Genomic DNA, 72089 nt, shown 5'->3' on the forward strand with positions numbered 1-72089 from the left:
ACACAAATTTTTGGAGACTCTCATCTCATCATAAATTGGATAAATGGGACTTATAACTATCACTTGCACACACTCAGAGATTTGGTGGAAGAATCCATTGATTTGAAATCACAGTTTGATTCTTTTTTCTGCTCTCATAACTACAGGGAAAGGAATGAAGTCACTGATCTTCTTTCCAAAGAGGCCATGCAGTTGACCAGAGGATAGTGGATAATCTAGGAGTATAGATATGGAGACTTATTCCAGATCTACCACAGGCCTTTCATCGACGAGGTGGTTCATCTACAGGATTGATCAACATGATCATCCTAGTTTTTGTTACTATTTTTTATTTTGCTCTACAGTCTTTTAACATTGCAAATACAGTTATGGTTATCTTGATACTTCAAGTTTAATGAAGGAATATGTAAATATATTGCTCTAAACATCAAAACTGAACATCTGAATTGACTCACCACCTGATAGTAGTGAAAGCATTTCTCAAATGCTGGCATACAACTTGTAATTTTCTTAAAATCTTAATGAAAATTATGCATTTTTCTTTGGAAAAAAAACAATTGGAACTATTTTAACTGACTTTAACTCAATTAAATTGAATTAATTAATTACAACTCAAAATAAAATCAACTAGGGCTCCTATAATGTAGGAGACACTCTACATGACTCAAGTTAGACCCTCAACCCGAATTAACTGAGCCAATTAAGTCAAATTAACTTAGTTAACAAATATAAGTTGTCATGTGATGTGGAATTACAATTTTAATCCTAATTTAATTCCAGGACAAAATTAAATTAGGATTTTTTTGTTGCATTTTCAACAAATGACTCATAGAGAATAAAATACCTTAGGAATATAGTAAATGAAAGCATTTTACCCATTAAATATTAACCTATCAATGTTTTAAAGAATAAGAAAATCTATACTCATATTCTCAAGATTACGATAATAGAAACATGGGAATGTGTAGATAAAGGTCTCTGAATTCTAAAATAGAGGGCAAAAAATACGGTTATATAGGTGAAAATTATGACATTCTCAAGGCCTGACACAAACACACTAGGAGCACTCAACTTTCTAGCACCTTGCATAGCATAAATCTTCATAAGTGAAATCAATTAAGCACGCATGAATTTGAGCCCAAAGCTTGAAATTTTTATTAATCTATTAGTAAAAGAATCATAGGGTTTCCATACCAAGTATCATGGCCCCAGATACAAATTAGGGCTTGAAATCTGCTATTTCAGATCCCCAATCTACCCAGAAAAATATACAAGAAAAAAAAACTTAACTTACTTGAAGATGTATCCCTTCTAGATTAACCCTTTCAATACACTTTTGTCTTGAAAATTGGGAGGTCTTTTTCCTCCTTAGACCACATATAAATACCCCTCTATCCACTAGTTGCTCACAGTGTATTTTCTCCTTCAAATGAACTAAACGTTAACGCTTAAACAAAACTACTCCCAACAAGTTTTATCGTTCCAACTCACTGCATAATAATACTTCAAAATAGTCTTTGTTCGTAACTTTGTTTGTGAACATACTTTAGAAATAACATACAGTTCATTGTTCATAGCCCTTTAATGAACAAACTTCTACTTCAACTATCTAAGACAACTCTTTGTATAGTTGTTCATTGTTGTAGGTTTCAACCTCTCTCAACCAAACCACGTTCTAACTCATACCAAGACTCGAATCCGGTTGTGTTACTACCCTCAACCATCAACAAAATACATACAACATTCCGATCTACTTGTCTAGAAACTTTTTCTATTGTTTCCTACCCTAACCAGGGCTTCTAGGTCAATATACATCCCTCCTTGAGGTTCTAAGGATCTCAACCTCCTTCATCCACACCATATCCACCCTCAACCTCCATGTCTATCCCACAGTCCATTGTCCTTATGGTCTCATGCCCATAGCCTACCCTTTATGTGGCTCTATATGACCTTGATTTTCCCTAACCAGCTTATTTTTTCTGCAACGAAGAGCTTCGACCCACTTCAGCATCCTCCTTGGGTAGAAGCTCGACCCTCCTTGCTAATTTCAACTCTCCTCTTCTAGGGTTGTACAGCTAGGTCCTTTAGCTTGCTTCCTTGTTCAAGTGAAGTCTGTCTCACTTAAAAACAATGTGGGATACCTCAACTTAGGTCTCCTCTATTTATCCTTTTCCTTAGGTCACATAAGAAACCTCTAGGCTTAAGGTTTTTCCATTTGACTCTTAAGAATAAATAAGTAGTTTTATTTTTGTCATAAACCCACAATTTGGATCTAAAACCCTAGTTTTGGGTAAATTTCCCAAGCAACAAATTTCAGTGGGTATCCTTATCATAAATACCTTCTAAGCTACCCAAAATTCTAACATTCACTATGTTTGGAAAGGCTCGCTTAAATCACTTGCGCAAGTTTAGGCCTCCAAAATGCATTTCAATGGTTGGTTGTGTTCTAATAATCATTTCCAATAAAGCCCACGGGGCTTTGGATTGACGGTGAATGGGTGCACTGTTAAGGCACTCCTTGCTATAGGTCACTGGTTCAAATCCCCTATGGGTGCTTACCTACCAAAAAAAAAAAAATCATTTCCAATGACAAAGTTTCATAGCTATAAATATACTTTGGTAGACATTGCATCACTTAATCCATACTCTACATTGAAGTCAACCTTCATCAAATTTTACTTGACCAATGTGCAAAAAAAAAAATTGATGCAAAATAACATGTAAAACTAATGTTCTAAAATGTCATAGTTGGCAAAATTGATCCTATGGATCCTTTCAAAGCAAGTGTTAAAGTGAGTTAGTAGTGGTTGCATCAATTGATTTTTCAATGTCAAAATCCATTATATTTCCCATCACGTCTTCATCAAAAAGCATGTTAGTGGGTTTTAGTAACAATATACTAGATGAACAAAAGAATCATGATGAAAGTATTCCATGCAATGGGCCATATCTATGGCAATTTCCAATTGTGTTTTCAATTCTAGTTCACATGCATCTTCACCATTGTTATCACTTCTACTAAGACACAAATTCTTCTCCAAGTTTGTGTTAGACATAAATTGGAACACCAATCCTTTAAAATGGAGGTGGTAACATGAATTATGATTTTCACTAGATTTTAATGTTTAAACTTATGTTGAACATCACATTATGGTCTAAAACTCTTTTCAACCTTGTCTTTTGCAATTGAAAAACTTTCATAGAAATAAATGTGTCATCAATCAAAACTACCTTATAAATTACAAAAGTCCTTTTTCCTAACAAGTTGGCCTTGGTAAATCCATTAGTTTCTATGTGAATCTCTTAATATGGGATCCTTTTCTGCTCTAACCTTTGGACAACTTTTTGCAAGAATCAACATTTTGTATACGCTTATTTCCTTTCCAAATGAATCTCAAAAGTAGACAACATAGTACAAAAGAAATAGCTCCACTCATTAGCAATAATACTATTTCATAGATGCAAAATGACCTCTTGTTGTTTGAGAGATAGGTAATTGGAAAGCTTGTGGTCTGAAATGGCTAGGATTTCCAATGAAGGAAATGACAATTTTTCTATTTGGAAAAAAAAAAATAACTTTTAGAATTTACCCCATGATATTATTGAAAGAAAATTTCAAATACTGAAGCATTTCCAAATTCTTGAGTAATTGGAATTGTCCTTAATAGGGAGTTGGAAGAGAGATCTAAGATCATAACAATGTAAATTTCTAATTGAATTTGGAATAGCCTAATAATGTATTTTAAGATAAATTCATTGAATGTATAGATGAACATGCTGCTTAGAAATTTGAGAAATGAAATCTATGTGATTTGCCATTTTGAAATAATAGCATTTATACAATATTCAACAAACCTCTATCCACTTGAAGCTAGAGAGACCAACTTAACATAAAACCTTAGATTTCGTCACTCACTACTTTATCAATAGGGCATAGAAAAAACCTCAATTTCCATATCTCATTGTTTTATCAATAAGATTAACTATCAAATTGAAGTGTTGACTAGAATATAAGAACCTTTACTACAAAAAGCCAAGTATCTACATAGTCAACAAGACTTCTTTGAAAACAACAAGGGTTGAAAGGGTAAGGATGTCTCTCAAACATGTGTGCAACAATATATGTAGATAGAAAATTTATAAATGCTATAGTTATAATATAACTAAAAAAAATCAAAATTACTAAAAATTATAATAAGTCACAGTTTCATAATATTAATTTTCATAAATTTAGCATGATTTGTAAATCAAAATTATATGCTTAAAAAATACATTGTATATAGTACAACATCGAGTTCAATTAATGGTTTAGTAATCTTATTTATAAGAAAAATAAAAAATCATATTTAAAATTAAAATTCACCTTTTAAAATTTTGTTGATAATTTAAACAAATTATATATGATCAAACTATATATTTAAAAGTGTATAATTCTTGTTGATGTCTCATCAATTTAATTTAAGTGAAAATTAAAAAAATCACATGGAAATGGGATTTCAACATTTACTGTTGTTAATCACATAAACAAATTACTTATAGTTAAAATAATAATTCATTTAGTTATGCTCTAAATATAATACAATTAGTTTCCTATGTTTTTTCTAAGGGGCTCTTACTTTATGGATATGAATATTGACATCATGGATAACAATAATAAATCATGTCAAGATGTAAAAGTTTAATCTAGTTAATAAAATGTCACCAACGCATTTAATTTTAAATTAATATTAATTATAAATAGATAATAAACAATAACAAAAGTTTGGTTGAACAATTTAAAATAATATTAAAAATGTAATCAAACTCCAACATAATTCATATAATGAATTCATTAAGCTAAAATATGTGTTTATAAGTCATAGATGATTTTTTTCCTCCAAACAAGTTCTAAGGCTCTCCAATACCATTACCACATATTTCATTGTTGGTCATTCATTGTGTGAATCTTTTTAGGAAAGAAAACTAACTTGTAGTGAAGAAAGTAATTATATACAGTGTTTTCTCCAATTTCATCTCTATTCACCTTGTTAAAAATACTTAAGTGAGATATTTCTTTCACTATGTTTGAAAACACTTGCTATACTCGCTTCACTCACTTGTGCAATTTCAGGTCACCAAAATACATTTCACTAGTTTGTTGCTTTCTAGTAAGCATTTCCAGTAACACATTGTCATAGCTATAAATATCTACTTTGGTAGCCATTGTCTCACTTAATCCATACTTTGTAGTGAAGTCAATCTTCATCAAATTTTGGGCCTAACCAATGTGTACAACATTTTTTGATGCAAACAAACAAATAAATTTATTGTTCTAAAATGTCATACTTTGGACAATTATCCCATGGATCCTTTCAAAGCAAGTGTTAAAGTGAGTTAGTAGGGGTTGCATCAATTAATTTTACAATAACAAAATCCATTATATTTCCTATCATGTCTTCATCCAAAAGCACATTATTGGGTATTAAATTAAAAATGCACTACTTGAACAAAAGAATCATGACAAAATTGTTCCATGGCATGGTTCATATCTATGGCAATGTCTACTTGTGTTTTCAATTCCACTTCACATTCATCTTCACCATTTTTCCCCTCTATTAGGATACAAATGCTTCTCCAAGCTTCTATTAGAAATAAATTAGAATAATAATCCTTTAAAATGGAGCTGGAACATGAAGTCATTATTCTCACCAAATTTCATTGTTGAACCTTTATTATAACATTACATTCTTCTCTAAAATTCTTTTCAACTTTCTTTTTGCAACTACAAAACTTTCATAGAAACAAGTGTGATCAATCAAAATTCCATTATCAATTACAAAATTCCTCATTCCAAACAAGTTGGCCTTGGTAAATCCATTAGTTTCTATATGAATCCCTTGATATGGGATCATTTTCTACTCTAACCTTTGGACAATACATTGTAAGAATCAACATTTTGTATACATTTATTTCCTTTCCAAATGAATCTCAAAAGTGGACAACACGGTATAAAAGTAGTATCCCACTCTTTCTTGTTGTTGTTGTTTTGTATCCCATAGGAACCCAACAACCCACCTGACACGTAACTACTAGTAAACCTATGGGGGTCTATGGCATGTCCTCCTATCTGTAAACCAGGTCACAACCGAGTGGATTTGAACCTTGAATCTCTTAGTTTTCACAGATTTCACATTACTTTGATCACCAATTAAGCTACTTACTTGGGACACAACAGTCCACTCATTAGAAATAATACTCTTTCACATATACAAAATGACCTCTTGTTATTTGAGAGATAGGTAATTGGAAAGTTTGTGATCTAGAAACAAAAAAAAAAAAAAAAAAATCCCCCCCCCCCCCGCGCATATGATATTATTGAAATAAAATTTCAAATATTGAAGCATTTCCAAGTACTTGAGAGTAATTGGAATTTTCCTTATTATGGAGTTGGAAGAGAGATCTAAGATGATAACACTGTAATTTTCTAATTGAATTTGGAATAGCCTAATAATGTGTTTTAAGATAAATTTAATGAACATATCGATGAACATGCTACTTAGAAATTTGAGAAATAAAGTCTATATGATTTTCCATTTTGAAATAATATCATATTTATACAATATTAAACAAACCTTTATCCATTTGAAGCTATAGATAACAACTTAAAACTAAAACCTTAGATTTCATCACTCACTACTTTTCTATTAGGAGCATAGAAAAAAAACCTCAATCTCCATATCTCATTAATTTTATCAATAAGATTAACTATCAAATTGAAGTGTTGATTAGGATATAAGAACCTTTACTAGAAGAAGCCATATATCTATATGGTCAACAAGGGTTGAAAGGGTAAGGACATCTTTCAAATATGTGTGCAACAAATATGCAGATAGAAAATTTATAGATAATATAGTTATAATATAACTAAAAAAAAAAGATTAAAATTACTAAAAACTATAATAAGTCATAATTTCATAATATTAATTTGCATGCCTTTTAGCATGATTTGTAAATCAAAATTGTATACTTAAAGAATAAATTGTATATAGTACAACATCAAGTTCAATGGGTGGTTCATTAATTTAATTTATAAGAAAATTCAAAAATTGTATTTAAAATGAAAAACCAACTTATAATTTTTTTTTGAAATTTTAAACAAATTATATATAATTTAAATTTAATTTGACCAAATTATATATTTAAAAGAAAAGACTAGTTATTGATGTCTCATTAATTTTATTTATATGAAATTTGTTGGCTTATATGGGCCTGACCCAGGTTCGGAAGAGTTATTTAGCCAAACAAATCCCGCAGCTACCGGCCCTTTCGGCAACAGCCCGCGGAGCGCGGACTGAGGTCTCACCCGAGGTAGCAGGGGAGGGTGCTGGAACCAGGTTTCCGCACCCTAGGGATGTCTTGGTGTGGTCTAGAGATTTCACGCACTAGTTTACAGCTCCGCGCTACTCGGTATTTGCACAAATCCATCTTGAGTATATCTTTCTTATTAGTGCGCTATTCTATTGGAGGATGTGGTTACAAATTAACAAGGTCTTTAAGCAAAAATTTAACCAACACAACTGATTCGCACTTTAAAATGAACCCAGATTTACATTCATTCAAACCATAAGCAGATTAAAGTAAACAGAGATTAATGTTTCTGAAGAAACTTATCTTTATTTCCACTTTATCCTTAATACATCCAGATCCGCCTTGCACACTCAGCTACAGGGGTCCATACACATAGCTGCGGACTTTCCAGACCTCTAAGCATGTAGCTGCAGAGCCTCTACCTACTACCCCAACCCTCAACTTGGACTTACAAACGCTTTCAGACTGTCTTCTTCAAAAACCCATTACATTCCATCATTTTTCCAAAAAGAACTGCCTTTCCCTCATAGAGTCGCAATCTATTTATATCCTTCCTTGGCCCACGATCCCTGTGCGGGCCGACTCTATTTATATTTCTTTACATTATTTTCGGGCGGACTACCCTTTGACTCAATCCTACTATAATTTGCGCTTCGCATACTTCGGAGTTTTTACAATAATTTAATCCTACTTTTTGGGCTTTCTGCCCCAAAACTATTACATGAGACCTCCGCTACCCAACATTCCCCCAACACAATCATCGTGACTCATCCTAAGTCACTCGCTAGCGCAGCTAGATGCTCTACCTTGGCTTCATGTTTCGCCTCACTTTGAGTGGCACTCGTCGTCCTGCTGCTCCTTCATTGTCTCCTGCAATGCTTCATCTGGCTCCTGCTTCAGTGTTTCTACCACGTCTTGCAACCGATGATGCTTATTCTGCTCTTCTCAGTTAATACAGAACACCCCCTTATAGGATTTTAATGCGAGCGGGGGAGCCACATACAGGACCTCCTGGTACCACCGCAACCACTTTCGACCTTCGTATCTTCTCTTCACACTGTCTGCCGCAGCTTATGTTGCAATTTTGCAAGACCCTAGTTGTTGTTCGCAAGATCCCAATCTTCGAGGGACATCAGAGATGACTTAATAACCGCATATCTACCTGTGGTCGTTGTTTGTCCATCCTTTCGCTGTTCTGGTGTAGTGCGTCAGCCTGCCCCTGGGCGAGGCGATGACATCCGAACCAATTCTGCTTCGTGTTCCCTCTTTTCCAGTACATCCCCTACTGGTGATGCTATAGCCTACAGGATGCCCGCAACTATCACCCCCATACTCCTTAGACAGTCCTACTTCTCCATTGGCCAAATTACTACCTCCGGGCGTATGCCTTGTGCAGAGATAATGAACAGCTCCATCTGTGTTTCCGAAGTGTAGGCCACCCAGTGGATTCCCCTCGGTGATTTATAAGCCATGCAAATTTCAAATGCACTGATTGCCGCCTATTCTAGTTCGTGTAAACTTTTCGTGTAAAACCTGTGGTAGCTCATTCCATATCTGGCTCGTACTGTTTCTCTTAATTTCCCGTCGCCCGCTCCCTTTTGCCATAATGCAGACATCTTGTCATGAATAGTGATATCAACGGTCATCATTCCTTTTATCAGCGTGTTCACGGGAGCCTTCTCATGCGACCGCGACCCTTGTGTTTGGTAAAATGTACACGCACCATAGTACTCGCGCATCTATCCCCTAGGCTACTTTATCATCCCACTCTCTCTTTCAACTAGGTGGAGCGGTGAGACTATCTTCTGAATGGCTAGTCAGGCAGTTGGCCCGCCCGTGTAGAGCTTTAGGCAACTGTCATTCACTCTTCCCGGGAAGGGGTCTCCATTGAGTTTAGCCAGTTGAACCGCGCCCCCATTGGTAACCACTTTGACGACATAGGGTCCCAACCAGTGCATGCGGAGTTTACCTAGGAATTTTTCAAACTTACTGTCATAAAGCAATACCAGATCGTTCTCCTTGAAGGTGTGCACCTTGATATGGCGATTGTGCCATGCTTTCTCGCGTTATTTCTGTACCTGCTGATGGAATCCAGCCAAAAACCATTCCTCCTCCAATTCTTCTAGTTGTATGAGCCTCTCTTCCAATGCCCCGCGGTCTGCCAAACCTATGATTGTCACGATCCACAGACTAGGCACAATATATTCCATAAGCATAACGGCCTCCTTGCCATAGACTAAGCGAAACAGTGTCTGGCCTGTCAGCTTCTTGCACGTCATTCGATATGTCCATAGCACAGCAGGAATGTGCAAGTCCTAGTGATTGCGTCGCGCATTATAGACCTTAGTCAACGTGTTCTCCAAAATTTTGTTGAAGGCCTCGACAATCCCATTTGCTTGCGGATGGTAGGGCGTACTCTGTTGGTGAGATATCTGAAATTCCTCTGTGAGTGCGCTGATCGTTTCATTCAGAAAATGTGTTCCCCTACCACTCATGAAAATTTTGGGGCAGCCAAACCTGGTCAGGACGTTCTCGAACAAAAATTTTGCTACTGTCGCAGCCAAGCAATCCTTAACTGCCTGCGCCTCTGCCCATCAGGTCAAATATCCAGTCGCAGTGATGATATAACGTGTGCCTGTCTTTCCTCATGGTTCAATAGGCCCGACGAAGTCGATCGCCCATTTCTCAAATGGTTGTAGCGTTATCTGTGGCTAAAGTGGCATTTCATCCCTTCGCGATAGTTTGCCCATCCGTTGACATACATTGCAGGCTCGACAGTATGCTTTCGAATCTTGATGTAGAGTGGGCCACCATAATCCGGCGTGAAGAATCTTTTGGGCTGTGGCACGGCCCTCATAATGTCCGCCAGCAACCCCTCCATGTGCTTCGGTCAAGATCTATCCGCACTTGAATTCGATACATATTGACGCAATATTTCGTCGTTGCCCATCTTGTAGAGGTGGCCTACAATTACGGTAAAATCTACGGCATGTATCACTAATTCCTTCTTTTGTTGGATAGAATACCCCTGCGGCGCAATGCCCATAGTTAAAAAGTGGATAATATCTTCAAAGTGGCCATCTACAACGTACATGGCATATAACTGGGCATCCAGGAGCCCCTCCTCTAGATTTGTTGGTTCTTCATGAGTCTCAATTCAGGACAGGTGATTTGGTCTTGCATTTAGACATCCCGGCTTTACAACAACCTCAAAGTCATATTCTTGGAACAGCAGCAACCATTGACAGATGCGCCCCCCCAACACAGGCTTATTCATTAGGTATTTGAGCATAGAGTGATCAGTATACATCTTAAAATGTCCTCCGAGCAGATAGTGACGGAACTTTTGGAGCGCGTATACCATCGCCAATCCCTCTCACTCAGTAGTAGAGTAATTCTTTTCTGCTTTGGACAACTTGCGACTTGCGAACGCAATAGGGTGATCAATTCCTTCCACGCCTTCTTAAGTGAGTACCGCACCCAACGTGATACACGACACATTGACATGTACATGAAACTCAATGTCCCACTTTGGAAAGACCAAGATAGGGACAAATTCCATCTTTTCCTTAAGCGTTTCCAGGTTTTTGTTACATTCCTCGTTCCAGCAATATGTAGCATCCTTCTTCAGTAACTGTTCCATTGGAGCCGTGATTTGGGTGTAGTTTTTTATAAACTTCCGGTAGTAGCCCGTGTGTCCCAATGTAGCACGTAGCTACTTTACACTTCGCGGTGCTTGCAGATTTAGTATGACAACGATATTTGCTGGATCCACCATCAGTCCTTGCTTACACACCACATGGCCTAGCAAGTTCCTGAAAGGGACGAGGAAAGTACACTTCTCCAAGTTGAGCGCAATTTGGTGCTGGCGGTAGGTATCCAACATCAATCGTAAGCTGGTGACATGTTTCTTAACCAAGCCAAATACGGTCCAGTCATCCAGGTAGACTTCTAAGAACTTGGGGATAAATTCTTTGAACGCGGCTACCACAATACGGGAAAATATCATCGGTGCATTCTTCAGCCCAAAGGGCATTACCGTATACTGAAAACAACCCCATTCGGTAGCAAACATTGTCTTGCTTCAATCCTCTGGCACTATCTTGATCTGATGGTACCTAGAGAATCTGTCCATGAAGGAGTATGCTTCCTGCCCGCCCACATTTTCTAGCACCTCATCTATAAAGGGTGTTGGAAACGGATCGTTAACACAAGCATCATTGAGCTTCCGCAGATCTACGTAGATGTGGATCTCACCCTTCTATTTCTTCTCCTGCATGACCATAGGACTTACCCAATCAGACTCCTCGACTGGTTCAATAATTCCTGCTGCCAGCATCTTGTCCAATTCTTTGCGGACCTTTGCTTTGTATTTTGGATTCAGTCAGTAGGGTCGTTGTTTTACTGGCTTTGCATCTGGCTTCAAAGTCATTTTCATCATTCCTAAGTCTCCAAGAATCCCTTTCAGCTCCGTAATTTTTTTAGGGAATAAATCTCGGTATTCACGGAGCAACTCGACGACCTTTTCCACCGTGGCATCGTCCCAATAGTCCCCAAGTGTAGCATACTTCGGCTCTTCCTCCATTCCGATATTTACCTGCTTTGTTTTCAATGGCACTGTGATGTCTGGATCTTCTGTCTCGGGGCCACGCACCTCACTACTCCCTTCGGATTCTGGTATATTGATGTTACGCAAGTCATCCTCATCATCTTCTACTTGTACATTGTAACATGCTAAGGCCTGGCTCAACTATCACGACCAGTCTAACGGCATGACTTCTTCTAGTTCCGGTGGTGTTCTGAAGATGGCGGTCTTTACTAACTATAATGCGTCATCCATGGTATCCATCCATTGATCTTCAAAGAGAAATGTCGACAGAAACCCTTCGCGCAGGATATCTCACTCGCCAGTGCCATGTCGGAGCTCTGTTTTCATATACCAGTTCCTTGGAATGACATCCAGGGTATGATAAAATAAGTGCACCCATTCTGGTTGAGACTCCGCACCATAAGCTTTGGTCCATTTGCTCAAGTGTATGCGCGGATTCTCTCAACCATAGTATTTCTCCATTATTTGTAGCATTGGCTTCCCAAATCTTATCTGCATCATGCACCTGCATCTTCGCCAATCTGTGAAGGTCCCTTCATGGGTACCCCCCATCGCGCTGGTGTCGCACGCAATGCCCATTTTAGCACATCAAACCGTTGGTACTCTGGTACCGTGCTTTTGAATTTAACCAGGAATTCATCCACTTCTGTCAGCCCATCATACATTGGCAGTTCGCGGTTCTGAGCTTTAACGCAATACAGGGATTTCGTCATCATATTATAGTGTAGCGTGGTTACCTCATTCACCCTGTTTCGCCATCGCTCATCCTCTTCATCTGAATCGCTGGTGCATGAGCCGGCATAGTCCCATGAGGATCTCCTCTCCTCCTTGGTCCTATGTGCAACAATCTTGTAGATACAATCCAATACATCGTCCCTGTCGTCATTGCGCACAGGTTCTGTGTAGCGTGGTCCTTCTGTTGGATCTAGCGGAATGACTACACAGAGTGACTTTTTCTCAAAAATCATCTTCCTCTGTTTGAGGTTAATAACCCCATTCATGTCAGTGGCCCAGTCTATCCCTAGCAATGCAGGGTACGGGCTATTTTCGTCCATGATTTCAATAACTTCGAAGTCCATCCAGGTACTTGCTCCATCAATATCTACTGTAATTCCTTGCAGCCTTCCCATGGGCAAGATCTTTTGCTGATTGGCCATCCATAATTGGATAGGAGACCATTGTAGTGTAGGCATACCCATGCGCTCCCAAGTCTGTTTAGGTAATATATTTGCATCTGAACCTAGGTCCAAAATGACCTGATCCATCTCGTAGTCGCCAATCTGTGCCGTTAACCGCATCTCCCAACCATCCACGATGCATGTCTTCCTAATTTCCGGACTGCACGAGGTTCACCCCACCCTGCGCATCTATTAATCACTTCCTGTAACCCTCTAACTGCCTTGTTGTCACAAAGTAGTTTTATGCATGTCTCGAAGAAGGTAGTCAACATCGAGGGATCCCTATCTCGCTCAGGCTGATCCCAACTACCTTGGCTAGAGATGCCCATGAAGCTTTCCCTAACTTCCATATTAGTCTCCCCATCGACCTCTTCTATGGCTGCACCACTCCGTAATACCATGTTTACCTTGGGTTCGTCGTCGCGTGGTTCGAATCTCATCATCTGCACGTTTTGCGTTGTTATAGGAGGCGCTGCATTTTTTTCGCGAATCTGTGCTATCAGCATGGGGCAATCTAGCAACTCATGATCGAATTGCTCATAATAAGGACATGATACTCGGGTTGGATTGGTACAATCCCACGCATAATGTCCTGGTCCTCCATAGTTGTAATAGATTAGCTGCCTGTGACCCCTTCCTAGTCCCATTCCACCCCGTCCTCAACCGCGTCCCGGGAACCCACCGCGCGCAAGCACCGTGGCTGGATCCTGACCTTGCACCTCACTCTGCATTCTGTAGGCAGGTGCCTGGTCCATCAACATTCGATAGCTACGACAATCTCTTTCTTCGTGACCCACCGATCTACAAAAGTTGCAAAAGAGCTGCTGGGGGGTCTGGTTGTATTTTGGCAATAGATGACAGTTATCAGTGTTGTGCTTCCCTCCTACCTGACAGATTGTGCACCAGAGCGAGGCAATCATGCTCGGCCCTACCTGTACCTCTAGTCGCAACGGTGTCGGTCCCCCCATTACCACAAAATTCACCGAGACCGGACAATGATCTTTATCGTGTCCCTGGCTCCTGCACTTTATACACCATACTTCCTCCCAGACTTCTGGGCGCGGTGTCTATTCTTGTTTTAACTTCTGTATTTCCAAACACAAATTTTGGACCTGTGCTTGGATTTGCTGAACTCCCAACCCTGGGTCCTATACCAGGGTTTCGTGCAGCCGCATTGTTGCCTCCAATGCTTCCGCTTGGGTTGAGATCTTCTGTTGTGACAAGGCCGACTTCAGATATGGCGTTAGTGATGCGATGAACCAAGCACAGTGTTGTGCATCCGTCAGGGTCATGTTGGCCTCGCGAATGGTGCTTTTCAACCTCTGATCCAAATCCCATGGGGTCTCACCAGGCATCATCATGATCTCTTTGAATCCAACAACCCACTGTGCTTCTGACTTAGGCCGGCTAAAATCCTTTGTTAATTCAGTATGGATGTCCGCTATCCCTGTCGTTGGGTTGATGCTTGAATACTTCATGTACCATGTTAGTGTTCGATCCTGTAGTGCACTGACTAAGATGGCTTTCTTGATATTATCATCCACGACCTGTTGCGCATTCCATACTGACGTTAGTACAAACCAAAATTGTTCTGGGTCTTCACCTCCTGCTCCTTTAAACACTGGTAACTGAATCGTGTTTGCCATAGTTACCCTTGTTTTACTACCATCCCTGATCCTTTTGATTTTTCAACGTTCTTTTCTATCGAGTCCTCGCATTTCACACCAGACACCCCTTATGCAGATCCTGGTCCCGACAACAGAACCATTTGTTGGCTTATATGGGCATGATCCAGGTTCGGAAGAGTTATTTAGCCAAACAAATCTCGCAGCTACCGGCCCTTTTGGCAATAGCCGGTGGAGCGCGGACTGAGGTCTCACCCGAGGTAGCAAGGGAGGGTGCTTGAACCAGGTTTCCGCACCCTAGGGATGTCTTGGTGTGGTCTGGAGATTTCGCGCACTAGTTTACAGCTCCGCGTTGCTCGGTATTTGCACATATCCAGCTTGAGTATATCTTTCTTATTAGTGCACTATTCTATTGGAGGATGTGGTTACAAATTAATAGGGTCTTTAAGCAAACATTTAACCAACACAACTGATTCGCGCATTAAAATGAACCCAGATTTACATTCATTCAAACCATAAGTAGATTAAAGTAAACAGAGATTAAAGTTTCAGAAGAAACTTATCTTTATTTCCACTTTATCCTTAATACATCCAGATCCGCCCTATGCACTCAGCTGTAGGGGTCCGCACACAGCTGCAGAGCCTCTACCTACTACCCCAATCCTCGACTTGGACTTACAGATGCTTTCAGATTGTCTTCTTCAAAAACCCATTACATTCCATCATTTTTCCAAAAAGAACTGCCTTTCCCTCATAGAGTCGCGCTCTATTTATACCCTCCCTTGGCCCGCGATCCCTATGCGGGACGACTCTATTTATATTTCTTTACATTATTTTCAGGCGAACTACCCTTTGACTCAATCCTACTATAATTCACACTCCGCATACTTCAGAGTTTTTACAATAATTTAATCCTACTTTTTGGGCTTTCTGCCCCAAAACCGTTATGCGGGACCTCCGCTACCCAAAAAAATAAAAAAATAAAAATCACATTTAAATGGATTTTTAATATTTATACTATTGTTAACAACATAAACAAATTACTTATAGTTAAACTTAAAATTTATGATGATGATGATGACGACGACGATTAACATCCACTGAGACCAAATTGGTCTATCGGACCTATAATTTTCTTAGTTTTTAATTGTCTGGCTCCTTGTCTTTCTTGGCGAGATTGGTGCTGTAGCTTTCTTTTTTTTCTCTACGGTCTTCCAACTTCCTTTATCTTGCATCTCCTTCATCTCTTTTGGTTCTTGGGACATTGGTGTCTTAGCTTCGCGATCTATTGTGTTCGTCCTTTTGAAGATAGTCGGAGAAGAAGTTTGGTCTAGGAGATCTACTTTGCTATTAAATGAAGATTTATTTTGTGTGGTATTCGAATCCTCATAACTGTTGATGCTTGAGGTGTTGTCGAGTTCACTTTTTTGTTGTTGGGTGGGGCTTTCCCCCTGCTTGTCTTGAGAGTTGTTTCTTTCTTGCCCGATTTCTTGTGATTCAGAGTTTTCTCGAGAGTATTCTTCTTTGATGACAGTGTAGTGTTCTTTTTGTGCTCCTTCCCACCATGTAGATCTGTGGTGATTTTTTCTAGTAGAATTTTTTTGGGAGGCTTTTGAGCAATTTTTGGCTAGATGGCCTGTCTCAAAGTAGGATCGACATCTGAAGAGGACACTTTCATAATCGAGTTTCTGGTTCCACACATAGTCTTTACTTGTTAGGTGTATTTCAGCTGGGAATCTAGCGATGAAGTCCATTTCCACACAGATGCGTGCATAGGTGGTTCTGACATATTCCTCTGTTTCTGGGAACCTGCAGTAAAATTTCCCAATTTCATTTCCAATGGCTTTTAGCGAGGAGGAATTCCAAAGATGCAAGGGTAGGTTTGGCAATCTCACCCAAACTGGTGCTGAGGTTATGACTGTTGTTGAGGGATCGAATGATGGGTTCCATGGCTTCATGAATAGGCTTGAGTTTTCCCAAAACCAAGGGCCAGAATCTAGAATACATTGTCTGCTTTTAGGGTTTTCAAAATCTACTATAAAGAAACCCCTAGCACAAAGGTAGATATTAATTGCATCAGAAATGACAGGCTTCCATACCTCCAAGATCCAGCTGTGGAGATCTCTCAGTTGCGGCCAAAAACCATTGAATCGGCAGATTAGGACACTTTCAAAAAACTTCAAAGCCTCATCGAGTGAGGCCTGGTCCACCTGGACAGTGGGAGCTGGGGCTTCACTGACGATATGGGCAGGAGCTTACCTCCCAGAGGTGGACGGATCTAAGCCAGCAACTATTTTCACGAAGCTGGGAACCATCTATAGAATGGTCTCCTGCTAAGTATAAAAATGTTTCTGCAGAATTTTACAAAAGGGAGCCACACAGGCCGTTCAGATCTATGTCTCAGATCTATAATATTTTACTTGCCCGTAGAAGATTAGACCCAGCTGCATCATACAAAATGTCCAAAATTAATTGGAATTAAGAGAAAAAAATGAAGATAATTGTGTGCTGAATCATACAGATCCCATAAACAAGGCTCTTTGTTACAGATCCAATAAGCAGTTATCTATGAGAGATGTCTATAACACCAAAATCTGAACTTACAGATCATCGTTGTTTCAAGTCCTGCTCCATTTCCCATGATCGCTCCAAGGATAATACAATTATAATCCATCCACTTATGCTCCAAGGATAATACAATTAATTTCCTAAGATTTTTTTCTAGGGGCTCTTACATTGCAGATATGAATATTGACATCATGGACAATAGTAATAAATCACATTAAGATGTAAATTTTTCATCTAGTTAATAAAATGTTATTAAAGCATTTAATTTTCATATTAATATAAATTATAAATCGATAGTAAACACTAATGAAAATCTAGTTGAACAATTAAAGAAAATATTTAAAAAGTAATCAAACTCCAACATAATTATTAAAATCAATTCATTAAGCTAAAATATGTGTTTATAAGTCATTTTTTTTTTAATAATCATTTCCTTTCAATTATAGGAAAAAAAAGAACAGAATTATTTTTTTGACAATTAAAAATTTTGACGTTATGAATGGATAATAAAACAAACCAGTTGCAATTCATATAATATTGTGTTGCAAAAACATGTACTCTTTCTTTTGACAATCACGACATGTAGATAAAAATACTAACAGAGGTTTACTTCAACAATTATAAGATAAAAAAATAATTGCCACTGTATGAATAATAACAATATTGAAATCTTCTGGCATTGCAATTTTCACAAACTAAAATGAAGAAGAACTATGGGCATTTGATGCATGTGCATCACTCCTTGATGCATTTTATTGCTAAGAAATATAGATATGCTTTGTCTTAATCTCCTAGAAGCAATTGTATTTGCCCCCAAATCATTTATGAGCCTCTCCAATACCAACACTACATCTCTCATAGTTGGTTGTTCATTGGGTGAATCTTTCGAACAAAGAAAAGTGATCCGTGTCAAATAAATTATGCAATTGAATACATTATTTTCTTCAAATTAATCTCCATCCACCTCCCTTAAGAAGGTTGTGGTCAATTACCTCCATTACTCTACTTGGAAAGGCTAGATTTACCCACTTGTGCAAGTTCAGGTCACCATAAAACATATCATTAGTTGGTCGTTTCCTCGTAAGAATTTCCAATAACAAAATGCCATAGTTGTAAATATCTCCTTTGTTAGACGTTGGCTCACTGAATCCATACTTTGCATTCATGATAACGTTCATCAAATTTTACCCTACTGGCCCATACAAAAATGTTGATGAGGCATTTAGAAACAACACATAAACATTTAACATTCTAAATGTCATAACTGGTGCAATATAGCCCATAGATCCTTTCAAAGAAAATAATGAAGTAAGTGACTCTGTGGAGGTTTCATTATTTAATCTTGCAATACCGAAATCGGTTACATGCCTCGACATGTCTTCATCAATAAGCACATTATTGGGTTTTAAATGACAATGCACTACCATCACAAAAGAATCATGGTGGAGATATTCAATGGCATGTGCCACATCTATTGCATTGTCCAATCGTGTTTTTAGTCCCATTTCACATGCAGCTTCACCATTGTTGTCATTTGTATTAGGATACAAATGCTTCTCCAGGCCTCCATTAGACATAAATTTGAACACTAATCCTTTGAAATCAATGTTGCAACATGAGGTTATGATTTTCACCAAATTTTGATGTCGAACCTTTTGCAAGAAACTACATTCTTCTTTGAAACTCTTTTCAACCTTGTCCTTTAGCAACTGGAAAACTTTTACAGCAACAAGTGTTCCATCACTCAAAATTCCTTTATAAACTGAACCAAAATTCCCTGTCCCCAACAAGTTGTCCTCGACAAATCCATTAGTTGCTATATGAAGCTCTTGATATGAGATACTTTTGTGCTCCAACCTTTGAAAAATGGCTTTTGAGGAATCAAAGTTTTGCATAGGCATATTTCTTTTCCAAAGGAATCCCAAAATTAAACAACATAATATAAAAGCAGCTCCACTCACTGCCAGTATCAATCTTTTCACAAGTGCAAAATGATGTCTTGGTGTTTGACATGCAGGCAGTTGAAATACTTGCAATCCACAAAGGCTAGGATTTCCAATTAAGGACATGACAATTGTTCGATTTTCAAAAAAGCCTCCTTCTGGAATTTCCCCTATGAAATTATTGAAAGACAAATTCAAGCTTTGAAGCATTTTCAAATTCTTGAGTGCAACCATTGATATTACAACTAATAAGTTGTTGGAAGAGAGGTCCAGGCTTGCAAGGCTTTGTAAACTTCCAAGTGAATCTGGAATAGACCCTTGAAAGGAATTGTGAGATAAGTTTAATAATTGTAGCTCATTGCAACTTCCAAGTGCAGGGGGAATTGCCACAATCAATTAATTGAAATAAATGTCTATAGCTTGAGCCATTGCAATTTTACCAATCTCCATGGGCAAGGAACCTTCCAATGAATTCCATGAAAAATTCAAATAGAATTGTAGATTAGAAAGTTTACAAATTTCATGTGGTATACTTCTAGAGAGCCTATTGTGAGATAGGTCAAGCAATTCCAAATTTATACAATCTAGTAAGTTGGAAGGTATGCTTCCTGATAACTTGTTGTGATGAAGATGTAGTCTTCTTAGTTGTTTAATGTGTGAAAGGGAATTTGGAATCTTTCCAGAGAGATTATTTTGACTAACATCCAAGAGACCAATGTGGTGTAATCCTTCAAAATCGTCAGTATGTTTCCTTCCAAATTATTGTTACTTAAATACAATCTTTCTATTTTTATAAGTTTTCCTAATAGTGGAACATTACCATTTAGAAAATTTTCACTTAAATTTAAGAAAGTTAAGCTACTAAGATTTCCTATATGTGGAGGGATGTTCCCTTGTATTTTATTATTTGATAACCCTAATATAGATAAATTAGTAGAAAGTCTACCTATGGCAAGGGGAAAAATACCACTTAATTTATTGTTGTGCAACCATAGGTACTTTAAGTGAGAAAAATTAGTAAGAGCTATATGAAAAAGCATATTTATAACATTACCACTATCAAGTTGATTTTTATTTAAAAGCAATGTTTCTAGAAAAGATAACTTAACCAAATTTATAGGCATGGTCCCACTCAGCTTGTTATGACTTAAACCGAGTGATACCAAGTTAGAACATTTTCCAATAAACTTTGGAATCTCTCCATTAATTTGATTTAAAGCTAAATTGAGATATTGCAATTTAAACATATTTGACAAGGATGTGGGAATGCAACACAAATCATTTTGGACAATTGAAAGTTCTTGCACATGGGTTTCCCAAGGAAGAGGGAATGGTACCTGTTAGGTCTTTCTCTCCCAACCAAATCACTTTCAAATAAATGTGGGAGGGAACCTAAATCCCTCGGGATATTTTCCATCAGACAGTTGTTGTGGAGTGACAGTAGAGTCAAATTTCTGGAACTGTGAAGTTGACTCGGAATAGGACCGGTGAGACTATTTGATTCCAAACCAAACTCAATCAATGCTGAAAGATTTTCCAAGGAAGAGGGAATGGTACCTGTCAGCTCGGTGACTCCCAGGTAAAGATTTTGAAAATGTGGGAGGGAACCCAACTCGCTAGGGATATTTACAGTTAGATTGTTGAAGGAGAGTGCCAGAAGAGTCAAATTTCTGCAACTGCCGAGTTGAGTTTGGATATTTCCTTCCATTCATTATGTGCCAAATCAAGCACCCTCACACAAAAGATGTGTCCCAATTAAGACGGGATATGACCAGTTAGATCATTGCCTCTGAGATAGAGTGTGCGAAGAAACGACAAATTGCCGAGGCAAGGGGAAATGGTGTTAGGTAAACTTGACTCAGGATAGAGTCAAAGTAGTGATGGTTTTGGGGCACATGGTATTGTGCACTCATAGTATTCTGCCCGTGGTATTATATGTAATGGAGCTTATAAAAAGCTGGAAGGACTTCATTGTAATGCAAGCCTTGGAGGTGAGCGGTGAAGGCTCACTTGGTCGGATTGGCCAGGGTTTTGGCCAATGCTAATGAGATCTTATTAGTAAATTTCTTAACATTTGGTATCAAAGCCGAAGGTCTATTTGGCTGATAAACTCACAGGAAAGAAGGGTTCCTCGTTCGAGTGGGAGCAATGGTGGAAGATGGTAAGTTTAGGGTCGAGAAATTTAACGGCCAAAACTTCTTGTTGTGGAAGATGCAAATGGAAGATTATCTGTATAAGAAAGATCTATACCTACCATTGGGCGGAAAAGCAAAGATGCCGACGGGTATGACAGATGAAGAATGGAACCTTCTCGATAGAAAGGCACTCGGAACAACACGGTTGTGCCTCGCAGCGTCGGTCGCCTTCAACATTTCGAAGGAAACAACAACAGAGGGTTTGATTAAGGCGTTGGAGAAACTATATGAAAAACCCTCAGCCTCAAACAAGGTATTTCTTATGAAATGGTTATTTAATATGAAGATGTCGGAAGGTGGATCTGTTGCAGACCATTTAAATGATTTTAATACTGTTACAAGTCAGTTATGTTCTGTAGGGGTAAACTTTGATGATGAAGTTAGAGCTCTGTTATTCTTGTGCTCATTACCAGAAAGTTGGAATGGTTTAGTAATGGCTATTAGTAGCTCTGTTTCTGGATCTAGTACTTTAAAGTTTGATGATGTTGTCAGTGCTATCCTTAGCGAGGAAATGCGACGGAAAAGCTCCGATGAGACATCGGGTAATGCTTTGAGTGTAGAGTCTAGGGGAAGAAAAATGGAAAGAGGAAAGAGCTCAGGATATCGTAGTAAATCAAGGAAAGTCATATCCAAGTCCAGATCGGGGATAGTGTGCTGGAAATGCGGAAATAAAAGACACCTAAAGAAAGACTGTAGATCTCGAAAGGGAAAAGAAGGAGATTCACAGCAAGAAAACAATCATGAAGCAAATGTGACAGGTGAGGTGTTACAAGATGCTTTGATTCTTTCTTTCGAAAATATTACTGATTCCTGGGTGGTAGATTCAGGGGCCTCATTCCATGCCACACCTGATAAGAAATACTTTCATGACTATGTTCAAGGAGATTTTGGACAAGTTCGTTTGGGTGATGATAAACCCTGTAAAATTGTTGGAATGGGTAAGGTTCTTGTAAAACAGCAGAATGGAAACCAATGGCTACTAAAGGAGGTAAGGCATGTTCCAGATCTAAAGAAAAATCTGATTTCAACAGGGCAGTTAGACGGTGAAGGTTGTGTGACAACTTTCACAGATAAAGCTTGGAAGGTCACCAAAGGAGCCCTGGTAATAGCAAAAGGCGAAAAGGTTGGTACATTGTATTTATGCAATGGTATTTCTGACTCTGTTAATGCTTTAACTTCCAAAGGAGCAGATGCAGCATTATGGCATCATAGGCTCGGACACATGAGTGAAAAGGGGATGAAGATTCTTCACTCAAGGAATTTGTTGCCGGGTTTGAAGAATGTTGATTTGGACTTTTGTGAGAATTGCATTTATGGAAAACAGAAGAGAGTCAGATTTCTCAAAGTTGGGAAAGAAAAGAAGAGCAAAAAATTAGAGCTTGTGCATACAGATGTATGGGGACCTGCTCAAGTATCATCTCTCAGTGGCTCTCGTTATTATGTTACTTTTATTGATGATGCAACTAGAAAAACTTGGATTTATTGTATTAAGAATAAATCTGATGTATTTGATACTTTCAAGAAATGGAAAGCTTTGGTTGAGATTGAGACAGGAAAGAAATTGAAGTGTCTTAGATCAGATAATGGAGGTGAATATTGCAGCAAAGAGTTTGATAGGTACTGTTCAGAGCATGGAATTCACAGAGAGAAGACAGTTCCAAGAACACCACAAGAAAATGGTGTGTCAGAAAGGATGAACAAACAATCATGGAGCGTGCAAGGTGCATGAGATTGCATGCAGGATTGCCTTTACAGTTTTGGGCAGATGCTGTAGATACTGCTGTTTATCTAATAAACAAAGGGCCTTCAAGTTCCTTGGATGGTGGTGTTCCAGAGGAAGCATGGACAGGTAAAAAGGTAAATTACTCTTTTTTACAGCCTTTTGGTTGTGAGGCCTTTGTCCATATTGATAAAGAAAATAGAACAAAGCGTGATGCAAAGTCAAAGAAATGTACCTTTATTGGATATGGTGTTAATGATTTTGGTTATCGCTTATATGATTACGAAAATCACAAAATCATTAGGAGTAGAGATGTAATATTCAATGAAAAGGTCTTGTATAAGAATAAGTTGCAAGAAAAGAAACAGGAAAAAGAAAACAAGGAATACACAGTCCTTGATGAAATCACTGAAAAAGTAAAGGTGCCTAAAAATAATAATAATCAACAACCACAACAACAACAACCACCACAACAGCAACAAGCACCCCAAACACCTGAAAGTGGTGTTAGAAGATCTACCAGGATAAGTAGACCCCCTGAACGATACTCTCCTTCATTATATTATTTATTGTTGACTGATTCCGGTGAGCCCGAATGTTATGAAGAAGTAATGCAGGTTGAAAGCGGGAAGAAGTGGGAGGTAGCCATGGAAGAAGAGATGGACTCCTTAATGCATAACCAGACTTGGAACTTAGTCAGGTTTCCTGCAGGAAAAACTACATTGAAGAATAAATGGGTTTACAGGCTGAAGGAAGAAGATGGAGGAAAACAGAGGTACAAAGCTAGACTTGTGGTGAAGGGGTTTGCACAGAAGAAAGGTATTGATTTTGATGAAATATTTTCTCCTGTTGTTAAAATGACTTCAATTAGAACTATTTTAAGTCTAGTAGCCATTGAAGATTTGCATCTTGAGCAGTTAGATGTAAAGACAACCTTTCTCCATGGGGATTTGGAGGAAGAGATATATATGCAGTAGCCACAAGGATATGAGGTGAAAGGGAAGGAGAAACTAGTGTGCAGGTTGAAGAAGAGCTTGTATGGCTTAAAACAGGCTCCAAGGCAGTGGTATCTAAAATTTGACAAGTTTATGTCTGAACAAGGTTATACTAGATGTCACTCTGATCATTGTGTTTATCTGAAAAAGCAAAATGATGGAAGCTATATTATATTGTTATTGTATGTAGATGACATGCTTGTTGCAGGGTCTAACATGCAGGAAATAAATGTGCTCAAAAGAAAATTGGCAAATTCATTTGCAATGAAGGATTTGGGAGCTGCAAAACAAATCCTTGGTATGAGAATCACTAGAGACAGGAAAAATCGCAAATTAACATTGTCTCAAAATGAGTACATACAAAAGGTGTTGAAAAGATTTAATATGCACAATGCAAAACCAGTTAGTACACCTTTTGCTAGCCATTTCAAACTTAGTAAGGAAATGTGCCCAAAGACCCAAGAAGACATGGATTATATGTCTAAAGTTCCATATGCATCAGCAGTGGAAGCTTAATGTATGCAATGGTCGTCACAAGGCCTGATATTGCACATGCAGTGGGAGTTGTAAGCAGGTACATGAACAATCCAGGAAAGGAACATTGGATGGCAGTGAAATGGATTCTCAGATATTTGAAAGGTACCACAAATCAAGCATTATGCTTTGGTGGTTCAAACATTTCTCTACAGGGATATGTTGATGCAGATATGGTAGGTGATAGAGATAACAGGAGGAGCACTACAGGATATGTATTTACTGTTGGTGGAACAGCTGTCAGTTGGGTTTCAAAAATCCAAAGTGTTGTTGCACTTTCAACAACAGAAGCAGAGTATGTTGCTGCTACAGAGGCTAGTAAAGAAATGATTTGGTTACAAAGGTTTATGGGTGAATTGGGTAAGGAGCATGATATGGGCACGTTATACAGTGATAGCCAAAGTGCCATTCATCTTGTAATATATAAAATTATATATTACGGAGCATGGAACACATAAAATATTGCAAAAAATATAAACACAGAAAACGCATAAAACAAGAGAGACACAGATATACGTGGTTCACCCAGTTTGGGCTACGTCCACCCCGAACAGCCAGTCCTTCCTTTCTATTATCTAGAAAAATGAAGAGACACAACCTACAGCAGATCCACTGTAATATCCTTTGTTTTCTCTCACAGTCTCACCTCTCTGTTTCTCGCTCGGAGAATACACATCTATTACACAGCCTCAAATACAATGCCCTCATATAAAGAGAGGGGTTGCCTTCTAGGGAAAAAAACCCTAAACTAAACATAAGTTCTACCGTCAGATCATCCGCCTAATGAACGGCCCAAATTGACTAGAAATTTCTATACTTTTACAAGGCAAATTTACATCTGTTTTCAGCTTCGGGGGCACTGCCCCTGAGCCCCCGCCGAGCGATCAATGGCCCCCGGACCCCCTAGCTGAGGGGGATCGGCCCCCCCAGACCCCCGCAGGGGGGACAAGTCCCCCTTGCACCCCCCCACGTGGAGGGTTGTACAAAATTCCTGGGGAATACATCCAGCTGAAACAAAGACCTCTGAACAATCATGCTCCACACACAACAAATGGAACCGTGCAGATCAAGGCCATTGAGGTTACATAAGGCCACTATGTTTGGATGACGTCGGTTGCATATGACGTCAGTCCAGTTGCAGAAGGGGTTGGCGGGGGTCCAATATACGAGGGAATGATGTGGATCGTTGGCAATGATGATCCTAAATTCCACCAGTGATTGGTGATCATTGTGGAAAGAGTGGGTCCCAGGGGTCAAGGAAATAATGGAGAGAAAGAATACATGAAAAGCAAAATAAAGAGAGGACATGGTGGTTGAAATCACAACTTCTGTCAAAACCATTTTAAACTGAAAGAGATAGCGAGTCTTCGACAAAGTGGAGAATTGCGGTGGGTATGGATATGGTGATGGTGGGAGAAGTATTAATCAAAACCATGGAGGGAGGGTAACACCATACAACTACTCCTTAAGGAAGGAGACCACTCCACAAGCCATAACTTGTCAATACAAAATCAATACCTGATATGTTTGTGCTTAGCCCGTTGTATGATAAAATATTTTACTTCCTTTAGCTTCTTCTAAAATTGGATTGGTATAGATTATGGGCAACTAGAGGAAAAGGGACACCAAATATGTTTTATAGAGTCATGCAAAGTGGAGTCATAAAACTAGTGGTGATTTAGCTTGAAGGGGGAGGGAAACTTTGGGGGGGGACAAATTATAGGAGGGTTGGATGATGGTCTGAATCTCTTTCTATAGAGACCCATTGGTGAACATTAAAATTTGGTTGGACAGATCTTCAACAATCAAGAATCGATCTAGTCTTTTGGATACCTTGGCCTACCTAGATCGTCTATTTGACTAAGTGTTAAGAATTTTAGGGGGTAGGAGATCATGATATATGAGTTAATAAGAGAGGGTATCCTATGCAGCTAAGGAACTATAGGTTTAGAGTCTCCCATAGTAAAATTTTAGTCGCCTCCAATGAAGGTATTATGTTGGACACTCTGTATAATATTGAAGAAAGTGTCCTAGAAAGGTTTTCAATTAATATATGAACCATCGATATTTATGCCTTGAAAAGATATGTTCAAGTCTATAAAGAATAAATCAAGGACAAATCATGAGCAAAATAACCAAATTGAGACAAAGCATATGCTATAGAGTTCCAACCTGAGACAAGACCTCCCAATCACTCAAAAGAATCTTGTGAGATGAAGTCCCAATGAGGAAGCATGAGTTTTAGGATTAATACCACCTTATCCCCATCCAACATTATTTGTTGAAGAAAACTAATATGCGGTTGGTGGACATCAATCAATTGTTTCAGAGCCATTTTTTTAGTGTTTGGTTACACCCCTACAATTCAAAGAGAGAATATTAATACGGAAACCAATTAGGGGGCTATCTCTTTAAGGGCCTTGAGGATGGTATGTAGCTTTAATTTCTGAGAATGCCTAGTTTTTAGCACAAGGTAGATAGGATTTTTTGCCACTGTTGAAAGGCTTATGATCTCTAGTCTCCAAGGTCCATAGAACATAACTCTATTCTGAGACAAAGTCCTCTAATGAGTCTTGGGATGAGGGGCTCAGTATTTTGAAAGGGAATGAAGGTTGTATGAAAGAGGGGAGGGAAAGGTAGAAGCTATAGAGAAGGATGTTTGTAGAGGGATATATTGGCTAGCAAAAGAGTGTACTTGAGGGAGGGAGAGGACATACCAATAAAGTGGATGGTAGAAGAAATAGAAAGCAAGAGGGGTGGGAGAGACGAGAGAGTAGTAGGGGGAGGAGGGGAGGAAACAAGAGGGGGAGAAGAGGGTTGAAAACCATTTGATAGAAAACATAATTCATTTATGCAAGAAATGAAGGGGGGAGGTGGGAGTTACATACCTTGCTATGTGGGATCCCATTCAGAAGATGACTAACGCATATTGGTGTCTATTTGACCATTAGAGGAAGCTGACACGATTTCAATTAGAGAAGAAATTTCTTCACTACACAACGTAGGTTCGAAAGGGCTTTTCTTCCTGAGATGCTTCCACTAAGTGTTCCTTGTTTTGAGTTGGGGAGGAGACCCACAGTGGGGAGACAAAGAAGAGTTCCTCTTTGAGTACCCATTTTTTAATAGATTTACCCATTGGACAATTCCGCTCAAAAGGCCATATGTATGAAAATGATTGCATTTGAAGGGCATTCCTTCATAATCCAAGCTCTTCCTATAAACAAGCTCTCTAGAGTTTATGGTTATGAATTTTGAGGGCCCAAAGGAGAGATTAAGGCCCACCAACACTTAGGACATCCCCATGTACCCTATATGTTAAAAAGAGAGATCGACTTTGTATAAGAAACTCAATGTGTTTCCTATCTTGTTGAAAACATTGAGCAACCAAAATATGATAGGTACATGCAGTAATATTACTATTACCCAAATAGACATAATGGATAGCTTCTTCAAGCATTCATCTAACATTTTCGACCATTTCTTTGCATATAGGGCTTGTGAGCCTTAGAGCTAGTGACCCCTGAGAATTTTCTCTTTATCTTCTGCTAAATTTGTTATCCATCCCATCCATCAATTCTCTACGATCAAACAACAGGGAGTATAGCCAAGCAGTGGGAGGAAATTTGGCTCTATCTACTTGCACAATATTGGAAATGACATGTGTTTATTAGAAAATCTCCCTACCACCATTGAGTTCTCCATTTTATGGATATCATTGAGCCAGATATCGTTCCCTAGGGTGAGACGAGGTTCCTCGACCTTGCATTTGATGCATTCTTGGCTAGGTTTGAGAGCTTCATTACCAATTGTAGCTATCAAGGGTAAATGTCTTGGGGTAAATACACTAGAGTGCATATCTAGAATCAATTAACCACTTAGAAAATAGGTAGGAGGAAATTCCTAGATGTGGTAGGATCGGTAAGTCGGTAAGTGGAAAATGGTAGTATCTAGGGTAATAGGATTGATACATAGGGAATGAGACAGAGGTGAGGAGGGTTTAGTCAAGGAAGTGTTGGGAAGAGGGGAAAGGTCATGGTCCTTGAGAGGAGTGTGGTTGGAAAGTGGGTCATCTACCTAGGACCTATTAACAACTGTAGTGATAATAGGGTTGTCAGGGTGCGAGGACAGAGGGAGGATTATCGAAAAGAACTAGCAGGGAGATTTGAAGATAGGGGTCTATGAGGATTGTAGAGAGGAAGGAGTTTGCCAGATAGGGTTATGGGGAGGGAAATCCCAAACCTAAGTTCCCTCAAGGGGGTCCAATGAATAATCTATGAGATCATTCTTCATGCCTGTAGAGAAGGTGGGGAACTGGAGGGAAACCTATTATCGCATGCAATAGCAAATTTCCTAGTGCAATAGAGCTACAGGTCTTGTTGTAGAGAAACCTCTTGCTTTAAACCTTCTCATCCAACTTTCTTATTTTCTTTAGTTTATATGGATTCTACATTTAAAAACATTTTGTTTTCTTTTTCCAAATTTCGCAAACTCATAATGTATATTTAAATAAATATCACTATATTTCTTTTACATCCTTAATTTTTTTTTAAATTTACCAATTAAATATTGATATTTTTCAATAATAGAATATTAATATTTTCCATTAATATTAATACCATGGTACAACCTAAAATCATTTAACATATTAAAATAAACTTTTACATTTAATATAAAATGTTTGTTTATAATTCTTTTTAACAATCTCAAAAATATATTTAAATAAATATCATATTTATTTTACTCGATAGTTTTTAAAAAATGACTCAAGTAATATTGATATTTTAAACTAATACAATATTTAATATTTTCTATTATTTAAATAATTAAATTTAATATAAACTTTACAAAATTTAAATGATTATTCTTTTATATTTATAAAATTTTGAATAAAAAATATTCATGATGAAACACCTTATAATCAATTATTTTACATCTAATTAATAATTAAATTGTACAATGATTATACATCTAAATTTACTCAATAATAAAAAGAAATCCATTATAACTTATGACAACAAAAGTGTGATGTATTAAATGTAATAAATAATTATACATCTAAATGTATTAATATACCAATATGGTGGTAATAAATGATTATATATTTAAGTTTATTTTAGAATAATTTTTTTTATTAAATATGTTAGGTAGCAAAAGTGTTATATGTGTGTGTGGTGGTATGTAATGTTTTACTTGATCTTATTATCTTACACTATCTTATTAGTCTTTGCCAAGGTAGGATTATAACAATCAATTTTTTTGCTTGACCACTATTAGTTTAGTGTTGAGAAAATCCAAGTTATAAAGTTTAAATTTGAAAAAAAAATTCAATATTATTGAAAAAAAAATTCAAACATTTGATAGGCTTTGTGCCATGTGGATAACTTCCTCTTATTTTTTTGACATAATTCCTCGATGTAGTTGCAATATTTATGTCATTATTTTTAAAATTTGTGTAATGATTTTTCATTGTTAAGCTTGATAATTAAAATCCTTGAAAATAGTGCATACTCATATAAATAACACTATCAATTACAACCCACAATAACTTAAGCATGTATTTGCATAAACAATGACTAGCAACAAGATGGAAATAAATATACATACCAAGAGTTACTGCCTACCATTATTTATGTTTTGTTCAATGCTTTAACATATAGGAGTAAATGTGTCAACTTAATAGGGGTTACTACCTACCAAAAATTTATGCAAGTCCATATCCTTAGTAGGCAATTAACTTTTCTACTTCATATATCAATTTGCAATTTTTCTAAAAGCATAACATCCACTTAACTAGCAAGGATTATGCTTCCCAACTTGTTAGCCTATATGCTTAGCAATTGGCATTTTGTGTTTGAATCCAATAAGTATTATTAGTATATGTATACGAGGTATGTGTATGCTAGGTACATACCTCACATGAATACACTAGTATTCTAAAACTTAAAATTATGTTAGATGATTAAAATAAATGATTAAGCTTGATTAATGACTACTCTTAATTAGTAATTAATTAACCTTAAAATCTTGGCTTATAATTATTAAGTTATATTGGTATATATTTATTAGTCATAAATTTATTAGATTAGTGTGAATAATGATATGATTTAATATTAATACTTTATTATTATTTAATATTTAATTATTATTTCATTTTCTAAAGTCTAACAAGGTGTCTTGTCAAATTTATGTCTAGATAAGATATAGGTGAAAATTCAAGGTTATTGAACTAAAAAGGACGTCGGTATTCATGCCCTTAATGATAGGTGGTTGAGGTGGATGAGTGGGGGAGACAACAAGGGAAAGGATGTTGGTATTCATGGCTTTAATGATAGGTGGTTGACGTGGATGAGTGGGGGAGACAATAAGGAAAGGAGGATGAGAGCGGAAGGGGGGTCTTGGGTCTTTATTTTTGGCATGGGGAGAAAGTACTGGAGGGAAAATGAAGAAAGGAGAAATTTGGTGAGATTAATGTTGGTTGTGGTAGGAGAGCATTGGACCTATTTTTTAACACAATATGGCAGTTGTTGTTGGACTTGGGTTGTGAAGGCTAGGGAACTTGTGGAGGTTCCTTGGGCTAGGAAGTTAGATAGACATTCCTAGTTGGTAGGGTAGATTTAATCGAGAAGTGTTGGCATTATGGCTAAAGTGTTGTCCTTGATGGCAACCCATTCAGGTGATAGATCACAGTATTTCAAGTCAGCAGCAGAGATTGATGATCAACTATCAAATATTGAAGAAAATAAGGGGTACGCAGGTACACCTTACATAAGGTGCGTACACGCAGGTCGGTGTTACATAAAGTGCATACATACCCGCAGTTATCCCGTTCAGGAGGTGCGTACCCCCAGTGCACACATTTCAAGGCAAAGAAATTCACATGTGGGGTTTCTTATGTTTAACCTTTGGTATTTAGCCGACGGTATTTGTGTTATTATGGTGTCGGCCCGTGGTATTGATCCATGATTTGAGGAAGAGCTTTCCTATATAAAGCAAAGGAGATCATTTGGCTTGAGCATGTTTTTGGTTGAATATCTTATGAGGGATAGATCTGAAATATTATGATCTCTTGGGAGTATGTATAGATCTAAATAAGGCGAATCTACTGATGGATTGAGATCTCTTCGGCGCATGTTCAGATCTGTAGATCTGACTGTCTGGGTTATTTATGAAGTCTTGAAATCATCTATGCTCGAAGGTACGCAGGTACAGTGAAAGAAAAGTGCGTACATACGCAGGAACGAAGCGTTTCAGGTGCGCCGGTACACAGGCACAGAAGGGTTGCAGGTGCGGAGGTCCGCAGGCAGTTCAATGGACTCAGAGCGAGGTACGCAGGTGAGCAGTTGACTACAGTGCGTACGTAAGCAGGCGAGCAGTTGAGCAGGGTGCGTACATAAGTAGGCGAGCAGTTGAGCAGGGTGCGTACGTAAGCAGGCGAGCAGTTGAGCAGGGTGCTTACTGTAAGCAGGCAGTACATGGGTGAAGCTGCTTACTTCTCTTAAAATCTTTGTTTATCATTGCTGTGTTCTGGGTTTGGTCCTATTATTGTTGATCTGGTTACTACAGTTGATTGGGTGATTCTCTTATACTTGATGATCATTTGATGCTTATGGATCCAGTTTGAAAATTTATGAAAAGTGGTCCTTGTAAAAAAAAAAAAAAAAAAAAAAAATAGGGGGTTGTAGCTCCCTTCCAGGAGAGACTGGAAAACGAGAGAGAGAGTTGTAGCTCTCTGTAGGTTGCAGCCTGCTTACTAGTAAATGACTGCACCAGTACATAACCATTGTAAAAGGAGTTTCTAATTTGAAAGAATATAGAGACATATTGCAGCAGGTGGTTTTCACCCACATTGGGTTTCCACCTTACATCTTGTGTTCTTTGGTGTGACTATCTATTTTCTTTGTTCATGTTCATTATTTTATGGTACTGACATGCAAAAATAATTCAAGGAACAAATAAGAAAGATTTATTATAAGAGTTAGATAATACTGATTCACCCCCCCTCTCAGTATTATTTCCAACAAGAAGCCCCAACAGGAGCACCACAACTGAACCACCAGATTAGATATTTTTTGTTTCTTTATTTTATTTATGTAAATTGCTACATATCGAATTCCTTACATGAGTACTGTGTTGTAACTCAATTTTATTTGTTGTTATGTTATAAACACGTTATTATCCTTGTTGTCAAATTAAATGATAAATTTAATTTTAGTTAAAAAAACCTAATTAATTCTTCACATGGTAAATATGTGATATATTAATTTTTTTTTAATTACTTCATTATACAACATCACATCATTTAAATCTTTATATATATATATATATATATATATATATATATAATTTCAAAATTATACCTACTTTATAATTTAAAAATAAAAATAAAAATAAAAAAATAAACTTTGAAGCTTAATTAAATCTATCACTTTATCACATCATTCATTTTTGTTAGGATATTCCAACACATAGGAAATAATTAAGTATAACTTGGTCTAGTCTATAGTTAGGTAAAGTGTGTTTCTTTAGTATGTACTTTTTGTAACTTACAATCCGACGGTCACAATATGTTCTAGACATGAAGTGATCTGGTAGTTCATTCTCTCATTGGTATTATCGACACTTGATCTATGGCTTAACACCTGATTGGTCCATGATCTATATTTAAAGAGCATGGAGGGTCATTTGTTAGGTGATCGTTCATGAGAGAAGCTTATGTAAATTTTATTTCTTTTACATTAATAAATTGCCTGAAGTGGCCCCGTTGGCTCAGGTCGTGGACTATTTCCCTCTTTGAGGGTTTTGACCATGTCAAGAGTACTGATGTACTGATTTGTAATCTGTTTGTGAGTGGTGTCCTTTGGTGTTCTATCTAAGGAAATTACCTTGTAAATTCCTACATGGCATCAAAGCTATTTGAGGGTCGCATCCATTGGTGATCCAAATCGGGAGCCGGTACTATTGAAAATAACAAAAAGAAATTCTAAAAATAGAAATGCTAAAAATAGCATTTAGAATATTCCAATTTTGATTTGTCCTTGAATTAAAATTCGAATTTAGTCTCACCAGCCGCTTGAAAAAAATAACTAATTAATTCATTATTGATTAATTAGTTGGAGAAATTCAAGCTAGAAGTCTTTGTGAAGTCATGCAACAGTTATCCCTTAAATTAAGGAGATTATCCCTTAATTAAGGAGATAAGGATGAGTTGTATTTTAGTTGTAATTAGTTAGCTTAGTTAACTGAGTTAAGTCTAGTTAAATTAGTTCCAAACAGATTGAGGAACTAATTGTGAGTTCAGTCAATTAATGCATGCATGCATGAAACTAGTGTACTCCAGATAACTGAGGATTCTCTCATAAATAACTCATGGATATCAGTTCATACAAAGACCCAGTTGAGATTAAAGACAGGGACATTGTACTATCAGTTGAAGGAATTTTCCTATAAAGGAAACTCATCCATGCAGAAGAAACAAGGTTCCTTGAGGATTGCGCAGTTCTAACAGTGTGTTGGAGCAGTGTGTGAGATCAGTGTTACACTGGGTAACAGCTAGATCACCCAGGGAAAACTGCGCAAGGAAATAGGAGGCTTGGAGGGTAGAGGAGAAGGCTTGTGAGAAGCTTTGTTTGGCTGTGAACATCCAAGAGGATTGTACTGAGAGCTGGCTAGCTCTGAGAGCTAAAGATTTGTGTAATCTTCATGTATTTCCACCTTGTATGATAATACAAATAGTGGGGTTTTTAGCTGAGGCTTTCCCCATAGTATTCTTCTGTGTTTCATGTGCATTGATTCTTCTTCTCTGTTATATGTGTTTTCTTTGATCTTTCTCAAATTGATTAAGCTTCCGGAAGTTTGATTGTAGAACTAGATTAAGTATTTTGCTTTAGTTATATTGCATAATCAAGCTAATATATAGTCAGAATTTCTACATGGTATTAGAGAAAAGGTGATTGAAGCTGTGAACAGTATACTGAGAAGAGAATTCGAAGTTTGAAGTTCAGGGTTGCAAGTACAAATCGAATTCATCTCATACTTCAGGTTGGTCAATGGCATTCTATGGCTTGAGACTCAAGTATGCCTTGGATGGCAGCTTGAATTACATAGCATGGAAAGATCGCATGGAGGCTGTATTAGAAGACAATGATTTGAAGGATTTCATTGATCAAGAAATCCCCAAGCCAGCTGCAGCTAATGCACAAGAATTGGCTGAATGGAAGAAGTGTGTGGCGAGGGCGAGATGGATCATCCTTGAGGGAGTTCAAGACCATATCGTCTCGAGTCTCCATGGGAAGGATACTCCATATTCAATGTGGAAGACATTGAAGAACCTCTACCAGAACAATAGCGACCGGAGGAAATTGGAGCTCAAGGACAAGCTTCGAAGAATCAAAATGGAGAATGGTGATACTATTTCCACATATCTGAACAAGCTACCTGTAGAGATGAGCTTGGAAGTGTGGGAATAACTATTTTTGATGATGATATGGTGAACCTCGCTCTCCTTGGCCTTCCAAAGAGCTGGCATAGCTACCAGGACTCTGTGAATGGAAGGGAGAAACTGCCGGATTGGGAATGACTGTGGTCAGATCTCATGCAGGAGGAGATCAGGAGGAGCACACGAGATGGTTCTTCAACCAAGGAGGATGAAGAAAATATGGCCTTAGCGAGTAAGGCAAGAAAAGGGAAGGAGAAGGATTCTCATCCAAAATCAAATTCTTCTCATGGAGGGAAGAGTGTTGACAAGTCTAAAGTTCTTTAATTGTCATGAGATGGGACATTATGCAACTAATTTCCCATCGAAGAAGTCCAAGAAGGGATCCTCGGAAGGATCTAAAGGTGAGGCATTAGCCTCTTAGTTCGAGATGGACTTCACCCTCATCGTATGCATGGTGCCATCGATGATGGGTTGTGGTTGGTTTCTAGACAGTGGAGCCTCATTCCACATGACCAGCGATAAAAGTTTATTCAGCACCTTGGAGGAGAAAGACCTCAAGATGTGCATAGAGATGGGTGACGATGAAAGGTATAGTGTTTCAGGAGTGGGAAAGGTTGCTTTTCAGAGGGAGCATGGAGCTTCTATCACTTTGACAGATGTGAAGTATGTGCCTGGACTGAAGAAGAATTTGGTATCGGTCACGATGTTGGAGGACAAGGCTACGATGTTGTCTTCAGTAAGGGAAAGGTTTTCCTTAGACACATCACCACGGGACAAGTGAAACATATCGGTTCATGGGTATAGAACATGTATGCTCTTGAGGTTCAAGATGCATGCAAAGCCTTGAGGAGCAAGGCAAATGTTAGAGACTTGGTGGTTGAGAGGGAGAGTAAATTTCCGCTCAACATGCAGTCCCAGAAGAAGTCTCAAACAATTGTGGAGGAGCCACAATTGGAGATGTTGATAGGAGACAGAGTGGAGGCATCCACTCATGCAGAGACCTCTAGTGGGGGGAAATTTCGAGCCAAGTGGGTAGAGGGCCCACATGTAGCCATACCTCTAGGTGTAAGGTGGGGATATGTGAAGTGATAGTCCCAAGAAGGCTGAAATTAGGCAGGGTCCATTGAGAGGTTTTATCTTATGGATCGTACCATGCTACGGGAGCCCAAAGTACATAGTAGTGGGAGGAATCAATGGGATTGATGCAGTCATAGATCAAAGTGATAGAGGCTAGAGAAGTCAGATACTAAAGAGGGAAGAGAAGGATTGACAACAGTGCAGAAAGGCAAAGTCAGCAGAAGCGCTAAGTTTCAGTCGACAGAGGCAATAGTGGTCAAAGAATTTGATGACAGAGGCATCAGTCTGATTCAGGTTGGATGTTTTTTTGTTTCTAGAGTTGTTGGAGCAACAACACTAGAGAGAAGTGTTGCATGCAGAACATTCCAAAGGTTCAAGATCGGGATCGAGTTGAATTCCTTTCTTGTTGAGAGGGAGTGTTGAAAATAGCAACAAGAAATGATAAAAATAGCATTCAGAATATTCCAATTTTGATTTGTCGTTGAATTGAAATTGAGAATTAAAATTCGAATTTGGTCTCACCAGCTGCTTGAAAAAATAATTAATTAATTCATTATGGATTAATTAGTTGGAGAAATTCAAGCTAGAAGTCTGTGTGAAGTCATGCAACAGTTATCCCTTAAATTAAGGAGATTATCCCTTAATTAAGGAGATAAGGATGAGTTATATTTGAGTTGTAATTAGTTAGCTCAGTTAACTAAGTTAAGTCCAGTTAAATTTGTTCCAAACAGTTTGAGGAACTAATTGTGAGTTCAGTTAGTTAATGCATGCATGCATGAAACTAGTGTACTCCAGATAACTGAGGATTCTCTCATAAATAACTCATGCATGTCAATTTAGACAAAGACCAAGTTGAGATTAAAGACAGGGACAATGTACTATCAATTGGAGGAATTTTCCTATAAAGGAAACTCATCCATGCAGAAGGAAAAAGGTTCCTTAAGGATTACACTTTTAACAGTGTGTGAGATCAGTGTTACACTAGGTAATAACTGGATCACCCAGGGAAAACTGCACAAGGAAATAGGAAGCTTGGAAGGTAGAGGAGAAGGCTTGTGAGAAGCTTTGTTTGCCTGTGAGCATCCAAGAGGATTGTACTGAGAGCTGGCTAGCTGTCAGAGCTAAAGCTTTGTGTAATTTTGATGTATTTCCACCTTGTATGATAATACAGATAGCGGGGTTTTTAGCTGAGGCTTTCCCCAGAGTATTCTTCTGTGTTTCATGTGCATTGATTCTTCTTCTCTATTATATGTGTTATGTTTGATCTTGCTCAAATCGATTAAGCTTCCGCAAGTTTGATTGTAGAAGTAGATTAAGTATTTTTCTTTAGTTATATTGCATAATCAGGTTAATCTACAGTCAGAATTTCTACAGGTACAACTACATTTGACTGTCGTTTCCTAGATCTACTATTTCTAACCGCTTTTGGGCCAAGAGGATTTCTCTATTGTGTTAGGAGCATTTGTTCAAGTGAGGAACCCCTTTCGTTTCACGCGAAAAGGTCATTTTTAAGAACAACAACACCAGCTCTGCGAACACTTAATAGATAGTTGAGCTGACACAACCCCGAGCCTAACTCAAACAAAACTACAATAGGACTATTGTCAAAACATTCTGTCCAATAGAGAGTAAAAAGAACCGTCCTCAGAGCGACCCTCTGAATAACCAGTGCACACGAAACCTGCTTTCTGAACCCGAAAGAGAGATTAAAAGGTTCAAAGGTTCTCTCGGGTCTGCTAAATGTCTTAAGTCTCACTCATCAACGAACCCCTCTTGATGTCAAGGGCCCACATATCTAATGGCCCATAATGCATTTGCTTGTGTCTTAAACACAATCCTTAACCTTTGGTTGTCTTTACAACACGAAAACCATGTAATCCTACCCTCAGAGATCCAATGGTCAATAGCTCATTTCGGGCCATCAACTTGCCCACTCTTCAATTTATCTTACGGACCCGATGAGAAACACAACCGCCGCTCTATATTTTTTCGGGTCTGCTTGAGGATTAACCTTTGATTATATTTTCACCCCGATCACCGTGCGATCCTACCCTCGGAGATCCGATGGTCAATAACTAATTTCGGGCCATCAACTTGCCCACTCTTTAATTTATCTTACGAATACGATGAGAAACAAAACCACTGCTCTATATTTTTTTCAGGCCCGCTTGAGGATTAACCTTTGATTATATTTTCACCTCGATCACTGTGCGATCCAACCCTCCTTGATCTGACAAACCTGAGCTATTTTCAGGTCAGAAACTTTCCCAAGCTTTATTTTATCTTACGGACCCGATGAGTATCATAAATCGCCTCACTATAGTTTTTCGGGTCCGTTTGAAGTTTTAACCTTCGTGTGATTTTCCACCTGAAATCCATAGGATGGTGGACTTCAAGGCAATCTATGGTCCGCTACCTTCCAACCAACCCATTGTTTACCCCTTGCGATTGGTCCATTTTCTATTGTTTCGATCAGTGTCCTTACTGCTTATTTTTCATACTCTGAGAATACTCCCTGTCTTTGATCGCCTATCTATGACAGTCCTCGCACAGTTTCCTTGATGGTGTTGACGCCCAAGCATATCTTCTATTACTTCTTGAATAGAGCACTCCTTCATTCGCCAAACGATCCGCTAACATGTTGGTTGTTCAGCATAGGTGAACAAATTTGAGTGTTCTCAGGGCTCTTAGGTGGGATTGTATACGTTGATAGACCTACAATAAAGGCCAGTGTTTTAACACTTTTTCTGGTGCTGTATCGTTGCATATCTTCTTGACCAAATTAATTATCAATTCAGAGTCTGCTTCTATGATAGCATTGTGTAAATATAACTTAATCAAGATTTCTAGGCATTGCTCTAAGGCCATGAGTTCCACCATATTATTAGTGGCATTGCCCAAATGACTATGAAAGATGACTTGTATGTATCCCTGCTCATCTCTTATGACTCTGCCATAACCAACCACCTCAGGGTTTCCTTTAGAGGCTCCATCTATATTAAATTTCAGAAAACCATGTGGAGGAGGTTGCTAGAATTCCTTACCCGCTGTTGTATGGCTTATGATCTTGCTTATGCCCTGGGGGATTGGCCACTGGAGACCCAATTGCAAAAGTATATGTGCATCCTAGTTTAGAGGAGGGTTTTCGGGGGGTTTCTTTAGAAGGGTACTCACAGTTTCTTTGAACTGTCTTATAATCTGAGCTATGATGCTCTGGGTTGAGCCAATTCTATTCTTGAAAATCCTAATGTTGTGTTCTTTCCAGACATTCCAGATCAAAAACCTAGAACCAGAGTCCAGGCTTTATTGATTGTTTCATTTTCTGAGAAGTCTTTCTGCCAATTCTTTAAAGTGCCAGTAATTCTGGATGCGTCCCTGTCAGTTTGCCTGAAGATTGAGGCTACCTAATTCCACAAGGTAGAGGTGAATGGGTAGGGGTTGAGTAGGTGATCCATCATTTCTTCTTGTAGACCACATAACTGGCATTTAGATGGACCAACTAAACCTCTTTTCTGAAGATTTTCTTAAGTCAAAAGTTTTTTATGTTGCACCAACCACATGAACAGTTTGATTTTCATCTAGTGCGAGTTCTACCATAGGTCCTTCCATACCTTATCAGGGTTTGGAAAGTCAAGCCCAATGGCAATTCTTTTGGCTTCTTTGAGGTTGAAGTTGCCTTCATTGTTTCTTCCCCATCTTAGTTGGTCAAACGATGTAGATTTTAAAATCTTTATTTGTTCCAAGATCACTGCAAGAGCTTCTGCTTGGGCCTTCAAAGGGGTCTCCTCACTATATATCGGGTTCTTCCATGTTTTCCATTTATCCTTGTTGCTTGTCTGATCCTGGAAGTCACTTACCCTGAGTAAACCTTTATTTTTAGTGTCATTCTTAAGATTGGTTAATTCTTCTCTACACAGGTTAGGTTCCTGCTGCCAGTTATCCTCCCAAAACCAGGCTAGGTTTCCATCTCTGATCTCCCAGAAACTGTGCTTTTGAACTATGGCTCTATTCTCCCAAGCACTGTTCCAAATGTGGGAGCCCTTGATGAGCCCAGACATCCGAATATGATCCCTTTCTTGCCAATTATTTTCATACTTCTGTTTCTAGAGCTTGGCCCATGGGGTTTCCATTTCCTTTAGCCATCTCCACCAAATTTTTTCCCCCAAGACTTTGCTAAGGGTTTCAGGGTCGTGAAGTCCCAAACCCCCATGGTTCTTAGGTTTATAGAGCTTATCCCAAGCTACCAAAGCCCATTTTTTTTTCTCTTCCCCTTTTCCCTAGAGAAATTCTCTTTGAATATTCCTGATGAGTTGCAAAACTCCTTTAGGAGCAGGAAGAGCTGAAAACATGAAGGTGGGAATAGTTTGTAGGACAACCTTTGTAAGCACTAGCCGTCCTGCTAAATTCAAAGACCTGCTTGTCCATTTCCTAATTTTTTCCTATAGTTTATTAGTCACTGGCTCCCAAACTTCCAAATTTTGTCAGTGAGAGGTATTCCCAGATATTTGGATGGTAGTTGATCTCTTTGAAAGCCGAGAATTCTGGAGAGGTTTCTATGAATAGCAATGTCAGTATTAAAAAAGAAAATTTTTTATTTGGTGAGGCTTACCTCTATACTAGCGGCCATAGCAAATTCGTTCAAGATTTGTTTGAACGCTTTAGCTTCCTTAACGTGGGTGTACCTTGCAGCATAGTGTCATCCACAAATTGTTGATGAGTCAAGGCATCCCCATTCAGGGTGAGTTTGAGATACTAGATTCTTCCTTCTATATTGGCTAATTTAATTGCTTTGCCTAATATTTCCATCATGAGAATAAAGAGGAAGGGGGAGAGCGGATCTCCTTGTCGGAGGCCTCTCGAAGGCATAAAGGTTCTGGATGGACAGCCATTAAGCAGGATTGAAAAATTAGTTGTGGTAACAAGGGCCATTACTCATCTTATCTAGTTGTGGTCGAAGCCATACGCTTTTAGTACTCCCCTGATGTACGACCAATTTAGCTTGTCATAAGCTTTCGCTAGGTCAAGATGTATGATCATACCCGCTTGCTTATTGCTCTTAAGAGAATGTACCACCTTGTGAGCTTGAATGATGTTGTTTAGAATTTGCCTTCCTTCCACATATCCAGTTTGCTCCTCAGACACAAGCATTGGAAGAAGGGGCTTGAGTCTATTTGCAATTACTTTGGAAATAGTTTTGTACACCACATTGCATAATGCTTTGGGTCTGAATCTATCTGGTGTCATAGCTTTTTCCTCCTTTGGAATCAAAGCTATGAAAGAAGCATTAAGCACCCTCAAAACTGTTTTGGATCTTCTCGATTCCTCCACAATATCAAGGATATCTTGTTTGACTATTTCCTAGCATGATTTGAAGAAGTCTACATTGAACCCATCCGGTCCTGGAGCTTTCCCATTTTGCATCTCTTTGATGACTTCATTAACTTCCTCTTCAGTCACTGGCCTATTAAGATTGTAATTGTCTTCCCTGGTTACAAGCTTCGGAATGTACTTTATGAAGTTGTTGATAAATTGTGATTTGTCTAAGAGAGGCTCCTCTGCTATGCTTTGGAAATGTTGTACCAGAGCACATTCCATTTCTTTGTGGGTACTGAGTTCTTTCCCTTGAGTATCTTTGAGTTTTGAAATTCTTTTATGTGACCTATGATCCACGGTTGACTTGTGAAAAAACATTATGTTTCTTTCCCCTTCTTTAAGTCATTGCGCTATCGATTTCTGTCTCCAGAAGATCTCCTCTTGCTGGCATCTGTCTTCCCATTCCTGTTGAAGAGAGTCAGCTTGCATTTTTCTTTCCTTGGTAAAGCCATCTTTGATGAGGATTTGATTAATTCCCTGTAGTTTCTGGTCAACTTCTCTTTTGGCTTTGAAAATATTGCTAAACTCCTTTTTGTTCCATTCTTTAAGCCTGAGTTTGATGTGTTTCAGCCTCTATTGTAGTAGGAACATATTAGTGCCTTGAATGGGAAAATCTTCCACCCACCATTTACCAATATTACTAATGAAGTCAGGGTGAGTGAGCCAGACATTTTCAAACCTAAAAGGTCTGTTCCTCGGAGTGCCTATAAAAGAAGCTTCAAGTTGGATAGGCTAGTGATCTGAGCCTCCAAAAGGAAGGATTAATGCAATCAAGTCAAGGCCAGTGAGAAGGAGGTCCTCCAAGATTATAAATCTATATAGTTTAGAGGCAACCTGAGAAGCCCCTCCCCTCTTATTGTTCCAAGTGAAGGTACCATTTATTGTCTCCGTGTCCACTAGCCTCATGTCGTTTAGGAAGTTCTGGAAGGCAATGGAGTCTCTGCCTAGTGTTCTGGTCCCACCTTTTTTTTCTGTAAGAGATCTAATCATATTAAAGTCCCCTCCCAAAATCTAGGGCATAATAGAATTTCTCTCTCTTAGCTCCTCCAATGAGGTAAGAAGCCTGAGTTTGTCTTCAAGTTTTTGAGGACCATAGACATTTGTGATCATATATATTTCCTTATCACCCAAAGGTTGGATCACCATTGAAAGGTAGTTCTTGGATGCTTCAACATCCAGGATTCCAAGTTTCTGGGGATTCCAGAGTGTGAGAATCCCTCCTGCCGTGTTGTATGCTTTAACTTCTAGATATTCATACTTAATGAGCCATTTTCTATGTATCTCTCTTATTTTATCTATCGAATATTTTGTTTCCTGGATAAACACCATATCTAGTTTTTCTTCTTTTATTCTATTGCTAAGATTTCTTTGTTTCCTTTTACTTCCTAGACCCCTAATGTTCCAGGTCATGAGCTTCATTATGAAAGGTTTGTAAATGAGAAAGTAGTAATACCTCTCATCTTACCTTAGTTAATCATGAGTTTCCCACACTCTGTCAGCATCTCATTCTGTCTTTTCCTTCCTCTTTTCCTGCTTGGATTCTTGGAAGAGTGTCCCGATGTTACCTCCATCATTTTAACCCCTCTATTTTCCTAGCTATCATGGTTTCTTTTGACTCCAGAACCCTTTTCTTGAGATCTCTAGAGGAAGAGATGTTGCACTCTATCAAACTCTTCTTGTGGTAGAGAATCAACCCCTTTGGTGGTTCCCTGCTCCAGGAACTTTTCTAGATCGAGATTCTCCCTCTCAAGAATCTCCTGTAGTTCGTGGTCCTCCATTCCAACTTCACTTGGGGTCATCTCATTGTCCCTGCCAAGTTCCATGATGCCTGGCAGATCTTCCTTTAGTTTTTTGTTCTCAGGTACATCTTCCATGCTAGCATCTTTTTCCTTCTCTGCAGGATTATCCTCCGATGCTTGGTTCGTCCCATTGTTCCCACCTTCTTCTTCTAAAATCTTGAAACTATTCTGACTTGGTTGTTTATCTTCGTTAGTTTTCTTTTGGTACTTTTTTCCTCCTTTCCCTTTGCCTCCCATCTTGCTAAAGGCTTCGGGATCTTTGCCTGTGTTGGTTTTCATATTGTCCTCCAGTTTGTTTAAAGGGCAATCTTTGAAGAGGTGCCTGTATTCATGACATTTATGACATCTGAATGGGACATGTTCATAGTCCACCGCCTACACCCATTCTTCATCATATGATTCTAGAATGATTTCGTTTAAGTGCTCCCGATAGGTCCATTTCTACACATATGCACGCAAAGGAGGTGTATTTTCCTCGCACAATCGCCTCTGATATTTTTAGAAAATGACCTCATTTATTACTTATGGCTTTTAAGGATTCTGGCAGCCAATAATCTAAAGGTAGGGAGTATAGTCTTATCCATACCGGTACTGATGTGAATGTTTCTCGTTCTGGGACAAAATTCATCACCCATGGTCACATGTAGAGGCCTGTCACAGCATAAAAATATGGTCCTCCTTTGAACACTCTGTCTTTGTCCTCTAGGTTTGTGAACACCACTGTGAAGAATCCCTTGGACCCAAGGTGAAGGTTTATTTCCCCCTTTGGTTTCCAGTGGTTTCTTATCCATACGTGCAAAGCCTTCTCCGTTGGCCATATCCCCATAAATTTACATATAACTGTGTATGCCACCATGTGATCCTTGTGCTCTTGTAGCACTGGATTATTTAAAGCAACCTGAGGTTTAATGGTTAACATGGGTTTACAGAGTCCTGCCACACTCTTGTGCTCAGCTCTTTGACTGCTACCTCCTATTCTCTTCTCTCTTTTGACTTCCTCATGATTCTCTTCCTGTTCATGAGAACTAATGTTTTCCGGCTTTTCTGTACTAATACTCTCTATTTCTGCCTCCATTATTTTATTGAAGCGATTCGAACCAGCTTCCTTGCTTCTATTCGCAACTACAAGACTGTAGGAGGGAGTGGAACTCCCCGCTCCTCACACCTCCATGGTTACCAACAATAATCCTCTGTTATTCCAAACCCTCGTTCAGCTCACTCCCCCGCAGCTCCGCCGTTCATTCAATACCCAGCTTTTACATGGTGGATTTACTTAGAAGTAAATGTCTTTATAGAATAGTCTCAAGCCAAGAGTCTAAACCTAAAGATGAAGATAAGAAAGCCAAATGGGAAAATAAGCAAGACCAAGTGTTGAATTTTCTAAGTCTATCAGTTAGAAAATTAATCTGTATTATGTTGGTTTATTTCTTCTACTTGTTTAAATTCAAACAAGTTATTTAAAACATTTAGATACCGAAATAAACACTATACAGTCATAGCATATACAAATCAACAGCTGAAAGAAAACAAACACACAAGTGACACAGTTATTTTTGGACAAATGTCCCTGGAAAAACCCAATGCGAAAAAACCGATGCAACTATTCTGAGGGTTTATTATTATGCAGTATTTCCTTGAGTACAACTAGATGCCTAACTGGCTCACCCAACAGAGAAAAATACACAGCAGCAATACCTCTCTATTCAGAAATAGGTATTGTTATAGACATATTTGGGCACTGAAACCCCAATATTATATGTCAATAAACCAAGGGCTTTTTGACTCCTAAAAGTGTTGTTTCATACCCTAAAGGATCATGGTCAACTGATTACATCATTCCCCAAAAGTTCCACCTGAAAAACCACTCAGAACTGGCCAAAACTGGACCATACTGATTGCTCCACTATCAGGGTGCGATGCATACTGACTTCTACACTAGCCAGGTGCAATGCATACTGAAGAGGCCTTCTGTGGGGTGCGATGAACGAGGATGGACAAATGTTCGAGACAGTTTGCTAAGTGGATTCTCATGGAATCTTCCAGAAACTTCTCCTATGACACTTGCCTCTCTAAATTCGCCCAGGGATGAGTAAGAGATCCAAAAAATCTCCAAGTGGAACCAAGAAAAACAAGTGGAATGACACTAATAAAAAACCCAGAGATGACTCACACCCTTTTAGACATCTATAAATAGATCCCTCATCTAAGAGATCTAAAGGTTGGAATTTGGTAATTTGTAAGGAAGTGTTGATAGTTTGTCTTTGAGAAAAGGCATTGTATTGTTGGGTGATCTTGCTTTTCATGAGGTGAGGAGGGCTTTGATGCTGGATCAGACAGCTGGGTTGTAATTCTCCCTTCTATTATTAATAAAGTTCTTTGAGTTTTCCTCCATACAACCGTGTATTTGTGAATGTTGTTATTTGTGAATTCTATTGTATGTCCAATGTATTTCTGATTCTGAATTGTTTATGATATAATAGATCGAGATGTTTTGATGGTGTTTTGTTACTTTGTCTCTACAGGTACTCACTGAGCGGGATAATTAGGAGAAGAGGCACAAGCTCTATCAAGGGAGAGAGAAATCAAGCAAGGAGTCAAGCGGAAGATCCAGGTTGGTCCCTTTGCTTCTCTCTTATCTATCATACATAAAGGAAATTGCAAATTGCTTTGATTGTTTGTTTCTAGGATAGCTACCATCCTAGTGGGACTAGAAGATCGAAAAGACACTAGTTTTCCCAGAAACAAAATGGCGACTCCACTGGGGATCGAATAGTTTGTTTGTTTGTTGTTGATTGTTTGTTTTATAAACTATAGACAGAGCCTGAAGTTAGCCAGATATCCTTCAAACTGCTCTTGCTATGCAATTGCAAAGTAGATGAATGTTGCTTTAGTCAATCTCCAGTTTAGTTTATGATTTGAACATCTGACTTACAAGCATATAGCTTAATAACCTTCCAAGATCATACCCCTGTACTTTGTTCTTTACTGTCCATAATAGCTCAGCTTAACTCACTGAATTCAGCTGCGAATTTGAGCCAAAACCCACCTCAGTTGCACTCCCTAGCCCATCACACTATCTATCACTAGAAGCTAGTATGCATCGCACTGCCCTAGTGTAGCAGGTGAGATGCGTCCCTGTTTCTGTGAAGCACAGGTGCGATGACTGAGTAGTCCTATTTCTCTCCTTGAAATTTGGGTTTTTTGTCCTTATTTTCAGCTCTGTTCAATTGTTTTACTGCATATGAATAGTATCTCATTACTGAAGCCTCCTTGCTTTACATAGTTCAGCCTCCATTGATTAGGATTAGCAAATGTTTTTATGTATTTTTCCATCATTTGCAATCCTTTGTCAAAAAGTTGTTTAAATCGAACTGTCATTTTGGTGCAAAAAAGTGTCATAATTGTCGTTTTGCATCAAAAAGTGAAGTGTCATTGAATCTTCCTTCCTTGGATAGCTGATTGAAATTTTTGTCATGTATTTGATTTGATTTGTTGATATTTTGAAGTGTCGAAAGCATTCTCTATTCGAAATCAAAAAGTGTCGTTTAGTCTTCCTTTCATTTTGAAGAGAAATTGTCGAAGTGTCGCTTTGAAGAAAATATTTCAGATCTATACTTAGTTTTCCTTTTTGGCATTTTTCACATTAAAGGGAATGAAAAACAAATACATACATTTGCATTTGCATTTAGATTGTGTGCGAAAAATGATTTAGGAAAAGTGCATTTAGTGTGTGCTCTTTGCTCTTTGTTTGAAAGAATCGTAATCTTCTTTCCTTAGTAGCTAGGATATTCATTGCTAAAAATAAACAACGATTGTTTATCATTTTAGATTGTATATTTTGGAATTTTACATCTACATCACGCGATGAACCTTGAAAGACAAACTTCTAAACAAGATCAACTCTAAAATAAATTTCAATGAACTTAACAACGCTTTGGAACCTAACGCAACACATCTAGAGGTCTAGGCTAGAGACGTGTTCCGGCGTCGTAAAATATAGTAACTATCATTTTCATCGAAGCTTGGGCGATTCCTCCTCTTTGATGCGACAAGTGCTAGCACGGACTTGTGCTCCCCGTACCATCGAGTATATATTTCGAGACCACAATAGGCTTATATCCTTTATCCATAGGAAGTCGTATCTGCCGCCCTATCAATCGCAATTCACTGAACACAGCATTCAGGAAGATTGACTGTCGTGGTCCTTGGTAAATTCTCTATAATTTATCACCAAGGTGTATTTTGCAGTTTTGCAATTGGTTTGGTAATCCCTCTGTCTAGATCTCCAGAGTAGTCACTTTCGTTCCTTTTCGACTCCTTAAAAGAAAAGGTCAATCTAAGCACTTGTCACTTTAAGCTCATTAAAAATCGAAGGGGACTAGAGTCATCTTTATCTTTTTCTCGACTCTTAAAAATTGAAAAAGCAAAGTTGTGTCAAAGCATCATTAAAATTTATTTAAATTCGGAATAACATCCCTATTCCTTCGTTGGTCTTAGGTTGAGATAATGGAGTCCACCAATCAAGAAATCCCTTTGGGGGGGGATTCCTAGTCCTTTTACATCTTGGGGAAATATTGGTGCACCTCATATGGCCACTTTGTCCCTTCGGGGACTTACTATTGGCCTGCCAGTATGGCTATTCTCAACCTCTGTGGTTCAAAATAACGTGATTCCTCAACAATCGAGTCAGCATCTAGTTCATACTTGAGTTGACCCTTCGCCTTCCTCTTCATTTATTTCTCCCTCCCCTTCTTCATCTTCGCTTGGTGATTATAGTGATGCTAGTAACCGAGTGATTGAGAAGAAGAAGAAAGGGAAGGAGAAGAAGAAGAAGTCAGTTAAGAAAGGGGGCAACCATGAATCATCTGATGAAAATCCGCACAATAAATCTCCTAATATCCTTTTGTAATTTTCAAAGGAAACCATTTTCATCGAGATTGTCCATGCATTCCTCGGATCTTGAGAGAATGGTCCCCCCGTTCGCACCAACTGGTGTCATCAACCTCTACTGAACATGTTGATAATACACCATCAACTAGTGATAGTGAAGTCCACGGACAGAAAGGAAAAGTCGAAGTTCCATGTGCATTATGTGAAGGGAACCATATAATTCCCCATTTTCCTTTTCTGGGTGAGGCCAAAAAAGATCTTACATAACTGTCCTGCTTCACCGCAACGACTTCCACCTGGATACAAGAAACTCTCCCCTAGTCCTTTACTAGTTGAAAATCTGACTAACGTAATTGAACTGTCGGTTGAAACACCTATCGTTGAAAGTGAATCTTTTGAGTCCATATTGGACCAAAGTCAACAAGTCGAAATGGTAGTCGACCCAGTTTTGCCTTGAGAAGATCCACCTTTAGATGATATCATTCCCAAAGAGAGTGAGAACGATACTGCTCAAATTCTTTTTGTCACTTCAGAGTCCGATGAACTTGGGGGAAATCCGCCTGTTCCTTCACAACAGGAAGAGAATCCCCCAGTTCCCACTACTCAAGGGGTTATTTCACCCGTTTATTCGGTACCCCCTCCAAGCAGTTTGGTTACTTCTTTTGATTGGAATCAACTAGCAAGATCTCACCTTCCTTCTAATGTACCATTCCAGATCATAGTACAAGTTTACAAAATGATCATGTTTGGCACTATCATAGATGAAGGGGCTTCAGTGAGTATCCTTTCCTCAACTACTTGGAAAGCACTTGGTTCGCCATCGCTTATGCTTGTTACACAGAATTTGTCAGGCTTTAATGAAGGAACCACTCGACCGTTAGGGATCCTTCCTAAGTTGCCGATAACTTTGAGAAGGCAAACCGTTCACTTGAACGTGATGGTAGTCCAAGGACCGCTAGATTACAATCTACTCCTCGGACATGACTATGTTTACAACATGGAAGCTATTGTTTCAACACTCTTTCGAGTGATGTGTTTCCCGCATGAAGGCAAAATTGTCACTATTGACCAACTTTCATTTCCTGGTTCAAACACAGCTTCAAGTCAAACATCATCCCTAAATGGACCTTTTGCATTGAGAATGTCTCTTCAACCTTCATTCCATCCACCTAATTACTACGAGTAGTCTGGTGAATGTAACAAAGATTAGGGGGCATGCACCCTGGTCTGCTTAGGCGGACAAACCCAACTGAAAAGATAGGTTTCCCTATAGGTTATGTGATTGGAGGTGTTATCTCACACCATTCACCTTTGTCTATTTGATGGACAAAGCCAAGGAAGTGTTTCGTCAGCTCCGCTGACAAAAACAATCCTGCTTAACCGTAGTAAATTCCATATGGTTACCTGGAGACTCTCCTTTTCTTGATGCCTGGGGCATGCAAACCTTTTTATGCAAGAAAAAAACAACCAATTTCATTTTTTATCTTTTTAGCTTTTTAGTTTTCTAACTTCTTAGGTTAGGTGATTGGTCTAACCCACCATTCACCATTGTCTGCGCTGCGGACAAGGCAAAGGAAGGGTTTTGTCTAAACTGTTGATGAAACCATCCTACCTAACCTCAGTAGTTCCTTAGCTTTTTAGTGTTTTTAGCTTTGTGGTTTGGTCGTTTCTAGCCTACATAAAAAGGCAATGAGCAATGTTATCGTATGGTTCAAGCTCGTTAAAAAATAAACCTACCACTGAGCATAAGTTCCCCCAGAGTTCAAGCTCGTTAAAAAATGAACCTACCTTCGATAAATAACCTTTGTGATTGCCATTATATCAGCTTTTTGAGCCTTGGTTGTGTTCCTACCATCACCTCCATTCTTTTGGCCGATCATACGCTTCCACTTGATTGTTTACCTTTTTGAGGAACAGCTGCAATGAGTGGTCCTGTTAGTCACCCTCTTCGCATCACCATGTTTTGAGAAGTTCCAAGATTACTCGAAACCAGTCGCTACCCTAAACGCCACTTGTTCCTCAAAAAACGAGTCCACTTTAAACCCTTTTCAGACTCATTAAATATGAAAATATTGTCGAGCAATTGGCCTCTCCAGCTCGCTAAAGTGATTGGAAGCACCATCACTCCAGTATATTTTAAACTTTTCAGACCTGAGGGATTATCTCATAAAACGTTTGAGCGCTTATCTTTTTCGGCTCGCTAAAGTGATCGGAAAAGTCATCCCTTTTGTATTATTTTAATCTTTTTCGGACTCAAGGGATTATGCTATGAAAAAGAACTACTGGAGTTTTCTTTTTGTCCCTTTTCAAACTCTCTAAACATGAAAAGGACCAAGTTGTCTTTGTCGTTAAACTCATTAAAACAATAGCGAAAAACTTGTCCACCCAGACAAGAACGAGTTTCATTGTCGTTAGATTCACTAAAACATAGCGACAAGTTTGCCCAAAAGGGCAAATGATAGAACAAGCATATGTTATCCTCCTCACGCTTGACAAAAACAAAGAGGTACTGGTCAGCAATGACTGGGGAAAAAGGGAAGAAAACTTGAAGAATTTTATGGTAGCAAGTCGCTCTTGAACATGACACTTTTACTCCATCACCATGATTGGCCGGGTTGGGTTATTCCATTTACCGGTCATATCATTGGTCTTTCATACCATCCATCTTTTGGGGTTAATGCTACCAATCCATCTCAGTGTCACCGATATGTTCAAGAGAAGTCATTCAGATAATTCACCATCCAGCTAATGCATCATCCACTGCAATACCTTCACCTTCCATTTTTCATGACCGCCATTCCTGAACCTTATATCATTAGATCGTTTCACCCCCAGAAAATCATTTGCTTCATTTCATGTCATAGATGTGGGATACATTAAGGCCCTCCTACGATGGGTCACTTCTTGTCGACATCAGCTCATTACCCAAGAAGTTGACTTAGAAACAACCCTTTCAGTACTTTGAAGCTTGCATGCCTCAATGGCAAGTTTCTCACTTTCGGCGACAGGTTTATATCAATGGCCTTCGACCGAAAGATTTTGCGTGTTGTTCAACATCGGATCATATATTCACACCACGTCAATTGTACTGTAGTACCTTGAGGTTCATTATCATTATCGGCGATTCCTCCCGCGCCTATTAACAGCTTACATTATTGGCTGGTAATCAAGTGATGTCTTTCCATGTTCGACTTCAGGACATCTTTTCACATGGATCGACTTGTACATCGGGCGAAGATTGAACGAGTTTGATGACCCTGGATCTAGTTTCATCCATCCGGGCTGCGATATATTCAGGGATATAAAGACATCAAATGTACACATAAGCTACACAGATAGTCATCTAAGCCAGGGAAGATGACTCTTCATATGAAGAACCAGTCTGCAACTGCAAACAATTATCTGTGCTATGTACATGAAAATGAATTTTAAAACCTGAGCATGGGAATGCCCACCTCAGCTAGATCATGAAAATAATATGATGATGATGTATTGTGTTGTATCTTATACAGGTCACCTTCCAGTTCAAATACCTCGGATCCTCATGATAAAGAATTTCACCTGACATCAAAAGATTTACGACTTCATGCTTTAGGGGGCAACTGTTATAGACATATTTGGGCACTGAAACCCAAATCTTATATGTTGATAAACCAAGGGCTCTTTGACCCCTAAAAGTGTTGTTTCATACCCTAAAGGATCATGGTCAATTGATTATATCATTCCCCAAAAGTTCCACCTGAAAAACCACTCAGAACTGGCCAAAACTGGACCATACTGACTGCTCCACTATCAGGGTGCGATGCATACTTACTTCTACACTAGCCAAGTGCGATGCATACTAAAGAGGCCTTCTGTGGGGTGTGATGAGTGAGGATGGACAAATGTCCGAGACAGTTTGCTAAGTGGATGCTCATGGAATCTTCCAGAAACTTCTCCTATGAAACTTGCCTCTCTGAGTTCACCCATGGATGAGTAAGAGATCCAAAAAATCTCCAAGTGGAACCAAGAACAATAAGTGGAATGACACTAATCAAAAACCCAGAGATGACTCACACCCTTGCAGACATCTATAAATGGATCCCTCATCTAAGAGCTCTAAGGCTAGAATTTGGTAATTTGTAAGGAAGTGCTGATAGTTTGTCTTTGAGAAAAGGCATTCTATTGTTGGGTGATCTTGTTTTTCATGAGGTGAAGAGGGCTTTGATGCTGGGAGGATGATGCTGGATCAGACAGCTGGGTTGTAATTCTCCCTTCTATTATTAATAAAGTTCTTTGAGTTTTCCTCCATACAATTGTGTATTTGTGAATGTTGTTATTTGTGAATGCTATTGTATGTTCAATGTATTTATGATTCTGCATTGTTTATGATATAATATATCGAGATGCTTTGATGGTGTTTTGTTACTTTGTCTCTACAGGTATTCACTGAGCGGGATAAGTAGGAGAAGAGGCACAAGCTCTATCAAGGGAGAGAGAAATCAAGCAAGGAGTCAAGCGGAAGATCCAGGTTGGTCCCTTTGCTTCTCTCTTATCTATCATACATAAAGGAAATCGCAAATTGCTTTGATTGTTTGTTTCTAGGATAGCTACCAATCCTAGTGGGACTAGCAGATCGAAAATACACTAGTTTTCCCGGAAACAAGTATTCAGAAAACATGTCCCACAAAACCCTCTCCAGCAACTCTGAAGCTCAGTGTTGGCCCTTCTAGCCTCTACATCAACATCAACCTCAAACCTCTTTGTGTCAGCCTTTTGAGAAATTGCACAGCCTCTGGGACCCTCTACATCACTCCCTCTACCTTCTGCATGGATGACGTAGTCCCTCTAGGCTCTGCATTGTCTCTGTTGAGCTCTGTGTGGCCTAAACTAGTTGCTGCCTCTCACTCTTTGCTTCTGTGTTGGTCTCTTGGCACTGTCTCTGCCTCTCTTCCCAGTACTCACTGCCCCTCGCTACTGATCACTGATTCATTTTTGCCTATCAACCCCGCTCTAGCAAAATGAATGACTGTTCACTCTAGTGTGTTCTCCAACTGACCCTGAAACCTCCTCTTATACTTTTCTCGTTGGTCCTTCAACGACCGAGATTAAATCTCTAATCAACGGCTAAGATTATATTTGGCTTAATCCATGAATTTTGGAACCTTCTAACCCAGTTTTATATTAATACCCATTAATATTTTATTTTTCCTAATTTTAGACTTAGGAACTCCATTAAAAATATTAATTATTTTAATATCTCCCAAACTGGGTACAATATGTCCAAACCAATTCTGGGTCTTGAATATCTCATGTTTTTTAGCCTCTCCACCAATTTTCATGGCTAGAGCACATTCGATGCTACCCCAAATCAACACTCCCTCTTAGTGAGGATTGTGCTCTAGTAAATACTCCTCACTAAGCATCACTCTAATTATCTGACACCACTACCTGTGTTGATGATAGGCTTCCCCAACCAACATCCTCTACACTGCTACATCCTATACTATTTCCCATGGCCCTGCCACTATCACTACTACATCCATAAGGAAACTCCCTCTGCATCCATGTTGCTGCTTGTCCATCCTCCCAACAATGCATCTGCACTACATCCCCCTCTCATCATGCTGCATTGTGATACTGCATACTGCTACTACACTGCAAATCAGTTACCAAGAAGCAAATAAGTGATCCACCCAACTTTTGACATCCATGTTAGTCTAGAAACACTCCTGATGTGGAAGCTCTCTCTCTCGCTAAAAAGTGCTCCCTCTACTAACCTCTGCGCTGCTGCAACAACTCCCTGCATCTCGCACCGTTGCAACCCCTCTCTATGCCATCCTGCACTTGCAACACTCCCATACCTCTCACACTGTTGCAGGTTGCTAGCCTCATGTTGCCCGAGGACTCTTGCACTGTAGCACTCACTGCCGCTTCATTTGCATCCATCTCTACTGACATCTGCCAGTCTTTCTACTCCTTTTTGGGGCTCCCATGGCAAGGTATAATCCAATAGGTTGAGTACCTCAAGGATCTTGCCCCTCATCATCTGTAGTCTTCCTGACTACAGCTTAATGTCTCCCCACCTCTTCTCTAGAGGTACATGAGCACTCATGGCACAGTTGTCATCCTCCTCGATTTCTTTCTCCACCTTCATTGGCGATGACTTAGAGTCAGATGCCTCTCCCTTGTTTTTCTTCCTCAGACATTGGTTCACATACTGACCCAGTTACCCACAATGGAAGCACTTGACCTTAGAGAGGTCCTTCTTCTTCCTCTTCTCTTGCTTTCTCGTGGATGCTAGAGCTGCATCCTCTTCCTCTTCCTTCTTGATCCAAACTCCTTTGCTACTACTTCCCGCCTTGCTCAACCACCTGATCTCCTCTTGGTGATGAGCCACACACAATTCTTCCCAATCTAGAAGATCTGCCTTGCCCAATATGCTCTAGACAAATGTCTCCCACTCCTCGGAGGCTGTGTTGAGTGTGGTCCTCACCATCAATTCTTCATCCGGCGTATCTCCTATGGAAGTTAGTTGGTCCCGGATCTCCTTCAACCGACCAAGGAAGTCATCTAATTTCTCCCCCTTCTGCATCTGGTATGACCTTAACTAATTCTCAAGTAACATCTTCCTCTGCATGGAAGTATGTTGGTACAATGTCTTCAAGGTGTCCCACATGTCCTTTGTCGTTTCCTTCTCGGCAATATGTTGGACCACATGATCCTTGACCCCATCAAGGATGATGCATTTTGCCTTGGTCATTTCCTCCTCGTACTTCTAATTAGCTACCGGGTCAACTGGGATAGCCATTACTCTCAAGACAAAGCCATTAATGCAATGTCTGTCTAGAATGGACAAGATCCTGGCCTTCCAGACCAAAAAGTTGGATGCTTTGTCCAGCCTGTCCTGATCTCTTATCCCATTCATGGCCATCTCTCTGCTCTTCTATCGACTCCTCCGAGTCTCTCTACTTCCCTCTGGAAGTTCTCCTTTCAACTCCTGCTGAGTCTCTCTACTTCCCGCATGGAAGTTCTCTGCTGGAATCCCTCTGAGTCTCGATTTCCCACTTGGAAATCCTTCTTCCAATCATCAAGTTTCCCCTCTCCGATCGTCTGTGCACCCGCAACATTGATCTGGATTCCTTGGCTAGAAATCTACCTCTGCAACAACTCCCTCTACCTTGGCTTTTCCCTGTTAGTTAATGTTCTGACCATAGTACCCCACCATCTTCGCTCCGATAAACTTCCCATAGCTTGCTATGTCCCAAAAACTGAAGGAATGAGCTTCTAGGCTCTGTGCAATCCCAACACTAGCAAAAAATAGCTCCCTCAGCCTCTACATCAACCCTTCTGGTCTTTACATGGCTCTAAATGAGCCTCTCTCTACACTCCTCAACCTCTGCGTTGGCCTTTCTCTGGCTCTGACTGATGACGCGGTCCCTTTGCGTCAACCCTTCCTCTATCTCTTCTGCAAGGATCAACTTTTGTCACTCGATCCAGCTGATTCTGCTACAAATGCTCTACTTAGTTGATGCCTTCATCTATCCTATGATCTACAACCAGGCTCTGATACCATGTTGATTTTTCTAAGTCTATCCGTTAGAAAATTAATTTGTATTCTGCTGGTTTATTTCTTTTACTTGTTTAAATTCAAACAAGTTATTTAAAACATTTAAATACCAAAATAAACACTATACAATCACAACATCTACAGAACAACAGCTAAAAGAAAACAAACACACAAGTGGCACCGTTATTTTTAGACAAATGTCCCTGGAAAAACCCAATGTGGGAAAACCGAAGCAACTATTCTGAGGGTTTATTATTATATAGTATTTCCTCGAGTACAACTAGGTGCCTAACCGGCTGACCCAACAAAGAAAAATACACAGCAATAATACCTCTCTATTCATAATCAGGTATTCAAAAAACATGTCCCACGAAACCCTCTCCAGCGACTCTGAAACTCAGCGCTGGCCCTTATGGCCTCTGCGTCAACCTCCTGCTGCTTTGCGTCAGCCTTATGAGGCACTGCACAACCTTTGGGACCCTCTGCGTCACTCTCTCTACCTTCTGTGTGGATGATGCAATCCCTCTGGGCTTTGTGTTGTCTTCGTTGAGCTCTACATGGCCTAAACTGGCTATTGCCTCTTGCTCTCTACTTCTGCGCTAGTCTCTTGGCACTGTCTCTACCTCTCTGCCCAGTACTCACTACCCCTTGCTTCTAATCACTGATTCACTTTTGCTTAGCAACCCTGCTCTAGCAAAATGAATGACTAATCACTCTGGTGTGTTCTCCAACTGACCCTCAAGCCTCCTTTTATACTTTTCTCATTGGTCCTTCAACGAGCGAGATTAAATCACTAATCAATGACTAATATTAGATTTGGCTTGATCCATGACTTTTGGAACCTTCTAACCCAGTTTTATATTAATACCCATTAATATTTTATTTTTCCTAAGTTTAGACTTAGGAAATCCATTAAAAATATTAATTATTTTAATATCTCCCAAACCGAGAACAATCTATCCAAACCATTTTTGGGTCTTGGAGATATCATGTGCTTTAGCCTCTTCACCAAATTTCATGGCTAGAGAACATCCGTTGCTACCCCAATTCAACACCAAGCACATGGGCTGATGGGTATGTATATTTCTTTAGACCTTAGATTCCATATCGCAGAAATTGATACCCCCGATGAAGCAATGAAACAATTCAATAATGTTTTTGGAATTAAAAATGAAATTAGAGCCCATCAACTCGAAAATGAGTTGCTTATATTGGACCCCAATAATTTTTCTTTCATTGAAGATTTTTTGTCCAAGTTCAAGACCCTTAGACTTCTCTTGGAAAGTGTTAATGTTAAGAAAGAAGATGGTAGCCTTATATATTCCGTTCTTGCTTAGTCAGGGCCAACCTACTCTGTGTTTGTTTCCACCTTCCATTATACTAGAGAAATCTTTATTTCTCAAGGACAAAACTACAAGTCCCCCTCTTTTGATGTCTTTTGTGATTCTTTAATAAGAGAACAAGAAAAACTCTTACATCTTGGTCTTTTTAATGCTGGAAACTCTTCTAAGAAAGCTTTAGCAGCCCAACAGCAGCCAAGTTCAAATAATCCTAAGAAGCAGCATCCTAAAAATAATTTTCCTAAACCAAACAAGGGTTCTATTTATTTCATTCTCAAAATTAAAAATCAACTCAACAAAATGATAAGGCAACTAAAAACAAAGGGAAGAAGACTGATAGACATTGCAAATTTTGTAATCATGATGGCCACTTAGAATCCAAATGCTTTAAGAAGATGGAAGCCTTGGAAGCAACAATGAAGAAGCATAACATCCATTTGGAGCACTCTTGAACTTCAACTTCATCTCTTGGAATAACACTTTCTACATGTGGTTTTCAAGCATCTCAGTTTGGTTATGCACTAAATGTGTCTTCTTCTTCTCATTCTCATGAGTGGCTCATTAATTCCAGAGCTTCTTATCACATGGTAAAAAACAAATCCATGTTTTATTCTTTAAATGATTGTAACACCAAAAATATATATGTTGGTGATGATAGATCTCTTAGTGTTGTAGGGACTAGAACTATTCATCTAGACAATGGTCAGTTTAATGATGTATTATATGTTCCTACCTTATCCTGCAACTTTCTATCTATATATTAGATAACTCATTTAGGATAAGGTAAAACCTTTGAATTATCACCTCATGATGTTGTAATTAAGGACCTAAGAGATCCTAGACAGATTTTAGCTACTGATATTGCTGACAATTCTACAATGTTGTATAATTTTAACAACTTTGGGTCATCAAATCTTCCCCTGGTATTTGTTGTTCATAATATTGAAGTGAGAAAACTTTGGCATGAATGATTTGGACAATTAAACTATCGCTCCCTTCAAAATCTATGTAAATAAAATATGGTGACAAGTCTTCCTATGGTATCTTGCAGACATGGTGTTTGTTTCGGATGTGTACACAAAAAACATCATCGGGATAGTTTTGAAAAACATGCCTCTTAGCATGCCTCAGCCCCTTTATAGCTTGTGCATAGTGATTTATTTGGTCCACTTCTAGTTATTTCATTCTTTGGCTACAAGTATTTATTAACTTTCATTGATGATTTCTCCAGATGCACTTGAGTATACTTCTTAAAACTCAAGAGTGAAGTCTTTAACATGTTCTTGGCCTTTAAGGCCCTTGTTGAGAAACAATCTGGACATCAAATTCTTAAGCTAAGATCTGATAATGGCGGAGAATATGTTAACAACAAATTCATCAACTTTTTCACTGAGCATGGAATTCAATTGCAACATATTGTTGCATATACTCCAAAGCAAAATGTTGTAGCTAAAAGGAAGAATCGCACCTTAAAGGAAATGGATAATTGTATTCTTCAATCTAAAGGACTTAGTCTTAGTTTTTGGGAAGAAGAAATTAATTGTGCAAATTACATAGTAAATCACACTCCTACTAAGGTTTTAAAAAATATCACTCCACAAGAAGCATGGACCTCAATTAAACCAGATGTAAGTCACTTTCGTGTTTTTGGAAGTGAAGCGTGGGCCCATTGTTATGAAACCAGCTCAAGAAAAGATAGAAAAGAAAGATCAACGCCTTAGAATTCAGCCTCTTCGAGGGGGCAACCTCCTTTACATTACATAAATGAACAATTCTGGATGATACAAATGAAAAGACCTCCTTTCTATATATAGGAGTCTAAGGGGTTATAACATAATCAGAGCCGACATAACAATAATAATGTAAGGGCACAATAATAACAATAGTGGGCTTCTATGTGGCACAATAGTAACAATATCACTACAACAAAACCAGCGATTAGCGTCCCTTTTTACTTCTTTTTTTGCATCTAGAGCCCATTTTTGGTGCTATTTGCATCCATTTATCAAATATGGTGCAAAACGTGACAGAAAATTTGCATCAAGTTTTGCACCAAATCTTACACCAAGTTTAGCACCAGGTATTGCAATAGGTTTTGCACCACGTTTTGCACCAAATTTTATGCCAAGTTTTATGTCATCCTTTGCACCAGGTTTTGTTCCAGGTTTTGCATCAATTTTGGCATCTATTTTTGTTTGACATACTTTTGCATCCTCATTTGCATCCACTTTTTGCACCTACACTTGCATCAACTTTTGCATCGACTTTTGCATCCTTTTTTGCATCCTTTTTTAAATCATTTTTTCCATCCATTTTTTCATCCACTTGTGCATCACTTTTGCGCCACGTTTTACATCGAGTTTTGTGTCTAGTTTTGCATATAATTTTGCATCTACTTTTGTTGCATCCACTTTTCCATCTTGTTTGGCATCCATATTTACATCCTCTTTTGCATCTATTATTGTACCCACTATTGCATCTAATATTTTTGTGCCACAATTGGCGCCTAGTTTGGCACCTCCTTTTGCACCCACTTTTGATTATAATTTTGCATCCACGTTTGCATCCTCATTTGCATCTAGGTTTTCATCAACTACTACATCTATTTTTTCATCCCTTTTTGTATCCAATTTTGGACCAGGATTTGCATCGGGTTTTGTGTCTCATTTTGCATCTACTTTTGCATCGACTTCTATTGCATCCACTTTTGCATACAATTTTGCATCCACTGTTACACCGATTTTAAATTTCACTTTTTGCATCCCTTTTTACATCTTCATTTGCATCATACTTTGATTCTTTTTTTTCATCTATCATTTTGTTATGCCATAATTTGCACCATGTTTTGCACTCACTATTGTATCCACGTTTGCTTCCAATTTTGCATCCATGTTCACATCCTCTTTTGCATCAAATATTGCATCTATTTTTGCATCCACTTTTGTGTCAGGTTTATGCATTGGGTTTTGCATGTCGTTTTGTATCTACTTTTGCATCTACTTCCATTGTATCCATTTTTTTCATCCAATTTTGTTTTGCCTGTTGCATCAATGTTTGCTTCCACTTTTACATCCATTTTTGCATCTTATTTTGCATATTTTTTGTCTATTGTTACATCCACTTTTGTTGCACCATATCTTGCGCCTACCATTGCAACCACATTTGCTTCCATGTTTGCATCCACATTTGCATCCTCTTTTGTGTTCAAGTTTGCATCAGATATTGTGTATGTTTTTGCATCCCCTATTGTATCCACTTTTGTTTCATCCATTTTTGCATCTACTTTTGTGTCCGTTGTTGCCTCCACATTTGTTTCACCATAGTTTGTGCCAAGTTTTACACCTACCATTGGACCCATGTTTGCTTCCACTTTTGCCTTCATGTTTGCATCCAAGTTTGCATTGACAACTGCATCTACTTTTGCATCCACTTTTGTGTTAGGTTTTTCATGTTGTTGTGCATCTACTTATGTTGTATCCACTTTTCATCCAATTTTACTTCTATTGTTGCCCCCATTTCTATGTTCGCTTTTGCATCCCTTTTCCAACACTCATCATATTTTCTGCATTGATGATATTCCTTATGGCATTGAAAATTATGAACAATTGATGACAATGTCAATAATATTGACAATGATGAAAATGAAGATGATGGCGATGACATGAATTGTGATTATGATGATAAAGACGATAGTGGTTACAATGACATTAATAATGATGATGGCAATGATTATGATGATGACAACGCTAATGACCTTGGCGAATCTTCCCAATTTTAGATGTTGTCATTGTCATAATCATAAGCATTATCTTTGGTGTCATCATCATCATTTTCATCTAGGTCATCATCAAAAACAATAATGGCATGAATGATGATGATGATTACAACAATGTTGATAGAAATTACATTACTGATGATGATGGGGATGATAAAAATGACAATGACGATGATAATGGTGGTGATGATGATGATCATCGATCATCTCTCAAAAATAGAGTTGTTATTTCTCTTACGTATATCAATGTGTCCTAAACAACCCTTTTCTAGCACTGATCACATTTGTTGGGTTGATGATATTTCTTACAACGTCTATAATTATAAACAATTGCAAACAATGTCCATAATGATGATGATGATGGAGCTGATGATGATGGCATGAATGGTGATTATGATGATAATGTAATGATGGCAATAACGATGACAAGGATGATGGTGATGATGATGACAATGATTATGATAATGAGAATGAACAATTACTAGTTTCACTACCATCTTCTGGATACATATTACTATCATACTTTTTAAATTTCTGTCTCTCTTGACGTATCTTACTATAATGGTGTTGTCAACACTAGAAATATATCTTGTTGTAATGGTGGTTCTAATGTTAGCACTAGCAAAGTTTTTGTTAAATTTTGGTTAAAAAAAATTGATTTATGCAATTATTTTGATAATCTATGTAAAAAAGTAAATAACATCCAATTATTTTGACTGTAGTCCCATTGATTATCATGAATTCACCAGTCTGAAGACCATCTTCTACATACATATTATTATTAAACTTTTTGCATTATATCCCTCTTATATCTTGTTGTAATGGCAGTATTAGCACTAAAAAAATATCTTGTTGTAATGGTGATGTTAGTATTAGCACTAAAAAAATCAATAAATTTTGGTAAAAAAAAGTTTATCATTTATTTATTTTTAATTTGGGAATTTTTTGTTTTTATTTTTTTTGTTTTTAATTCTATTTTTATGCAGTAATATTTTTTTTGGTTGAATTTTGGTAGTAACTAGTTTTTGGTCGAATCATATGTATTAACCATGTTCTTTATGCTACAAGTCTAATTGTTGGGACAAAATTGCTCTTTCAAATAAGTTGCAAAATCTATTTTACATCCATTGTTGCACCCATGTTTACACCCACTTTTACATCCCTTTTTGCATCCTATTTTTCATCTTCATTTGCTTCTTTTTTTGCATCTATCATTACATCTACTTTTGTTGTGACAAAATTTGTTCCATGTTTTGCACATACTGTTCTACCCACGTTTGCTTGCAATTTTGCATCCATCTTCACATCCTCTTTTGCATAAAATATTTCATCTATTTTTTCATCCACTTTTGTGTTGGGTTTTGCATCTCATTTTGTATCTTCTTTTGCATGTACTTCCATTTCATCCATATTTTGCATCCAATTTTGTTTCTCATGTTGCACCCGTGTTTTCATCCACTTTTACATCCCTTATAGCATCTTGCCTTGCATCTAAGTTTGCATATTTTTTTGTGTCTATTATTACATCCACCTTTTTTGTGCTATTATTTGTGCCATATCTTATGCCTATCATTGCAACCCACATTTTCTTCCACTATTGCATCCATATTTGCATCCTCTTTTGTGTCCAAGTTTGCATCAAATATTGTTTATGTTTTTTGCGTCCCATTTCGAATTTACTTTTACATCCACTTTTGATTTGTCTAGTTTTGCAACTAATTTTATGTTCACTATTGCACCCATGTTTGGCCCATGTTTACATCCCTTTTTTCATCCAAGTTTTCCTCCTTTTTGCATTCAAGTTTGTGTCCCTTTTTTCTTACATTCATTGGAGTATCCACATTTGTTTCACCACAATTCATGCTAAGTTTTATGCCTACTATTGTGGCCATGTTTTCTTCCACTTTTTCATCCATGTTTGAGTCCTATTTTGTGTTCAAGTTTGTATGAACTATTGCATCTACTTTTTCATCCACTTTTGTTCAATTTTTCTGTCTTGTTCTGCATCTACTTATGTTGTGTCCACTCTTCATCCAAATTTACGTCTATTTTTACCCCCATTTTTTTGTTTACTTTTGCATCCATTTTCCAACACACATCATATCTTTTGCATTGATTATATTTCTTATGACATTGAAAATTATGAACAACTGATGACAATGTCAATAATTATAACGATGATGATAATGAAGATGATGACTATGACGTGAATTGCGATTGTTATGATAATGACAATGATGATAAAGACGATGGGAGTTACAATGACAATGATGATGATGCTAATGACCTTGGCCATTCCTCCCAATTTTTAAATGTTATCATGGTAAAAATCATAATAATTATCTTTGGCGTCATCTTCCAAGTCATCATCATCTGATCATCATTATCATTATTTTCATCTTGGTCATAATCAAGAACAATAATGGCATGAATGATGATTATGATGTTCATGATGAAGATGACAAAAATTATGATAAAACTTATATTAGTTATGATGATGGGGATGATGAAAATTATAATGATGATGATAATGGTAGTGATGTTGATGATCATCAATCATTTCTAAAAAATAAAGTGGTTATTTTTCTTTCATATATCATGTGTCCTAAGGTTGGTGATATTTCTTATGATACCTATAATTATGAACAATTGACAACAATATACAAAATCATGATGATGATGATGATCATGAAGAAGACATGAATGGTGATTATGATGATAATGAAATGATGACAATAATGATCACATTGATGGTGGTGATGATGGCAATAATGAAGATGATGACCCTCCCTCTAAACTAGCAAGGTACTCATAATGAGACAAAAAAGTACTCTCAAGTTGAAATATTCATATAAGAAGGGATCTAGATTGATAAGCATCAATGATGATTTACATCATCATAGCCAAAATTTTCAAAATAGTAAGGCCTTGACTAACAAGTTTATCTCTCCATTAGATCAGAGCACAATGTTGGGAGGCATAAATTTGGACACCACTGCCTTTCAAGGCACTTACACCACCAAGATGTTTACCAGGTATGTCCTCACATGATCATTTCCTAATCGACTATCATAATATTTGACACCAGAAAATGTCAATCCTCATGACTATTCTTATCTTGGATTAGTGTACTTGACTTATGGCAATTAGTCCTAGTCAATGTCCAAATTCTCAAAGAATATTGGTCCCAGATGTTTATCCAATCCACCATTATCCCTACTAGTGCCCTTACTAGTCTTACGATTGTTAATCCTAGCCATAGTACATGACACATGGATAACATGGTGTCTACCCTCACTCCCTCTCAACCAGGGAGGAAACATCCACAAGCATAAGATTTTCTCAAGAATACCCATCATTTTCGTAGAGAATAACATCATTAATTTGTTTTCATCACATGACGACTTTATAATTAAGCATTCATAGATTTGTGGCAAAATATTTCCCCTTTTGTATTTGTGATGAAATACAATAAAAAAGTGAAAGCCAAAATCATTAAACATACACTATATTGATTTATCTAAGTCTAAACTCTAAGGTTGAAGTGAAAATTCATGTAAATCTTATATCTATGAGTTGTGCCAAACTTATGAAAACCTTATTCCCTAAGTCCTATATATAAGAAAATGAAAAAGAAAGAAAAATAAGGGCCAATAAATGGTAACTCATGTATTCACTCTCTCTTTGGAAAATATATGAATATATACACTCCTAGTCACACTTGATCACATGTATGTGATGGTTAAATCATGAATTCTTCTTTTCTCCTTGCATTTTCACTTCATCATTTAAGCACATAATTGAGGATCTAAGGAATGTTTGTTTCCTAAGGCTTTCATGTCTACTCTTTGTTTACTTATGTCACACTACTGTCAATTTATGTGACAGAGTGAAATACATAAGTCTGTGGAGTTATTATAGAGGTGTATTGAGTTCGTAACCACACACACATGTATTACATCTCATTGATCCACATGTGTGGGTTGGAGACTCATTTCTTGACAACTTTAATGGAGACTACTTTGTGGCTTTAATGGTATAGCTTACAAAATATCTTGTTAAACATTTCGATTCATTCTTTCTTTTCCTCGAGACACTTATAATATTGAAGTCACTCCCAACAATCCATGGAGATGGGGAGTATAAATTACTTGTGCTAGAAATAGAATTGAGAAATAGAGGTTTTCCATTTGCGATATTGGAGTCATAGACATTGGATACATGGTAGTAGTCCTCAATGTCAATTAACTGAAATTGTGTTGTCATAATACTAAAAGAGCTAAAAATATTGGTAACCTTGATGTCTTAATCATTTCAAATAATAACCATTCCACCCAAGTATCTCTAAGCATCAATCACTACTACTTGGAAATTCCTCCCCCATTTTCTAATTATAAGAGGTTGAACCTGACTTAATATTTTTGCTTATTATATCAACATTATTTATGGGTGCTTTGCATACCATTTTTCTTTTAGGAGTTTGTTTTCACTTACTATTGATGCCCCTCATGTTCCAAGACTATTTTCATCAAAAATTTACATAGAAAGAAAGTATAAAGTGACTAAAAAGAAACATGTCTCAAGATTTAAGTGCTTGGACAATTCCACTTCATGACTCCTATATTTCCTTAACCTGGGACCAAATGGTGAACTTGATGGCCTTAAGGGAAATTGATCAATGAAAATCTAAAAAAGAGGTGATTTTTGACTTTATCACATACAATTTAATATACTAAAAAAAATATCCATAACAATTTCATCAATCAATGAATCATTAAAAAAAATATCCAAAACAATTTCATCAAGCAAAGAATCATTGCATTATAAAATACAATCTATAAACATTTTGGGAAAGTTTTGCTAAAACATGCCTAAAAATCAGCATATTTAATATTAATATTTAACAATAATATGGACAATAACACATTTTAATAAATTAAATAACATATTATCAAGCCTAAAAAATGTCACTAACTGAAAACTACAAAGCATGCAACTAATGGAAGTGACCACTCAAGGCCACCACAAGACAATTAATCTATTAAGACCAAGATTAATGGGGACAAAGATCTATAAAGGACAAAGGAAAACCTATTTTAACTTTATTGTTTTATTAGCCTGGTTCAAGATGAACATTTCAAGATATCATGAAGAACATAATTAGTTTTATTGCATTAAGAAAACCCAAGCACATTCTATAACTTAGCAAGAAAGAGATGTATAACACCCATCTCAGCAACACGACACATGACATTAAGTTAGTTTACTATATATAATTTAAACTCCTATCATAAAATCACAAATTTAGCATGAATGGAATGTTTAAAATCCATTTTTATAAAAACAAAATATAATTTTTCTTATAGAAAAATATACCAAAAACTAAATATATTTTTCTAGAAAAAAAAATACTAAAACTAAATATATATTTAAAAAAAAACTAAAACATAAGAAAACTAGAATTTGAATTTGACATTCTTGGTCACTTTCGGAAACATATGGTGGAATGTAATCTCTTTATCCTCATCTTTAGCTTTTTCCTAAAAAATAAAAGCATACAAAAGTGGGAAAGAGCCATAAAGCACGGGGAAGCTTTTTCCTAAGCACAAAAGCATTTAAAAAGTGGAAAATTCCCTTTTTATATGAGGAAACATTATTCACCCAAAAGATTTTTCCCAAATTGAACTAATGAGGAATTTTGGAAATCTTCATAGCCTCCACTTTCCTATATATTAGAGGCTTGGCCATTGAAAAAATGATGGGAATTTTGTATTGTCACGCTCTTGAGATCTGTCTTGAGAGGGAGAGTTTTGGAGCTATGAGTTGGGGGAGGTGATGTTGCAACTATATCTGATTGTTGTAACTTTCCTCCAACTCCTTTATTCATATAGATCAGTTGTTCTTCCTTCCATATGTTTCTATTCATTCTTTACTTCTTCTATTTAACTAATGTATGCATGGGTTTTTGGTTTATATTTAGTTATTCAATAATATTTATATGTTTTTTATAGTTTTGATTATTAAGATATCATGTTGTGAAGGTTGCTTTATTCTCTCTCTTATGTGTAGGACCAAGCTTTGGAACTAGCTAGGAGCGCTTCTTGGCTATACGAAAAACTCCAAGAAGACCTGCATGTGCGGACTCACAAGAATTCATTCTCTTTTTCTTAATTTATACTCTACATCTTGATCTACTAAGAATACTAAGCCTTAGAACAACCTTTCTCTTAATTGGTTTGTCCTAGGTTTCTGAGATAAACTGAGAGGGTTTTGTTTTCATCTAACCATGCATTAAATCCTACAGCAAAACGATATTTAGAAAATTTAATATATTTCACTATGTAAATGAACTTAGCAAAATGAACCCATAGAGGTGGTCATAAATGGAAATAAAAGTAAAACTCTAAATAAGAAGCCAAAAGTGGATTTAACCATGGATGAAAAATTGGGAGTAGAATTGGATGTTAAATTAGCCATCAAAACAATATGCAAACAATGACACAAAAAGGTTTTTAAAGTAAAATTAAAAAAGGGTGCAACACTAGACACAAAGAAGGGAACAAAGTAGGGCATATGAAAGGATACCGAATTGGGTGCAAACAAGGATGCAAAAATGGACACCAAAATGACGATGCAAAGAATGGTGTAAAATTAGGATGCAAAAAGGATGTAAGAAAAGACACAAAACAAGATGCAAAATGGGACTAAAAAATGGTGAAACCAAGGATGTCAAAGATGATGCATAACGAGATGAAAATTCCAACTAAAATCTAGGTGCAAAATGAGATGCAAATGTGGACACAAAATGTGGTGGAAAAAAGGATGCAAATTTGGAAGCCAAAAAGGATGAAAAACTAGATACCAAAAAGGATGCAAATTTGGACATAAAAAATGGTGCAAAATTGGACACAAAAGAAGAAAAAATGGTGCAAAAATGGGCATAAAAATGGCTCAATTTTGGATGCAAATTGAGATGCAACATTGGATGTAAAATGATGCAACAAATCATTCAAAACTTGGTGCAAAAACAAATGCAAAAGTAGACGAAAAAATGGCTCAAAAGTGAACGTAACAATAGACATAAAATGGGATGCAAAGGTGGATGCAATATATGGTTCAACATAGGATGCAAATTGAGATGCTCAAAAGGATGAAAAATTGGATGCAAGAAATGGTGTTAAAAATGATGCTAAATTGGATGCAACGAATGATGCAAAATTAAATGCAAAATATTGTGCAAAATAGGATGCAAAAAAGGGAGATAAATAAAATGCAAAAGTGGATGCAAAAAATGGTGCAAAAATGCATGCAAAATTTGGCACTAAATCAGATTCAACATATGGTGCAAAATTGGATGGAAAAGATGGTGTAAAAAAAGGCAGAAAAATTGGCACAAAAATAGATGTAAAAATAAGTACAAAATTAGAAGCAAAAGATGGCATAAGACCAGATGCAAAAATTGGCACAAATTGGATGTAAAAAAAGGCGCTAAATAAGATGTCAAAGATGGTGTAAAAATCGATGCAAATTATGACACAAAAATAGAAGCAAAGAATTCCACAAAAGAGGAAGCAAAAAATGATGCAAAAAAGGGCACAAAACTAGAAGCAAAACCTGTTGTAAAACCAAATGAAAATCTTGGTGCAAAATATGATGCAGAAAATGATGGAAAATTTGGCGTAAAAAAGATGCAAAATTTGGTGCAAAAAAGGACGCTTTAAAAATTGTACAATAGAGCCAGATTTAGCGCCAGGTTGCTCATCCCAATTGAGAAAAAAATGCACTAGAATCTGGTGCTAAATCTGGCGCAAATTTCCTGTTTTGTTGTAGTGTATGGGCACTACATGGGTACATCAATATAATAAGTGGGTTATACTAACAACAATAGGGGGTTACACTAGTAGTATAGGGGCCTAACACCCATATTCTAGATGAGAAACATAAAGCCTTAGACCTTAAGAGCGAAAAAAATTATTTTTGTTGGATATTCTGAAGATGTCAAAGGATATAAACTTCTTCAACCTAAATCCAAAAATGTTATCATTAGAATAGATGTAAATTTTGTCGAAAATATATGAGCCTACGAGCCTAGTTCGACGGATGTGCCACCTCTCTCTATTCCTTCTTCAGATGATGACAACAAGGATGACAATCCTCTCCCACCTTCTCGGGATCCTCCTTCATCTCCTCAGCTTCCAAAATGGGTCTGCGCTACTTGGGATGCAACAGGTGCTCTTGCAAGTGATCCTACAAATCAACGTCGTACATGTTCTTAGTTCGATTGAGCCTCTTCTTTACTGGCCCAATCTTCAACGAATTATGATCCTGACACCTTTGCAGAAGATTCAGGCCATGTAGATTGATACACAGCTATAAATGAAGAATACCATTCATTTTTGGCAAATGATACATGGGAACTTGTTCCTCTTCCAAAGGGACGAAAACTTGTTAGATGCAAATGAGTTTACAGAACCAAGTTTGGACTAGATGGAAAAGTTGATAAACATAAAGCTTGTCTTGTTGCTAAGGGTTTTTCATAAGTTGAAGTCATTGACTATAATGAAACCTTCTCCCATGTTGCAAACATGAACTATATCCAATTTGTTCTTTTACTTACTGCCTATTTTAAATGGGAAGTCCATTATATGGATGTTAAATTTGCCTTCTTGCATGGGGACTTGCATGAAAAAATCTATATGGAACAACCTCCTGGATTTATACAAACAGACTTCAGCCTTGTATGTCGGCTTAAGAAATCCCTTTATGGTCTCAAGCAAGCCCCTCGAGCTTGGTATGCCAAAATGGATAGCTTTCTTTTAGATACTTGTTTTTCTAGCTGTCATTCTAACAATATTGTCTACACCAAGAAAGTGGGTAAGTCTCTTATCATTCTTGTTCTCTATGTTGATGATCTTATCCTTATTGGTAGTGATCCCAACCTTATAAACCATGTGAAGTCTAGCCTTAAAAAGCAGTTTGAAATGACAGACATAGGACACTTGCATTATTTTCTTGGTCTTCAAGTCTTGCAATCCAAAGAAGGTATTTTCCTTTCCCAGTCCAAGTATGCATGTGATTTTCTACACCACTTTCACATGGAAGACTGTAAGCCAACCCCTTCTCTCTTTGGGTATGGAACCAAACTTTCAGTCACTTGTACTTCCCCTGAAGTTGATGCTACCTTATACCGTCAACTTGTTGGAAAAATTTTGTATCTGACCCATACCCATCATGACCTTTCCTTTGTTGTTGGCCTTGTTTCTCGGTTTATGCAAAACCCACATAAAATTCATTAGAAATAGACTAAAAGAGTACTTTGTTATGTTCAAGGTACAGTTCAGTTTGAGATTCATTACAGTGAAGAAGCATCTCCTTTATTGGTTGGTTTCACTGATTTCGATTGGGTTGGTGACCCTGATGATCGGAAGTCTACTGCATGTTATGTCTTCACTGTTGGTTTCGGACCCATTACATGGGCTTGCAAGAAACAAAGTGTCATTTCTCTTTCTTTAGCAGAAACAAAGTATTGTGGCGCCATTGAAGCTAGTAAGGAAGCCTTGTGGCTTCGTCAGATCCTGTCAGAGTTTAGTTCCAGCGACAACTTCCAATTACACTTTGGTGTGATAATCAAAGTGCCATTCAACTATGCAAAGATACAGTCCAACATCAACACGGCAAACACATTGAACTACACATGCACTTCATCATAAAGCTCATTCATGACCATGTTCTTGAAGTGCAATATTGTTCAACCGATGATCAAGTTGCAGACATCTTTACAAAGGCTGTCACAGAGGCGAAGTTTACTAAACTTCGATTTATGGTTGGAGTTCAGGAAGTTGTCACTAAGGGGGGATAGGCTCTAATTCCTCCTTCCTTCTCCTATTGTGTCATCTTTGTACATTCTTCAATCCTATCCGAAATTGTTCTTGAGGGTGGATGTTAGGATATTAAGTACAACTTGGTCTAGTGTATAGTTAGGTAAAGTGTGTTTCTTTAGTATTTACTTTTTGTAACTTACAATCTGGCGGTCACGATATGTTCTAGACATGAAGTGATCTAATGGTTCATTCTCTCCTCGGTATTACCGACACTTGATCCATGACTTAACACCTTATTAGTCCATGATCTCTATTTAAAGAGCATGGAAGGTCATTTTTTAGGTGATTGTTCATGAGAGAAGCTTATTTAAATTTTCTTTCTTTTACATTAATAAATTGCCTAAAGTGGCCGCGTTGGCTCAAGCTGTGGTTTGTTTCTCTCTTTGAGGGTCTTAACCACGTCAAAAATATTGGTGTACTGATTTGTGATCTATTTGTGAGCGGTGTCCTTTAGTGTTCTATCTAAGGAACTTACCCTGTAAATTCTTACAATTTTCAAGCTTTCCTTCATGTTGAAAAACATGAACACAATGCCCATGTTGAAAAACACGAACACCATATGCCTTAGTAAATATGATGTAAACGAAACTCAATCTCAATTTTCATTTTATGGTGTTTGTAACTTGTTCCAAATTAATTTGATTCACCATACCATCATCTTGAGCTCAATTACAACTTATATATGATTTTTTAATATTATTTAAAAATATATATATATTTAATATTATTTTTATAATTGAAAAATAAATCTTGAAAATTTGATGTATATTTTTATTCTATAAATAAATAATAATAAAAAAAAATTTACACTACATATTAATAATATTTTAAAGTTAATTTATTTATTATTTTTTATATATTTTTTATAATAATAAAGAAAATTATAACTTTTATTATCTTCTTTCATCTTGATAAACAAACTACCTTAATCTGGAATCAATCTAATCAATTAACCCAAACAAAAAAAAAAAAGTAAAAAGAAAAAATCAAACTTAAAAAACATAACATCATCCGTCCGTTCTATTAAAAAAAATTATTTAATAACAAAGTTAATGTTACAACGGTCATTAGTAAAAAAAGTGTTACAGCTCCGCGGAGAAATTTGGGTGCTGATGTTTTCGTTGAAACATATGAATGGTGATCGGTAAAAAGGTGTTCCACTCTGCTGAGAAAATTGGTGCTGATGTTTTCGTTGAAACACAAAGTTTCGTGTGAATGGTTTACCATTCAACTTGATTTCCCACCTCCTTTTGATC

The 72089-nt window shown here is 37.8% G+C and overlaps 1 protein-coding gene across 1 annotated transcript; it reads right to left on the reverse strand.

Moving 5' to 3' along the window:
• Positions 1 to 18511: 18511 nt before the first annotated feature.
• Positions 18512 to 19504, reverse strand: LOC149209733 (putative LRR receptor-like serine/threonine-protein kinase At3g47570). The gene has a single exon (XM_089398726.1). It carries the CDS (start codon positions 19502 to 19504, stop codon positions 18512 to 18514), a length of 993 nt encoding a protein of 330 aa, XP_089254852.1.
• Positions 19505 to 72089: the final 52585 nt, after the last annotated feature.

This window comes from Pinus tabuliformis, chromosome 1_2, assembly GCF_031772625.1.
Source record: "Pinus tabuliformis cultivar Carrire ecotype Pingquan chromosome 1_2, CPIR1, whole genome shotgun sequence".
NCBI classification, from domain to species: domain Eukaryota; kingdom Viridiplantae; phylum Streptophyta; class Pinopsida; order Pinales; family Pinaceae; genus Pinus; species Pinus tabuliformis.

Excerpts from the sequence above, each read along its gene's own strand:
- LOC149209733 (XM_089398726.1), bottom strand. The coding sequence starts at position 19,504 with ATGGTTGCACTCAAGAATTTGAAAATGCTTCAAAGCTTGAATTTGTCT.